We start from the raw sequence: 72,089 nt of genomic DNA on the forward strand, positions 1-72,089 counted from the left end.
GTAAGTTGAAGATGGTGTTGCTAGCTTCTTAGAAAAAGGAAAGAAGGTCTCGTCAAAGACCACATGTCAACTGATGTACACATGACCAGTGGTAGGAACAAGGCATCGATATCCTTTATGATGAGTACTGTATCCTAGAAAAACATAGGTAAGAGATCGTGGATCCATCTTGTGCTGTGCATAGGGTCGAAGGCAGGGATAGCAAGCACACCCGAACACTCTTAGATGATCATATCTTGGCTTGTGCTAATATAGCTTGGTAAGGGGAGATTGCATCTTTAACTTTGGAGTGGGAAGTATATTGACAATATAATTTGCTGTCATAAATGCATCAACCCAGAATTTTAATGGGAGTTTTGCATGATACAGCATAGCCAGACCAAGTTAAACTATATGTCGATGTTTTCTTTCAGGTATTCCATTCTGTTCAGGTGTATATGGACAAGAGACATGCTGTTGAATGCCACAATTCCGTAGGTGAGCTTTAAACTTGTGACTGACAAACTCTCCTCCACCATCACATTGGAAAATCTTGATCTTACAGCTGAGTTGGTTTTCTACTAGTCTCTGAAACATAAGAAAGATATCATAGAAGTCTGATTTTAGCTTCATTGGATATATCCAGCTGAACCGAGAGAAGCTATCAACAAAAATCACGTAATACTTGAAATTCTGACAAGAGTTAATTGGAGAGGGTCCCCAGATATCGCAATGAATTTGCTCTAGAGGTTTAGTAGCTGTAGAATTCGACAATGGGAAAGGTAGAGCAGTACTCTTAGCAAGCTGACAACTTCTACATACAAATTGTGGTTCTGTATGACACTGAATTAACTTTTCATTCTTTAAATGCTTAAGGACATTCTGATTTGTATGAGCTAGACATTGATGCCAAACATTTTCTCCGGTAATCCTTTGTCTTTGAGTGAAGAAGACCTCCGCAGCATAAGGATCAACTCTGTAAAGTCCTTTATCCTTCCTTCCTAGCATCTTGGTTGTGTTGGTGATGTTGTCCTTTATGTACACCCCGGTTTTGTCAAAGACAAATGAACATGGATAATCATCAGTTAGTCTAGAAACTGAAAGAAGGTTTTTCTTAATTGCTGGAACAATCAACACATCTTTTAGAGGTAAGACAGTAGTAGTAGTGTTTAGCAATGCATTTCCAATATATTTGACAGGTAAGCATGAACCGTTGCCAATCACGACTGTATCAGTACCAGCATTCTTAGAAAAGTTTTGAAGAATACCAGCATTCGCAGTAATATGAGCAGTTGCTCTAGTATCCGGATACCATTCATTACCACTTGTCTCCTCAATATGTAGTGCTGATAAAGTTGTTGGTATCTCTTCAGCTTGGTAGGAATTATCAAATCGATACCAACAATGCAATGCATCATGACCTGGTCTTCTGCAAATTTGACACTCCAGTCGAGTGTTTGCTGTTGTTTTCTCCATCTGCACATCTTTATGGAGAGTTAAATTTGGAGATGGATAGGTCTTGGTCTCTGTATACCTTTGAGCTGAGCCATTATATGGTCTGAATCCCTGACTAGAACCCAAAGCAGAGGAGGTATTAAACTGGTTAAGCTGCTGACTCCCCTGTTCATAGTTCGAGTTATTACTTCTGTAATTCATATTTCTTCCAGGGTATCCAAAATTTCTAAATCTGTTATTGAATGACCTTCCTCTTCCAAAATTTCTTCCTCCGCGACTATATCCTCTTGAACTTCCAAGGCTGTTATTTTGTTGTACAAAATTTCTATTAAACTCCTCTTTGTGTATAGCTTCAGTCTTCCTTTGGCCATAATATGCTGGTTTGGACTGAACTGGCTTGAGGAATAGTTTTGTAGCCTTGTTTCAAATCTTTCTAAATGAGAGATTACTTCATCATATTCTAGTTGAGGCTTTAAACAATAGATTGTTGTTTTAAAGCTCTCATACTCATACCCCAGTCCTTCCAAAATACCAAACAGTTTTGTTATTTCATCCACTGGTTTCCCTATTGCATTTAATTGATCACATATTGTTTTGTAATCTCTGAGATATGTTGATAAAGCTCTATCACGCTTCTGACAAGCCTGCAATTTTCCCCTTAATTCAAACTCCTTTGCCACAGATTTTTGTGTAAACCGGTTGAGCAAGGTCTGCCAAAGTTCATAGGCTGTGTTTAATCCAATTATTAAGCTGAGTATTTCTTCGGAAACAGCACCACTAATCCAGGAGGATACAAGTTGATCTGTCTTGATCCAATCATTATAGTCAGGATTAGATATCTCAATTGTTTGACCACCTTCTTCAACCTGCAGTATTTTAGCAGGTGGTGGAACTTCTCCATTAACAAACCCAAACAGGTCTTGGCTTCTTAGAAACCTATGAAACTGGGCTTGCCATAGGAGAAAATTATCCTCAGCTAATTTGATGGTAACAAAGTTCGAGATATTGACATGAATAGGGAATGGATATCTCAAGCTCCTTGCTGCCATTCTATTTTTCCAGATCTTTGAACAATACTTGTTGCAAATACAAACTCTACTATTTTTTGCAGTATGATGCAACAAACCGATTTTTGATGATGAAGATTTGGATGAAGATGAGGAATATCAACTCACAGATCAATGAGGCTTTGATTCCTGTCTTCAATCTGCGGTAGATTCAGCCATTTTTATGCAGCATCGAGGTGATTTCTTCAGGATGTAAGGCTAGATCAATGAAGCTTTGATTCCTGACTTCAATCTGCCGTAGATTCAGCCATTTTTATGCAGCATCGAGGTGATTTCTTCAGGATGTAACGCTCTGATACCATGAAGAAGTTCATGAATAGAGAGAGAAATGGAGAGAAAGCAAGAGAAAGATTTGATGAAAATGCTTCTTCTATTATTCAACTTCTCTAGAATGTACAGTATGAGAGATCTCTCAATGAATCTGTTTACAGTTATTGAATTGTTGAAGAAACTGTAACCACCTAACTGAAAATAGACTAACCGATTACTGGTCAAAAGAGGAAAAACAGAATGGAAGAAAACAGAGTACAGAAACAGAATGAAGGCTTAGAACACTTCACAGCCTATCCACATTCAATATCACAATCAGTATTATCACCCTTCTTCTTTTCTTTCTCTATTTTTAGAGTAGTTCCTCTTCTTCTGTACACTTCTCGGCATCATTCATACATTCAGCTTCTTCCTCATATGTGCTCTTGGCTCCTGTTCTTGATATTTGCTGTTGATTTTTGTTCTTGATGTTTGTTGTAGTCTTAACTAAACGGAATAGCGATTCCTCTCTCTCATCTAACCAACCGGATTCCCTTATAAAGAAACGGAATTCATGCTTGAGTTCTGGACAATTCTTGGATGGTTATCCTCTTCCATCGCCTTCTGATGTCCTTGCCACCGCCGGTCAACACCAATAACCGCTCCTCATCTTGCTCTGTCGAGCTTTGTATATTGGTCGAGACGCTCAAAGTAGTTCATTCTCTTGTGAAGCTCCTTCGTGGCTATCGATTTTCAACGGAGAGACTTCCTGGACTTCCTCTTGTTAGTTGAGCAACCCATCGTGACCGGTACACGCTCCTCACTAAGGTAAATTATCGATGCTTTGTTTCAGTTGTTCTTCACACATAACAGAGGCCGAGACTTTAGGTGTGTTTTGTGCGAAAACAAGCTTTACTTGAGTTATGTTTCTAATTTGTCTATTTTTTTCTATCAAATAAATTGTTTGAATTTGATTTCCCTTCATCCAGTAGTTGTCCGTGTTGCAGCTCCTTGACTTCTAAGTTTCAGTTTAATTCAATAGCCGAGAATCAATCATACGAAATAAGTTTGAATCCGATTTGTTCTGTCGATCCCAAATGAAACTGAGTTTGATTTCAATGTTCAAATTGTCATTTCTGAATTAAAGCATGTTCTGTTCATGATTTCCTGATTGATTTTTGCTGGATTAATGTTGAATTCTGAATGTAAGAGTTTGTAGTGCTTTTTACTGTGGATGAATGCTGACTGTCTTTGCATACCATGAATGAACAAAAACGGGAGTTTGTGCATAAAAGAAATGGAGGGAGCTTAACACATAATAATATCATTAGCTTTGGAAGGCCTGGGCGTGGCAATAGAATGAAGAAGATGACGTTTGATTCTTCCCAATGGAGAACATATGACTGTACACTAGATTCAAGGTGTTTGGGCGTGTGGAATGAAAGAAAAAAAGGAAACAGGTAAAGGTTCAATGCATTTTGAGATGAGGAACCGAATGAGAAAGGAAAGTGGAAAGTAAATAATAATAATAAATAGGGAAAAAGCCACGAAAAACCCTAAACTTTGCCCAAAATGACACATTTACCCCAAACTTTTTTTTGACGTGAAAACCCCGAACTTTGCTAAGCGTGACACATTTATCCCAAACTTTTTTTGAGACACAAAAAACCCTAAACTTTTGTTATGTGACACATTTACCCCGAAATTATAGGGCATTTTTGTCTTTTCATTTTTAAATTTTTTTTCTTTTTTTCTCTCTTCTCTCTTCCCTCCGCCGGCCCGGCGTCGGGCTAGGGCCGCCCTTGCTGGCGTCGGGCGAGGGCCGCCCTCGCTGCGTTGGGCGAGGGGTGCCCTCGCCGGATCGGCAAGGGCCATCTTGGCCCGATGCCGGTGAGGGCCAACCTTGCCTCGTGTCGGGCAAGGGTGTCCCCGCTTCGCCGCATTTGGCGAGGACAGTCCTCGCCCGTCGTCGGCGAGGGTGGCCCTCGCCGTGTTGGGCGAGGGTGTCCCCGCCCTCGCCGGACGCGGCGAGGGCTGCCCTCATCCGACACCGGCAACAGCCCTCGCCGGACGCCGGCTTCCCTCCGCCGGCCCCACCATGGCCGACAGAGGGAAGAAGAAGACAAAAAAAAAAAAAAAAGGAAAAAACAAAATAAAAGACAAAAATGCCCTTGTGGGGTAAATGTGTCACGATTTGAAAAGTTTGGGGTTTTTCACGTCATAAAAAAAAAGTTTGGGGTAAATGTGTCGTTTTGGGCAAAGTTCAGGGTTTTTCGTGGTTTTTTTCCTAATAAATAAATAAATAAAATAGATGATAAGAAATAAAGTTCATTTGGAAAACTAGTCTGATCAACAAGGGTTGAAGTGTTCTTTATGATTTTTTGATAGGAAAAAAATGCAAGAAATTGAAAGGTACGACATGGGCAAAAGACTGTTAGATCTGAAGTGTAAGTAGTGGGTGTGGTTAAGTCATCCTTAAACTGATTAAATGCCTCTTCAATAGAGTTTTCTCCTCGAATGAGAGTGTAGGATCAATCAGCATTCAAATTGGGTCGGGAGTCATTGACAACATCCTTCTTTACCTTTCAAGAACAGGAGACATTTCCATCCTCTGTTTTGACAGAAACTTGTGATTGTCTTAGCAATGGAAAATAAAAACAATATTTATGAGTTTTCACCTACATATCCAAACCCTAGCTAATAAAGCACACACCCAATGCTTGCTCTGCCACAATAGCCCCACCGTCGCCATCCGCCACAATCCACCATCAAGATCTCACGCAAGTCGCGCAGCCTTCATTGACGTCGCCACGACCTCAGGAGAGTACGTTAAATCCTCCAGCGCTGTTTTATGTGAAATAATCTGCAGGCAAGAAGCACCGGCAGGGACCGAAACTACATTGTTTACTTTGCTGCAAGCAGTTTCTTGTGCATCACCGAAGCTCCTGCTCACCACGGGAGACCTGTTCCCAAATCGGCAATGTGGACTTGACGACGATTATTGCTTTACGACTTCAATTGATGAGGGTTCAACTGATAAGCCCGTTCTACACTTCCTAGTCATTCATGCCACTTAAATGAAAATAGCGAATGCCGTTCCTAGTTCGAGAGAAAAGGAAATGGGCATCAGCAAGACAAACAAGAAGGTTAAACAGAATTGTTAGTGCCACGTAACATGGTAAAGGAAATGACATGCAATTATTGCCGTGAACTCAAAATGGTACATTCTTTTGCAAGCTAGGATAAGTTATATACCGTCTTCTACATGCTGCACCGAATAAGTGCTTCAAATTCAAATTGCCAAATGTGACATATTCCAAAATGACCGTCAACTAATTTACATTGACCATATTCAGTCTTTTGGTATACAATGTCAACTTGGGCCATTAAAACTATTGAGGAACTAAGATATTCTCGGTGGCTGTAAGGAGGGACACTCTCAGTGACAATGTCCTTGACACTATGCTAACACATGATCGACCAATTTTTCTTCTGATTGTATTGTTCGCATGTCACCACATATGTCATGTTATTGTTCGCATGCCATTTAGTGATTGTATGTTAGGGTCATGAAATCAAAATGCATGTCATGCTAGGATAAAATGCATATTGATTATTTATTGTCCTTAGAATTAGGACATGTAGTCAAATATCGTCACTTCTTTACGTCATTGCATTTAGAGTAAGCTCACATTGTATAAAGCATAGTTTTCATTAAACAAGAAAAAAACCAAAAAATAGTTGGTTGAAATTGTGCGCTAATTAGAAACCATACATAAGTTGAATATGTGTTTCTTCTAATTAACCTTGTACATGCTTACGTTGCTTTAAAATGAGTACCATTCCAATTCCTTGAAATTTATTAATTGCTTTGATCATTAGGTGTTTCATTAATGATTGCACATTTGAATGATCACCCCATATGTTAGTGGATAAGCTTAAAATTAATCTAGACTGCCCAAAAAAAGATCTTGAATTGAGCAAGATTAGATACCAAAAGGATACTAATCGTTTAATTAGCATAATCAACTCCCTGACCCTAATTTTCTTTGGTTTCATAGGAAATGAGGTACACTCCTATATCTCACTTTATATCTAACCGACCCCAATAAGTTAGTGATAACTCTTCATTAGAAAATTCTTATAGCGTCAATTTGAATACCCACATCACACTTGCAGTTCCTATTCTCGCTACCGAGGGGTAGGTCACAAGATCTAGTCTTCCATTATCTCCACCAATTTGCAGTTTTCTCTTCATCAGTTCCTCACATAATTTGGTGAAGGTGTAGTCAATTTGTATGTGCCCTCCGGCCTCCTTTATTTTTTAAAGAAAAAATTCTACCCCTTTTTCCATGGCCATATCCTATTTTAACATGCAAATATTTTTCAATTACTCCCTTTAAAACTCCATTACTAAAAATGAAAAAAAAACATTAATTCCATCGTTCTTATTTAACGTTGTGTACATTTAATCGCATTTATGTAATATTAAACTGAAAACTTAGGAAAGTATTTTTCACCAATGCCATATAGTTATGCATTTTTATCGTCTTCACTCACTCACAATATGGAAAAAGACAAGGATGGTTTAGGTGGGGAGAGAGTGGACAAAGCAGGGGATTGTATCAATAATTGAAGAATAGAAAATTAAAGTGATGGATATATTGGGAAACTGGAGAAAGTGTGAAAATATAATCATTACCACAATATCCATAAATTCAATCAACTCATTAATTAAAGTGATTATTTTAACTCAGAGCACAGCATTTGACCAAAAAAAAAAAAAACTAAGAACATAGCTCGAAATTTTATGGCCAAATCACGAAAAATGGTCAAAATAATGTAATTGATTTACTTCATCCAAAATTCATTACGATATAGAAAATATTTTTACTCTATCATTCTGATTTAATGTTATATATATGATTTCATTTGCATGTATGTAAAATTAAACAAAAACCTCTAATAACTTTCTTCAATAATTGCATTTTCTATGCATTGTTATCCTCTTCACTTACTCACAATATCATGACCAGAAAAAAAAAATTAGGCACAATATATATATTTTGTAAAAATAGATTTAGATGGTGAGAGCGAGTGAAGAAGTACAGGAGCGCATCTTTAGTTGATGAAAATAAAATGAAAGTAATGAAGATAGTGGGAGAGAGGAGAAACTAAGAAAATAGAAAGATTGCCATAATATCCGTCAATTTAATCATTTCATTAGAGTGATTATTTTTAATGCATGTCATAGCAATGAACATTATAGTCAGATATACAAGAGTTATTTGTTACAGGCTACAGCCTCACATAAGGACCATCTAAAAGAACAAATCAGTATTAATCGAAGAAAATCTACAGAATTATATAATAATATATAGAATCACAAAATATCCCAAAGACATCTCTAACAATAATAAACTATTTGAATAGGATCTTCATTTATAAGGAAAGCCTTCAGCCGCCATGGACACGATCTGGAAACGAAACCTTTTGGCCACCCTGGGGCGTATCATTGGCCTTCTCGAGTGAAAGCCTTTGGCCACTAGAATGCGGTCTTGGAAGGAAAGCTAACGACTGCCAAAACCCGTACCGTTAGTGCTTTTGAAACGAAAGCCTTTGGTCACCTGGACGCAGTCTTGGAGGGAAAGCCACCGACCGACCGGTCCTTATTATTATTGTTCTCAAATGAATGCGTTTGCTTGTCGGAGCACGGTCCCAGAGCGAAAGTCACTGGTCGCCCAAGCCCATATCATGAGTATTCTCAAGCGAAAGCCTTTGGCTGCTTAGTACATGGTGGAGTAGATGCTTCAATCGCCTCGACTCGCAGAAAATTATTGGTGAAAGCCGGCGGCTATGCCGCTCATGGTTCTTGGTAAAAGCCCTTGGCTAGGTCAAATGCGTAAAATATATACATATATACACACATGAAAAATGCGTTATAAGGACTAGGGCTTAATCAAACTAAGAAAGTGAAATCTTCTGAAAGTAAATAAGTAAATAAATTATCTTCACACTATAAATAGCACCGCAAGCACTCTAGGCTCCGATGCAATTAACTCTCAGGCTCCTAGAGGACTCACTTAGTCTAACGTGTTCTTTATTGACTTTTGGATAGGAACTAAAATGCAAGAAATTGAAAGGTACGACGTAGGTGAAAGACTATTAGATCCAAAAGTGTAAACAATTGATGTGGTTAAGTCATTCTTGTTTCAAGTGGACCTGTGTTCCTTAAACTGATCAAATGCCTCTTTGGTGGAGTTTTCTCTTGAATGATGGTGTAGGATCAATAAGCATCCAAATCTCTATAGTTCATCAGCGACCCAATGCACAAATTGGGTCGGGTTCACTAAAAACATCCTTCCTTTCCTTACAAGAATAAGGGACATTTCCATCCTCTGTTTCAATAGAAACTTGGGAATGTCTGCGAGTATAATTGGGAATGGAAAATTCAAACAATATTTATGAGTTTTCACCTACATATGCAAACTCTAATAAAGCACACACAAGCAACACTTGCTCTGCCCCCAGGTGAATCGCCTAGCCTTCTCTGACATCGCCACAACCTCAGGAGCGGTTGTTGTGCTCAGTCTCCTTGCCGATTCAATCCCTATCTCGTACAAAGACAAGCTGCCGCGACTTGCCTGGAAACCTCTGACTGCCGCAGTGACCTCAGATCACAGTCGGCCATGGCGTCGTAACCTCGATCGAGGGTCGCAACTGCCACCGTGGATCTCGCTGTGGTCGGCGGTGACCTACAAATTAGAGAGAGAAAGCTGCAAACCAAATTTGAGAGGGGTAGAGAGAGGGTGGAAGGAGGTACAAAGGGAAAGGGGAAGAGAGAAATTTAGCTATTGCCGCTTACAGTGACGGCAGAGGTGTGAGGCTAGGGTCCAAAACTCGAGCCTGTTTTTGGTATTTTCCCTAATTGGAAATTGTCCAGTTTCATGTTAAAGCCAAGAAGAGTATGTCGGATCCTCCAGCGTGGTTTTCTGCGAGATAATATGCAAGCAGGTAACACTTAGGGAGTGCTTAACAACCTCTGATTTCTATTCTAGAAACAATTTTCCTATTCTAGACTTGTTTTTGTAATATAAATCCGTTTGATAAATTATTCCATTTTTCTATTTCCGAAATAGATTTTTGTTCCAGAAATAGGTTTGGAATAGAAATCAACAGTAAAAATTTTCTACTTTTCTATTTTTGAAACAGAAATGAGAAATAAAAATTCTTCTTATTGTTTGTCAATCGATCCTCCATCCGTCGCCGTTGACCACCGTTTGATGCTGACCACTGTCCGCCGGTCACTGGCCGCCAGTCGCAGCGTTGCCGGCTGCAGCCGCCGCAGGTCGCCGCTGCTGCCGGTCGCCGGTCGCCACCATCACCGTTCGTTGTCGTTGGTCCATCGCCGTCCGCCAGTTCGCCACTGTCCAAAATGAAGAAATTTTGTGTTGTTATCAAACGAATTTCTATTTTTAGAGTAGAAATTTTGTGTCGCTATCAAACAGATATTTTTGCTTAAAAGCTCATCTTGAAATAGAAATAGAAAAATCTATTTCTTTTATAGAAATCAATTTCTGGCCAGAATGATTATCATTCACGCCCTTATGAAACAGAGGCAAATCTATGGTGTAGCGAGAAATACTGGCGAGTAGGGGTGTAAAAAACCCAACCTGACTTGACCTAAACATGACCCGAACACGAAACAAGTTTGGTACATGTTTCGGGCCAGGGTACTGTTTGGATAACAAATATAAAACGAGCAAAATACATGTTTCGGGTCGATTCAGGGTTGAAACATTGTTCAACCCGGAACACGTTAACACCCCTATTCCAAACAAGCCAACAAACACAAACAAATGTGTTTTCGAAAACCCCTCCCCTTTGGCTTCTTCTTCGATGACTGGGCCTTCTCGTGGATTCCGCTGCCACCCTCCGATAAACGCGCCTCCGCCTCACCGTCGCTGTCGCCACCCCTCGTCTCAACGCCAAAACCCTAGCCGCTGCTGATTCCTATTGTTTTAGTGGGAAAACGCTGGAGCTGTGGCTTTTGGTTTTTCCTTGGAGTCGAGAGAAATTCTGCCGCGACTTCTCACGTGCACGTTTACATGACAACTTGACGATCCAGGGTCTTTAAATTCGTCGGCAGGCGTCGGTCAAATCGTGAAGCTTGCGATAGAGATGGGTGGAGTTTAGACGCCCAGGAAAAAGAAGCAAGAAAGGAAAGCTTTGTTCACGAACTTAGAAGAAACAGAGGGTTGGACTCGGAGCTCTTCTCGTTCTTGGTAAGGTTTCGTTCTTCATACGCCATCTCTGCTCCTTTTTTTTGTTTCTTGAATGCTTATCTTCAATTGGTGTTTCTTTCTTTCTTTTGGGTATATCGTGGTTTTGTAGTGTCTCGTCTGGTGCTCTGGTTCTTGGTTCTTTCCCGTTGTTCTTGAAGTTCATGAACAGAATAGGGAGGGTTAGCGTTCCGGAGGGGGTGATTGGGTCGGTTTTATTGGGAATTTCTCTGTATGCTAAACTATTGGCGGGGAAGAGTATTCCTTTCCGGACTCGCTTGCTACAAGCAGAATCTGGGACATCTTTTGGGTCTCGGAACTGTCATGCTTTTGCATAAAGTTTGTTAATTTTTTGCGAGAAAACTTGACCTAAGCATGTGTTGTAGAAACCCACATTTTTTTGTTTTAAAAGTTCTCTGCTCTGGCTAGTCAAGCTTATGCATGTTCCACTTTTAATGGAGTTTGAGGCTATATTTCTCTGGCTTTATTTACTCAATCTATGTTTCCTTTTTTGCAGTGTAGTACTTTAGCTGGTACATCCATGATGGGGTGCAAACGGAATGCACCGTTTCGTCTTGATGCGTTACGATGGTAAGTCATTAATGGAGGGGTACGAAGGGAGACGTATAAAAGCCTCCCAAACACAACCGTTGGATGGGTTGGCAATTCATTCGCACTAAATTTCCTCTCCATTTCCATCAAAGAAGAAAAAGGAATTCCATTTCACTTTTGCAAGAACAATCGACATTTACGCCATGGAAATTGGGTGTTTTCCTTGTGATTACATCCAGACTAACGTGAGGAAGTGTTGTTCGTGATTTATTCGTAATTCAACGTTCGTTCCGGGGCCATTTACTATTTGCGTATCGAAATCAGGTAAGTCGTCTTCTGCCGACATGAATTCCAACATTTGTATCAGAGCCCGGTCGTGATTTCTGCCTTGTTTTTCATCGAGTTTTCTCATTTACCATTTGATATTGAGATCAAGATTTTGTATTTTACACTGTTTGGATCTTTGATAATCGAAATTGCCATATGAAAAACTCAAAATTGAACCGGAGCAAAGAACGGGTTCGAGATCACGTGCATCTGTGAGGTTTTGGCCATTTTTTGAAATAATTTTTCTGGTCAAAATTAATTTTTGAATATACAGGGTGAAAGAGATCGTCGAAATGAGTCCGGCGATAGGTCGAGCGCCGCCGGGAGACGCCGGACGCGCCCACACGCGTGGCCAAAAGCCGCTGCGCGTGGGCGCCACGCGCCTAAAGCACTGGCACAGCCAGCGCGTGCACCACACGCGCCGGTCGACGAACCGGCACATGCGCAACGCACGCCAGCCGGCGAACCGACACGTGCCGATCAGCGAACCGGCGCGTGATGACGTCATCATGACGTTACCCAACGGTCGGTAACAGTTGGAATGACGTCAGCACCGGCGACAGTTAGCCGGCCAGCGACCTGACCCGACCCGTGACCCAACCCGACCCGACGTTGACCGGTCAATCGGTCCGGCGGTCAAATCGGTCGGACTGGTCAACCGGTCCGGCGGTCAAATCGGTCGGACCGGTTGGACCTGTTGGACCGATTGGACTGGCCAGGAGCCATTTAGCTCGCTGGCGCATGCGCCACACGCGCTGTGCACTCAGGCGGCGCGTGGGGGCGCATGCAGGCTCCAATTGGAGTGTGGTCAACGGTGTTTGGTTCGTATGGATGTTCTTTACACTATGGTATAATTATTTTATACTTTTGAATTTTATAAATGTATGAAAATGCGTAGGAAACCTTATGTACGCGTATTTTTGGGATTTGATGCAGCTTATTCATTTGTAACTTGTATTTTCTTGTGATTAGGGAAATACAGTAGCTAGCTTGTGTTCAAATGAAGTTATATATGTTGTGTAGAGTTTGGTTCAATGATATGATGTATATATTTTAATATACTTGCAATTTTCTAGTTGCTAGAAAATTAAAACAATGGTAGGAAATCTATTACATATTGAATTGCAATTTTAATTATAGGTGAAGCATGATTATTGTTTATACGTTGGTTATTATCATGCAATGTTTTTTTTTTTTGTGTTAAGGGAAAAATGTAGAAATTACATAAGGTCATGTAATTATTTTTCCTAGTGGGAGTTCGTAGGTTGGTAGAATTGAAAGGAGTTCTCACCTAGAACTTAAAATTTGCGCAAATTGAACTAACTAATGATAATAAAACAATTGTACATAGAAGTGATTGGGAACATTGTGAACTTTTGCTTTTGTATCTTTTGTTGAATTATCATTAATTTAGTTTGTCTTTACTGCAAATTAAATATGTGTGTTATTCTGTATAGTGTGCTAGTATTGATTATGCGTTTATTATGTCAATGTGTTATATCAATTGATTATGGCTTCGGCATCCAAGACCATTGTGGCTAACCTCAATAAGGGTGAGAAGCTGAATGATGACAATTATGATATTTGGCACCGAAATGTTTAGTACATCCTTGAGGAGCAAGAGGTTTTGGAAACCCTCAACCATACCATGGATGAACCTGAGCATGGAACTTCAGCTCAACACATGAGAGATCTGGAAGTTTATCAAGCTTGGAAAAAGAAAAATAGCATTGCTCACATCACGTTGCTGAGCTGTATGCAAGATAATCTCCTGTGTGAGTTTGAGAGTTATGACATAGCTCAAGCTATGTGGGTTGCCTTGAAAGATAAGTTTAGGGGTACATATACCACTAAGCTGAGGAGACTCACCATCAAGTTTGACACATTCTGAAAGCGCCCAAATGTAACGATGAGGCAGCATCTTCGGGAGATGTCAAACATGATCCGTGAGCTAAAGTCGGTAGGTCACTCCCTTACTAATGAACAGCAAGTCGGCAGGTCACTCCCTTACTAATGAACATCAAGTTCAGGCTATTTTAAGGTCTCTTCCTGATAATTGGGAGCATATGAAGATCAATATGATGCATAATGAGAACATCGTCACTTTTAATGATATTGCGCGTCATTTGGAATTAGAGGATGAACGCATAGAGGCTGCAAGATCCTCTACCCATGCTTATGTTGCTGAATCGAGTTTGCGCAAAGTTTTGGGCTTCAAGCGCAAGAGGAATCTTTAGTTCAACAACAAAGGGAAGATGACTGATCAGGGACCCAAGAGAGCTAAGACCTTCCGACGCAAGAAGCGCGGTGGGAAGAAGGACAAGGCCAAGATGGAGTGTCACAATTGTGGCAAGATGAGTCACTTTGCTCGTGAATGCACTAAGCCGAAAAAGATACCCTATTACTCCATTACTTTGAGTAATGCTTTTGTTTCTAGTACTGTAATGCTTGCTGAATCTCATCCAATGTGGACTGTAAACTCAGGAGCAACAGACCATGTAGTTAGAGATCAAGAAGCATTTGTGGAGTATCGTCAGATACTGTCTAGAAGAAAATGGATATATATATTGGAAATAACTCAAGAGTTGAAGTGAAGGGTATCGGCACATGTAAATTAATCTTACGTGGTGGTCAAAACCTGTTCCTGCATGATGTCCTTTATGCTCCAGATATTCGACGAAACTTGGTTTCTGTAGTTGTTCTTCTTAGCTTAGGTTATGTATTGAATTTCCATGGTGATTGTGTTGATATTTTGTATGGAATAGTTTATTATGGTTTAGGTCATGTATCGAATGGTTTTATGGTGTTAGACATTGACTATGATTAGTACAATGTTAATGTTGATGGTTGTTTTTCTTTAATTGCGTCTTCTAACAATGTTGAGATTGATGCAAGTACTTGGCATACTAGATTAGGTCACATTGGATTGCAAAGAATGCAAAGATTAGCTAGAGAAGGCCTTTTAGGGTCACTCACTAATGTTAGTCTATCTGTATGTGAACATTGTCTAGTGGGAAAAGTAACTAGAAAACCATTCAGTAAAGGGACTAGAGCTGAATTTCCATTGCATCTCATACATTCTGACATTTGTGGTCCTTTGAATGTGAGGGCGAGGCATGGAGCCTCATATTTCATCACTTTCATAGATGACTTCACACGTTTCGGTTATGTCTTTCGATCTCCCATAAGTCGAAGCATTAGACTGCTTTAGACGATATATAGCGATGGTAGAGAATCAGTTAAACAAAACAATAAAGGCATTGAGAACCGATCGTGGATGTGAGTATCTATCGGAGCAATTCAAGACTCTTTGTGATGAAAAGGGAATTGTACGACAATTGACTATTCCTGGTACTCCACAACAAAATGGGGTAGCTGAGAGAATGAAAAGAACCCTATTGAAAATGGTTAGGTCTATGATGGCGCAAGCAAATTTACCTATCTCCTATTGGGGAGATGTGTTATTGACTGCTGCCTATATACTTAACCGTGTGCTCTCAAAATCGATCACTTCCACCCCTTATGAATTATGGACTGGTAGGAAACTAGATTTGAGTAGTCTACGTCCATAGGGATGTGCAACTTATGTTCATGATTCTTCCCATAAACATGGAAAATTAGGTCCTAGAGGGAAGAAATGTATCTTTATAAAATATTCCGAACACTCCAAATGGTACGTGTTCATAGGTGAACAAGCTGATGGAAGTGTGACCGAAATGGAGTCATAAGATGTCACGTTCTTGGAGAACGATTTTCCTAATAGAGGTGAGATTGATAAGGACTTCCAATTATATGAGATGGAAGATCCTGATAACACACCCACTGATGTTGTAGAGGAAAATGAAAATTTACCTCAACATACAAGACCTAGTGGGAGTGTTGCATCGCTTGATGAATTGAATTCAAGAGAAATTCAATTGCGTAAAAGTAATTGTAAAAGTATTCCCCGTCGTCGTTTTGAGATTGAAGGGGAAGCATTTATGATTGCTCAAAATGACGATGCCGAGCCTAAGACTGTTCAAGAGGCTCTCTCATCCTCTGACAAGGAAGAATGGAGAAAAGTTTTGGAAGATGAGATGGAGTCAATGAGGGAAAACCATGTTTGGGACTTGGTTGATCTACCACATAATTGTAAAGCCATTGGAAACAAATGGGTCTTTAAGATTAAGCGTAGGGCGGATGGATCCATTGAAAAGTATAAGGCTCGCCTTGTGGCAAAATGTTATACTTAACAAGAGGGTATAGACTATGAGGAAACTTTTTCACCAGTTGTAAGGTTTGCCTCAATACGCCTTATTCTAGCCATCGTTACACATTTGGACCTTGAATTACATCAAATGGATGTAAAGACGGCATTTCTCAATGGAGAATTAGATGAGGAAATCTATATGAAACAACTAATAGGTTTCATAACTAAAGGTCAAAAGCATAAAGTTTGCAAGCTTCATCTCTCAATATATGGCCTTAAGCAATAATCTAGACAGTGGTATCTTCATTTTCATCGAGCAATAATAACTTTTGGTTTCACGATGATTGAAGAAGATCACTGTGTATATGTCAAGCGGTCCAAAGATAAATTTGTGATTTTATCACTTTATGTGGACAATATTCTGTTGGTTGGAAATGACAAGGTTTTGGTTATCACCATAAAAGAATGGCTGTCCTCCAATTTTAAGATGAAGGACATGGGAGAGGCTGCTTATATATTAGGAGTTAAGATTGAAAGATATCGATCAAGGAAACTCCTTACTTTATCACAAGAGTCTTATATTATGAAGATTCTTGAGCGTTTCAATATGCAGCATTGTAATCCCATTGATACCCATGTCATGCAAGGTGAAGGCCTAAGTACTGAGATCTGTCCTAAGACTCCAGAAGAAATCAAAGTGATGGAAATTGTTCCTTAAGCTAGTGCAGTCGGAAGTTTGATGTATGCTATGATGTGTACTAGACCCGACATATGCTATGCCGTGGGATTGGTGAGCCGATATCAATCAAATCCCGGTCAAGCACACTGGAAAGCAGTGAAGAGGATCTTGAGATACTTGAAGGGAACCATGGACTATCGACTTTGTTACCAAGGGAATGATTTACGCCTATTGGGTTATTTAGATGCCGATTGGGGTGAAGACCTGGATGAGCGTAAATCGACTTCTGGATATGCGTTCTTGCTCAATGGAGGTGCGATTTATTGGAATAGCAAGAAACAGACATGCACGGCCTTGTCTACGATGGAGGCAGAATTTATTGCATGTTCTGCCGCAGTGCAAGAAGCAGTATGGCTAAAACGTTTCTTGGAAAATTTAGCCAATGTCACTGAAGTTCCAAGACCGGTGACAGTTTATTGCGATAGTCAAGCTACCATTGCCTATGTGAAAGATCCCAAGTATCATGGAATGACAAAGCACATTGACATAAAGAATAACTTTATCAGAGATATTATAGGGCAGAAAGAAGTGATCCTGCAATACATTTCAACCAACAGAATGGGTGCTGATCCATTTACGAAGGCTATTCCTAGAGACTATTTTTTTTATTAAATAAAATAGTAATAGAAAATATTTATTGGGGGTAGGTATTATATAAATTAAATGAGCCAAGCATATTCTTGACCCATAGGATGTCACTAGGATTGCGTAGAATGTGATATCTGTTATTGTAGAGGATCATTGGTTTATGTATTTGTGGACAGATATATTGTACTTATTTGTTTATTAGTGATTTGATGTTTTATCAATAAGTACAAATCCACTATGAGACTAGCACAAACACACATATTATTGAAAAGTATGTCAGTAGGCAATGATTGGCTCACTCACACGAGCAATCACCTCAAGTGCTATAGTTAGCACGTTGAGATGAGACGTTATGTACAAATAAACGTTGAGATGAGACGTTATGTACATAAAATATGTCGCATTGATTGGAGTCAAGATGAGGTCTGTGATTGGTTTATAACAAGACCGAACATGATAGTCCCACAATCATGTATGTCTGTAAGATGCCAGATGTGAGTACTTAATTGGGCGCTATAGAAAGCGAGCTAATATAGCACTCGGGCTAAACATGAGTACGTGAGAAGCACGTGACTATGTTTAGGCTAAGATCTGTATGGTGGATATATTTGATGATTGACATACACTCTTATAGAAAGAGTAATCCACTATAGCATGTAATTCATACTACATGTGCATTGTACGACCAATAAGGGAAGATGAGTAAAATTATCCCTATTTACTCATCGTGTGAGCCCTTGAGGTAATTTGTATTTTACCTCAATTTTGTGCCCTATGTTACTTCTGACTATGTTCTCAAAGTGAAAGATCGATGTTGCTACTTTAGCATGTTACGGGCGGTCATGAATGGATATGGCCTATGGGACGTGTCTAGGAAAGCAGTTGTTCTGAAATTGAGAGAGACATGAGTGCGAAGGAAGACTATTGTTGTTTTACATTTATCACCTGTATTTACTGGTCGACCAATTATATCGCCCTATGTGATTGCGGATGTAATTGTAAATACATTGTGTTTTGAGAATAGTCAAGTATAGTCTTTAAGGGATGGGTATACTTGGACTGATGTAACAAAATATGTCTGGGGCACTGTGAGACATCGATTCTTTATATCTTTTTGGGGTTGTAGCCATTATATCATCCCTAACAAGTGCATAATTAGAGCTCCCAAGTGCAGGTGTACTCACTGGTCGCACGGCTTATTTGCCAGTATGAATTGTTTTGTAAAATTGATAAATGTTGAATGCCTTATATTCTTGATAGAGCGCTATCAAACCCATCATGTCCGAGTGGGAGATGTAGTACTTTAGCTGGTGTGTCCATGATGGGGTGCGAACGGAACACACCGTTTCATCTTGATGCGTTACGATGGAAAGTCACTAATGGAGGGGTACGAAGGGAGACATATAAAAGCCTCCCGAACATAACAGTTGGATGGGTTGGCAATTCATTCGCACCAAATTTCCTCTCCATTTCCATCAAAGAAGAAAAAGGAATTCCATTTCACTTTTGCAAGAACAATCGACATTTACGCCATGGAAATCGGGTGTTTTCCTTGTGATTGCATCCAGACTAACGTGAGGAAGTGTTGTTCGTGATTTATTCGCAATTCAACGTTCATTCCGGGGCCATTTACTGTTTGCGCATCGAAATCAGGTAAGTCGTCTTCCGCCAACATGAATTCCAACATGCAGGTTATGCAGCACCAAAACTGAGGTAAGCTTTCGTCCAATCCCATCCCACTGGCTGGAATTAGAGAACAATCCCTCTCCATAACTCCAGTTGGCAGCTTAGTCTTGAGTCTTGACCAGTATGTTTGTTCTTGTCCATGATCGCATTTATGCGTGCTTGTGTAACACATCTAGCTACATTTACTGAAAGCGACTTTGCTCATATTGGGTTTCATTTCTGTAGTCTTTAATTCTTAGGCAACGTTATTATTTCAATTTATTGTAGTTCTCTTTGACAAGGAACGAATGCATGTATGCATTCATAGATCACATTGACTGGTATGGCACAAACTTTTAGAGAGGTTAGACTTGGGTTGACTTTATTGATGACTGAGTTATCAAGATATTTGTGAACCTAAAATGGATGTTGTGCCAATGAACTACATGTAACTTAAAACTCAAAATCTGCTTTTATTTTTATATCAGTGATGAGTTCCTTAAAGTTTACATGTAACATGTTACTAGGAGATAGGTTTTTGTGCAAGGAACTGCTACCATTTATTGACACTAACAGAGAAAGAGAAAAGAAAGGTGAAAAAAAAAAAAAAAAGCGGGAAACCCAGCAAGCCAACCCGACCCGAACCGACCAGTAACACATTAGATGGTCTAATGTGTTTTGGGTCGGTTTAGCTTGGGTCACAATGTGTGACCATTGTGTTTCGGGTCGGGTCGGGTAACAACAAAACCCGACCTGACTCGACCCATTGACACCCCCCCTACTGGCAAGGCCCGAAACTGCATCATTTACTCTGTTGCAAGCAGCTTCTTGTGCATCACCGAAGCTCTTGCTCACCAGGGGAGGCCGTTCTTAATCTGGCAATGAATAGCTTTATGGCGTCCTCTTGGCTGGAGGGAATAACGTGCCATTGGGAATCTAGTTATCTGTATATAGTTCGAGAGAAATGATATGGGCATCAGTATTTAGCAAGACAGACAAGAAGGTAAAAAATAACTGGTAATGCCACGTAACATGATGAAGGAAATGATATTGCAACTATTGCGGAGAAACTCAAAATAGTACATTCTTTTGCAGGGTAAGATAAATGATATGTTGTCTTATACATGCTGCACAGAAGAAAGGCTTCAAATTCAAATTGCAAAATGTGACATAAGTGGCCAACCCTTCCCTAGTCACCTTGGAGTATATTTAACCTCCAGAAAAATGAATATCAACTAATTTGCATAGACTATACTCGGTTTTTTGGTATATAATGCCAAGTTGGGCCATCACAAGGATGCACATAGTTTGGATGGTGGATTCTCCATGATCTGTCATTTCGACACATGTATTGTATGGTATATATTGCCAAATCCCAATTATTCAATAAGGTGTGTTTGTTTTGTAAAAAGTGAATGATTTTTGTGTTCCAATATTAGAAAAGAAAAACAAATTAATCGTTGGAGATTTTTCTACTCCGCAGGTGCACGCCTGCTCCCGAAGATGTCATAACCGTTGGCACCCACTCGCGACGATAGCCAAACGATAACGTGGATTTGTTACCGAAAGGGAACAACTTTCTTTTACTAAAATATCGAGAATGAAACTTTTGGCTGTAAAGCATCGAGGAGACAACATAGAAAGTGATGACATGCTTCCACATGTTTCGGTTTGATCCTCGTGTGGATAATAGAGTTAAAGGGACACATCGTAATCAAATCATCAGGACCTTTTTTCTTTTTCTTTTTTTTCCTGTCTTCTGTCCTTTACAGTGCAATCTGCTATGAGAACGAGAGGCAAGATTACAAAGAGAGAGCCATATAAATTAAAAAAAAGGCCTAAAAACAATCGCGGGAAATTATTTTATGTCCACTTTTGTTAATCAAAGATGAAGAAGGGTATTGGCCCAAACTGGGCCACGATGGCGATGGCGGTGATGCGACATCCATGCCGCCGTTCCCCTGATTTTGATTGCCCGGCAGCAACGGCTGCTGGCTCCAGTAGCTGGCTCACTGATACCTCCCAGAGTAAAGCAGAGGAAAAGCAGAAGGTGTTGGAATGGAGGCTGCCTAAAACGACCTCTGCCAAGAAGATGATCGTGAGGATGATGATGATGATGATGAAGTGCAGGATGAGACCAAGAACGACCTGGGAAGCGTCCAGCAACTGTTCCACAATGCCTGCAGATTGTTGCTGAAGAAGTCTTGCAATTTACCAATAATCTCTGAACACATTGGTGGCCTAAACAGGTGGATAGTCTCCCGGCAGCGGTGGCGGCGGCAGCAGCAGCTGCCACCGCCGCTGCAGCCACTGCCGCTGCAGCCGCCGCAGCCGCCGCAGCTGCCGCTGCTGCCGCCGCAGCCGCTGCAGCCGCTGCAGATGCAGTTGCTGCAGCCGCTGCAGCAGCAGCCGCTGCCGCCGCAGCTCCTGCCGCTGCCGCTGCTGCTGCTGCTGCCGCAGCGGCTGTGGCAGCGGCGGCAGCGGGGGCAGCGGCAGCAGCTGCAGTGGCAGCAGCAGCAGCGGCAGTGGCAGCAGCGGCAGAGGCGGCAGCTGTGGCGGCGCTGCCGCCGCAGCAGCTGCAGCGGCAGCGGTAGCAGCAGCTGCTGCAGCTGCCGCCACAGCAGCTGCAGCCGCCGCCACAGCTGCCGCTGCTGCAGCCGCTGCCGCTGCCGCCGCAGCAGCCACTGCAGCCGCCGCAGCAGCAGCTGCAGCCGGTGCCGCTGCCGCTGCCGCCGCTGCAGCTGCCTTGGAGGAGGAAATGGGGCTGCCGGCACTGTCATTTCAAAGTTATGTGAGCAATGAACAAAGAAAATACAAATAGAGAAATCATATTTTCTGATGCAGAGCAAAATGGGCCATGTTTAATGCATTGACATAGATTTCAGTGAGTTATCATCGTATTGATACAGCTGAGCACAATTTAAAGTTGAATACCACATTCTCTTATTCTAATAAAATCAAATCCGGACACATCATAACATATCTAACAAGCTAAAATGACAATTAAAGTTTTAAAGTTAGCTTCCTCTAAACAATAGTCACCATGAATTCAATGGCCATGAATGCTGTCAAGGTGATTCCATTTTCAAAACTTATTGCTGACGCAACTGGTTCGGAAAGCACACTAGAAACACCTAATCTATTTTGTTTGTTATAGGTTTCATGAGCTCAACTTCACCGAATTAGAAAATAAAGATAGGCAAAGCACTGTCTGCTCATTTTTTGTTGTTTATTTTAAGCATACCCATTTTTAGATTTATGGATTCTGCAAACAACCACCGAACCTGAAATTCAGACAACTGCAGAGCCTGCTCTGCTCTAAATTTTTTTTAAAAAAATCCGGGCATACCAGACTTTGATTTAACAAGATACCGATGTTGCAAGTCTCTTAAGCCAGTCTTTGTATCTTATTATAGGGCCCAGATGTGCCATGTCAAGAAAAAAAGAACCAAAAAAAGTGATTGCCTGTCAAGTTTCTAATCCTGAATCATGATTCAACATCTTCAACAGCGAAGGCTAAGAAAAAAGAACATAAAAGCATATAATATAACGTCATCAAGTGTCTAAACTGAAATGACTTACCATCTTCCACAGCGAAGGCATTGGACGTGCCCTCATAAACACGAATTCCTTCACAATAAACCTCCTTAGTTTTGACTCCAAGCCTGAATTTGCCACTTCCTATCCCGATTGATACGTCATTAAAAGTGATAGCTCCCAATGTCCCCATACCTTCATCGAGAAGCACAGAGAGATCACCATTCAAGAGCGGCATCTTCCCCTCCTGCCCCATTATTTTATTTTCATGGCTCTCAAAGAACTCTCTAGTCCAATTTTTGCCAGCTTCTCCGTCAAAGTCACCTCCAATCACCGTCACCGTCAACTCTAGCTTTGATGGGCGTCCAGATTGCACAACACTACCTGTCCTGGAATCTACCAAGACAACATGAATACGAGCCCCTCTCTCACCCTTAACCTCATTGCCTTTAACTAGGCTTGATGGTAGTTCATTTATAAAATGAAGACGTAAATCCTTTTTCCTCTCACCATCTTTCCTCGATAATGCAAACCTGTCAATAGAAATAAAAATTAAACGATTAACCCAATAGAAGTCTGCATTGCAGAAAGTGGCGCCCAGGACACACAATATGAGGGCAGCTTTCTTGCCAACGGCATAGCCAACATATGAAATCATTCTAGCAGGTCATTCACATTACGATAAAAATTGCAATCAATTGACAATAAAAACCTACGGCCTTTTAGTAATCAATAGCTCAAATATATCAATCTCACTTAGTCTTTTGAAGTATGGAAAAGAAGCATAGATATCAGTACTTACGATCAAAAGAAATGATGCCATCCCTGTCAATATTATCAATACATACAAATATACTTGGTACGAATTCACTGATTTGAGCAGTGTCGCATATATACTTAAATGAATTCTTGTGGAAGATCAGTATGAAAACCAAAAACATGTCTCAGTGACCTTTTTATTCACTACCGTCATATTTAATTCTAACTCTAGTAGATCAACCCACGTTGTTGGTGACAAATCATCTTGCCATGCATTTAAATAGCAATCATACGTAAAATGTCTCAACAAAGATTCTTACCAACAATTTAGCTTTCCATCTGATAAAGGTCTTTGTTCTCATTCAATAGGCCATGAGTAAAATTCTCATTAATAAACTCTGTAAGTTCACCGAGTTTCTCAAGGTCAAGTGGCTTTTTAATTTTTTCTTTCATTGTGTTGAAATTCTCCATCAGTAACGCATTTGTCCTTGAATAATCCTCCTTCATTGCAGGCATGCAAGGGCTCATCTTCTCGGTATGAGCACTTTCTAATGCACTCAAAGTCAGCCTGCAGAAAGAAGTGCTGCAGGGTTGGCCTAGGATTTGAATTGCATACTTCTTCAATACAGGAAGGTCATCACCGCAAAAGTCCCACCAGTCACCTTTATAATCAACACCGTTAGTATACAATTTGCACATTGAAAACGAATAAATTATGAAATTTAATCAATGCGGTGAAATAATAAAACAGATGCTTACAAGGGTGAGATGTTTGTGACATCGTCATTGCTGTACAATTGAACAACTTTGGCTCTTTCCTACGATAGAGCAGCATATCTTGCACAAATTTTGCCTTTTCTTGACCACCTACCAATTTTTCCAATATGAAATCTATGCCCTGTTTCATTGCATTGTTCTCTTTAAACTTCTCGCTACAAAAGTAAGCAGGGTTAAGAAAAGCAGCAGCAGCATGTATTGGATGAATGATATTACTCTTCCGTAGCTTGAAAATGCCCATAATCTCTGATACTTATGTACATCAGTCTCATATATTTGTCTAATAGCCTCCTCCGCCATTTCCACAGCTGCATACAAGAACCCAGAAGTAGCACTGTAGCTATCAACTAGACATAGTACTTGAAATATCGGTTCTAAGGCATGCGCGACTTCTTTCCCTTCACTCCAAAATTCAGAACTGTGAAGGATTTCACCCACTTCTACGCCTGATTCATCCTTCTCAAAGCCCAACGAAAGCCACTCAGGTGATGAAACAAGCAACTGCAGCTCTTTTTCAACCCCCATGATTGATTGGAGCATACAATAGTTTGAGTAAAATTTGGTTGTTGATGATTGTTTCAACTCCCAGTTGTTTGTGAACAACTGCTTCATTGATAACAAGATGCCATCATCATGCCTGTGAACTTTAGCGACAACCACTTTTGCTTGATCAAATACCTTTCTAATCCATTTGATATTATTGTAAATATCCTTAAAGAGTGCATGTATTTCAAAGGCAACGCAATTAGTCTGGTACAAATTGGGATAATTGCTAATGAAGATATCCTCATTACGTAATTTCTGAGCAGTGTTAGTTATGTACTGCACAATGCATTCCCTTTCTTGAAAGATAGAATATAAAGTATCACCCTGCTCATCAGCCTCCCACAGCAAAGCGCATGTTGTTAACTCATCTTTGGGGATTTCCAACGTCTTCAATAGTACCATCCCTTCAGCAGAATAGGCAAGGAAATAAATGAAGCATCTATCCTCATCACATGAAATAGCAGAAATGAGTGTACAGCCAGTTCTAACCCATGATTTCTTCACATTTGCCACTTGCTCTCCAATTTCCTCTTTCAAATCAGGCACTAACTTTGTTTTGACTTCCGAACAACATGGTAACCTATAACTAGAACCATGTTCAGCCACGGCATTCACATAGTTAATGAAGGATGGCCTCCGCATAATATCAATATCGAGATCATTCAACAGGATGAACTTAGCGAGCAATTTATCCAGTAAAACGCCATCCTTACTGATGAGCATTTTTGGCAAAGTCTCCTCGGTCTTAACTGAACAGGCTTCAGCCTTGGCTCTCTTGTGAGGATTAGCAGAAATTGCTTCAGCAGCGGCAACTCGAACATCTTCAGAGACCTCGGTGCATATGTCTATACCACCGCCTCTAATTCCAGATAAATGCGACTTAAGTCTTGAAACACCGCCGGGAAATGTTTTGTGGCAGAAATTGCACATAAATTTGCCATCTTCTTTCTTTGCACAATCCCAAAATTGATCTCTCTTTCTAACCATGTCTACTTCCTCGGCCTATATACACAAAAGAAGAGCAATTAATTTTTTCCCACGGACTTGAATGAAGTTATTGATAGTCACATTATTGACAACATCGAGAACTATAACCCACGACTTCCAATCTATGCAAGTAGGTTTTAAGGTTTAGCGGCCACATACTCCCTTAACATCTTCACTGAGCAATAATAAAGCCCTTGCAATGAAATATCATGCAATTGACATTCATGCTAAAGTCCCTCCTTCATCAAAGTAAGGGAGTTTCACCAGAATTGTCGGTGGGTCGACAAGACCTAAGCAAGCTTTTTTACCACTTCTAGTATACACACATATTGCTACGAGAGCTAAAATCATAACACTAATATCTAAGCTGACTTTCAATTGAACAGAAATAAAACATTATCTTGACTGAAAAATGAAATTCATTGCTTTGAGATCAAAACTCAATAAGAATTGCTAACTATATTTTTGTATTTTGGGATCTTCAGAAGAATGGAAGAGACAAATTAGTCAAAGGCCACTTTACTCAACCATAGTTAGAATCGAGGGGTATTTATACCCAAGAGACCCGGCTATCTACGGAACCAAGGTCAAAAAGATTGAAAAAAAAAATCAGTCATTCACAACCACTGATGAAGGATTCCTCGAAAAGTTAAGGATTAGTAATCCTTTTATCTTGGAAATAATCAAACAAATAATGCCCTCGAGATCAAATAATATCTCTAACGAGAAATTATCTACTATCCAAAAATTTACTTCGACGCTGTACACTAGCAACTAACCCTTCAGAAACAGCATGATTACAAAATGACGAAAAGGACTTGAAATAATTGAAATGCCCAGAACCTATTAATCGTCGCTCATATTCACATACACAGAAGTTGAGAGAGAGAGAGAGGATGTGACCTGATTATAGCACGAAGAAGACGCAGAGAGGAGCGATATTTCTCCCGCGCCGTGAAGCCTGAAGAGGGAAGAGCGACGAAATCACGAACTTACGCTGAATCGGAAGCAGAGGGAAGCGAAATCTCTCACACTGTGCGGCACCTGAAGGGTGAAGAATGACCAAATCACGAACTTATGCAGTGGTGGGGAGAACGAGAGGGAGCTTGCAGTAGGTGCTTCAATTTAACCTGTTTATATAGGTGCCTTTTTCTTTTCTTTTCTTTTCTTTTTTTGGTTTTTTTTTTGGGGGGTGTTGTTCAGTGGGTCGACGTTCTGTGTCCTTGCCTTTTCCCGCGGTCTGCGTCTAATTGGTATGGTAGGGCACGTTTCTTTGACTTTCGTGCCGATGCGAATTATTGCGTAAACAAAAGTACGCGTTCTTATCAAAGACACGTCTTTTAAGTTTATTTAATTGTTACAAGTCCGAGGAAAAGAAATTATGTTTATTTTTTATTTTTTTGATGATTAGGGAAATTTCATTTATCCACAACTTGTGTAGTTGCTTCCTAAAAGATTAATCGCTAATTAGTTTTTCAAACTTTTATACATTTATTTTGTTTGAAATGGTTAGTCAATAGAAAAGTATTTTTGACTAAAAAATCGTACAAAAATTAGGAAAATAAAACCACGAACACTTAATGGAGGGGACCCACCATTCCGATCTTCAAATGTTGAGATCTTAGATCCTGGTCTATTTTGCGAGTGTTCGAACTCCTCCAATGTTCTACTTTTTTTTTTGGCTTTTTGGACGTCAAGGAAGCGCTTATCCAACCGAGGAGGCACCATAGGCGTTCTTGTAAAGAAATGATGTGTTCCAAAGAAAACATAAAAAGATACATAAAGAGAACAATTGCGGTTCGAACAATATTAGGACAATAAGTTAAAGAGCACATTTAAATCCATAACTTGTACAGCTGCTTCCTAAAAGATTAATCACTAATTAGTTTTCCAAACTTTATGTATTTATTTGATTTGAAATGGTTAATCTATAGAAAAATATTTTTGGCTAAAAAGATGGATACAAGAATTAGGAAAATATAATTTTAGTCATTAGATTTGAACATATTCTTAAAAGGTTCAAAAGGAAAAAATAGATAAAAGATCCGCCTAGACTGAGAGATCCTATGTTCTTTTTATTTTCTGTTCCTTTTTGGAGTGTTGTTCTGTGAGTCAAAGCGCTGTTTTTTGGCTTTTTCCCACGGTCTGCATCAAGTTGACAACGCACGTTTCTTTGACTTGCACGCGGGCATACGCGAATTATTGTGAAAACAAAAGTACGCCTTCTTTTCAAAGGTACGTCCCTTTGGTTTTATTTAATTGTTATGAGTCCGAGAAAAGCATATGATGTGTTTCAATACATGAAAATAACAATTGCGATTCGAACAACATTAGGGCAATAAGTTGAAGGGCACGAATCCATAGCTTAAAATAGCTGCTTCTAAAAAATTAATCGCTAATTAATTTTCCAAACTTTCGTGCATTTATTTCTTTTGAAAGGGTTAATCAATAGAAAAATATTTTTGTCTAAGGAAAACACATACAAAGATTAGGAAAATAGAGTCTCAGTTATGAATTAAGGATGCCAAACATGACAAGCATCTATTCACGAAAACTAATCAGTTTCTTCACTTTCTATTTTACGATACAGTTTTGCATGCTTTTCAATATACCGGCTAATAAAACAAGGCTGACAATTTTCCTTAAAAAAAAAAAAAAAAAATTCACGCAAAACATTTCTTTTGTCATGAAATTTATCGCAAATAAATGCACCATAATCACTTTTCATCTTTGCATTTTTCGAACGAGAAAAATACAAAATCTACTTTAAATTTTCAGACTTATTGATGAAAACTGGTTGGCAATTTCGTGGCTTCTTTTAGGGGCATCCATCCGTATCCAATTTTAACCGAGTATAACAAATTTCTCACATGAGTTGCATAAAAATTACTCCATCGAATAAAAAGTTACAACATATACACATATTTTTAATATGTATACGCACACACTACTCATCACGCATGGACATTACTTGTAGATGAAAAGTAACTATAGCCACACAAATTTGTTATACCTATGCTAGAATTTATTGAGAAATTAATATTTACTTCAGAGTTCATTTTTTTCATTCAAGACATAGGGTCAAACTTACTTTATCGTATGAAAAGGTAATACCAATATAGAAATTTTGCTAACTTTTGAAAGTTCGAACATAAATTTGGGTAGTTTTGAGTTATTTATCACGTAGAAGAATACTAATTATCAGTACGCATAAGTTTTTCATTTGAAGAAAGTGCCACGCAGGTGGGACTTCGAACATGTGAATTGAAAATGTGAAGCAAATGAATGATGCTATGCTAAAAAAATTCAAACCCATATGTACCTAGGAAATCAAATATGGCCATAATTGACATGTTAGGCAGATTGTCCAATTGAAAGGAACCGATGACATCTGAATCTTTACCAACAAATCGAATATACATTTTTTTGTAAAAATTAATATCATAAAATAAAATGAAATAAAGAACGTACATAATAGATTATAAATCACCAATAATTAACAAATAAAGATTAAGAGAAAACGAAAGAATATAATAAAAAAAAGGGGGCTTCAATTCGGTCAATACCGAAAGGAGAATTCATGCTCGAGTTCTGGACATTTCGTGGACGATTATCCTCTTCCATCGCCTTCTGACGTCCCCGCCACCGCCGGTCCACACCATTGGGCGCTCCTCATCTTGCTCTGTTGAGCTCTGTATATTGGTCGAGGAGCTCAAAGCAGTTCATTCTCGTGTGAAGCTCCTTCGCGGGTATTGATTTTCAACGGAGAGACTTCCAGGACTTCCTCTTGTTAGTTGAGCAAACCATCATGACCGGTACGCGCTCCTCACTATGGTAAATGATCGATGCACTGTTTCGGTTATTCTTCACACATAACAGAGGCCGAGACTTTAGGTGTGTTTTGTGCGAAAATAGGCTTTAATTGAGGATTTATTTTTTAAGGGAATCTGCTTTAATAATGTTTCGGTTTAACTGCTCTGAATCCTTTGATATTCTCTGGGATCTGGAACATTGGACTGAAAATGTATATCCTGTGTTCGATGAAATTCTTGAACGATGTTAGTGTCTGTTCAGGTTCAAATCTTACCGAGATTGAGTTCGGTGTTCTAATTTGTTTGTTTGTTTCTATCAAATAAGTTTTGTTTGAATTTGGTTTCCCTTCGTCCAGTAGTCGTCCGTGTTGCAGCTCATTGACTTCTAAGTTTCAGTTTAGTTCAATAGCCGAGAATCACTCATACGAAATAAGTTTTACTCTGATGTATTCTGCCAATCCCAAATGAAACTGAGCTTGATTTCAATGTTTGAATTGTCATTTCTGAATTAAAGCATGCTCTGTTCATGATTTCCTGATTGCTTTTTGCTAACTTAATGGTGAATTCTGAATGTAAGAGTTTATAGTGCTTTTACTGTGAATGAATGCCAAATGTGTTTGCATACCATGAATGAACAAAAACGGGAGTTTGTGCGTAAAATAAATGGAGCTTAACACATAATAATATCATTAGCTTTGGAACGCATGGGCATGGCATTAGAATGAAGAGGATGATGTTTGATTCTTCTCAATGGAGAACATAGGACTGTACAGTAGATTCAAGGTGTTTGGGCCTGTGGAATGAAAAAAAAAGAAAGGAGAGAGGAAGAGGTTCAGTGCATTTTGAGACGAGGAACCGAATGAGAAAGGAAAATGAAAAGTAAATAATAAATAAAATAGATGATAAGAAATAAAGTTCCTTTGGAAAACTAGTCTGATCAGCAAGGGTTGAAGTGTTCTTTATGATTTTTGGATAGGAAAAAAAATGCAAAAGAAATTGAAAGGTACGACATAGGCAAAAGACTGTTAGATCCGAAGTGTAAGCATCCTTAAACTGATCAAATGCCTCTTCAGTGGAGTTTTCTCCTCGAATGAGAGTGTAGGATCAATCAGCATTCAAATTGGGTCAGGTTCTTTGACAACATCCTTCTTTACCTTTCAAGAACAGGGGACATTTCCGTCCTCTGATTAGACATAAACTTGTGAATGTCTGCAAGTATAATTAGCAATGGAAAATAAAAACAATATTTATGAGTTTTCACCTACATATCCAAACCCTAGCTAATAAAGCACACACCCAACACTTGCTCTACCACAACAGCCCCACTGTTGCCATCCGCCGCAATCCACCAGCAAGATCTCAGGCAAGTTGCACAGCCTTCACTGACGTCGCCACAACCTCAGGAGAGTATGTCAAATCCTCCAGTGTTGTTTTCTCTGAAATAATCTGCAAGCAGGTGTGGCAAGAAGTACCGGCAGGGACTGAAACTACATCATTTACTCTGCTGCAAGCAATTTATTGTGCAGCACCGAAGCTCCTGCTCACCACGGGAGACACATTCCCAAATCAGCAATGTGGCCTTGACCACGATTAATGCTTTACGACTTCCATTGATGAGGGTTCAACTTATAAGCCCGTTCTACACTTCCTAGTCATCCACGTCAGTTGATTGAGGATAATGAAGCCTGTTCCTAGTTCGAGAGAAAAGGAAATGGGCATCAGCAAGACAAACAAGAAGGTTAAACATAACTGTTAGTGCCACGTAACATGGTGAAGGAAATGACATGCAATTATTGCCGGGAACTCAAAGTGGTACGTTCTTTTGCAAGCTAGGATAGGTTATATACTGTCTTCTACATGCTGCACAGAATAAGTGCTATTCAGATTGCCAAATGTGACATAAAGGGCCAACCCTTCCAAAATGACCATCAACTAATTTACGTAGACGATATTCAGTCTTTTGGTATATAATGTCAAGTTGGGCCATTAAAACTATTGAGTAACCACGTAATCAAGGTATTCCCGGTGGCTGCAAGGAGGGACACTATTGGTGACAATGTCCTTGACACTATGCTAACACATGATCGACCGATTTTTTCTGATTCTGGGAAGCCATACAGAATGTCAGTATCTAACAAGAAAACGACGCAACTATGGACAGGATCACAGTCCGACGATGAGAAAAAAAAATCCTTAAATTGCTCACTACCTCTTCATCAGATCTTTCTGCAAACGGCCCAATACCAATATTTAGTTCTAGTCATCCCAACCTGTGATTAAAAAGAAAAAAATGTTCTCAAGAAAATTCTTACTGATCAATTCAAATGATTGGACACCATAACTCATATATCTAGTTGTTTTTTTTTTTTTTTGGTAAAAGGTAAGAATAACTCATATATCTAGTTGTTTGTATGCATCAAAAAAGTAAATGGATAAGATTACAGTGTTTCAAAATTAACCATACATTCATTAAATAACTTAAACGTTTAGATCAATTGGCTTTGATCTCACAAAATTTCACATGATATTGAAGCCTTAGGTCCCGTGTATGAATCACTTCAAGCCCCTTCTTTGCTTGTCCAAAGATTAATTCCAACTTATGCATGAGGGGGAGGGCTACAATATCTAAATAAAAGTCATTGCTTTAATCTAACAATTCAAGTTTTGAATCAATTAACAACGGTCTCACAAAATTCTACAGTGACAAAGTTTCCAAAGATATTTCCCATCCAAAGTTATGTAACCAATAAGCAAAGAAAATACAAATAGAGAAATCATATTTTATGATGCAAAGTAACCAAAAAAAAAAGGGCCATATTTAATGCATTGACATAGATTTCGGTGCGTCATCACCATACTGATACAACTAAGCACAATTTAAAGTTGAACACCACATTCTCTTACTTTAATAAAATCAAATCCGTACACATCATAACATATCTAACAAGCCAAATGACAATTAAAGTTTACTAAAATCTCAGGCGAGCTCAAAAGACAGCTTCTTCTAAGTAAAAGTCACCATCAATCCCATGGCCATAAACGCTGTAAAAGTGCTTCGATTTTCAAAACTTATTGCTAACACAACTGATTTGGAAAGCGCACTACAAACACCAAATCTATTTTGTTTGTTATGAGTAGGTTTCACGAGTTCAACTTTACTGAATTATGAAATTCAGACAAGCAATTTTTTGTTGTTCTTTCCAAGGTACCCATTTCTAGGATTATGGATTCCGCAAACAGCAACCAAACCTGAAATTCAGACAACTACAGAGTCTGCTCTGCTCTAAAATTGCTTTAAAAAACCAAAGCATACTAGATTCTGATTAAACACGATACTGCTGTTGCAAGTCTCTTAGCCTAGTCTATGTATCTTATTATGTGGTTCCAGACGTGTCAAGAAAAGAAAGAACAGAAAAGTGTCTAAACCTGAATCATGACTTAACATCCCCAACAGTGAAGGCCAACGAAAAAAGAACATAAAAGCTGTCATCAAGAATTTAAATTTGAATGACTCACCATCTTCCACAGTGAAGGCATTAGATGTGCCCTCAAGGACACGGATTCCCTCACACCAACCCAACGCAGTTTTGACTCCAAGCCTGAATTTTCCACTACTCGTCCAGCTTGATACATCATTGAAAGTGATAGCACCCAATGTCCCCAAGCCCTTTTTCGAGGGTCACAGAGAGATCACTCTTGGCATATTCCCTTCTCGCCCCTTTAGTTCATTGCTCCGAAAGAACTCTCTAGTCCAATTTTTACCAGCTTTGTCATCAAAGTCACCTCCAATCATTGTCACCATCAACTTTAGCATTGACAAGAGTCCAGATTGCACAACCCTACCTGTACTGGAATCTACCAAGATGACATGAATAGGAGTTCCTCTCCAACCTTTAATCCTGTCACCTTTAAATCGTATCAATGGTAGTTTAGTTATAAATTGAAAGACGTAAGTGCTTTTCACTCTCACCGTCTTTACTCACCAATGCAGACCTGTTAATAGAAAGACGAATTTAAGGATTCATCGAGAGACATTAACACTGCAGAAGATAGTGCCTAGTACGCCCACTATAAGGACAGCCTTCTCGCCAAACAGCAGTCTTGCAAAAAACAAAATCACGCTGGGGGCCAAATCATTCTAGCAGGTCATTCGGATTACCATAATAATTGGATTCAATTGACTATCAAAACCCATGACCTTTTAGCAATCACTAGCTTGAACACATTAATCTCAGTTAGTCTTCGAAGTACGGAGATGAAGTACAGATACCCATACTCATGATAAAAAGAAATGATGCCAACGTCCCTATCTCTGTCATAAATACATAGATCTACTTGGTATGAATTCACGAATTCAAACAGTGTTGCAAATAAACTAAAGGTGAATTCCTGCGGAAGATCAATAAAAAAATGCAGAAACATTCTCAGTGATATTATCATTCACCACTGTCATATTTGATTCTAACTCAAGTAAATCATCCTGCTTTGTTGGTGAATCAGCTTGGCATGCATTTAAATCGCAATATCTCTAAAGTGTCTCAACCAAAAAGATTCTTACCAACACTTTCGCTTTCCATCTAATAAAGGAACTTTGGTCTCATTCAGTAGATCACGAGTGAAATTCTCATTCATAAACTCTGTGAAATCAGTAAGTTCACCGAGTTTCTCAAGATCAAGTGGCTTCCTAATTTTTTCTTTCATGGTGTTGAAATTCTGCATCAGTAACGCATTTGTCCTCAAATATAGATAATCGTCCATCACTGCAGGCATGAATGGCTCCCACTTCTCAGTTTGAGCAGTTTCAAATGCACTCAAACTCTGCCAGCGGAACCAAGTGCTGCAGGGTCGTTGAATCAAACTCTGCCAGCAGAACGAAGTGCTGCAGGGTTGGCTTAGGATTTGACTTGCATACTTCTTCAATACAGGAAGGACATCACCGCAATAGTCCCACCAGTCACCTTTACAAGCAACACTATTAGTATACAATTTTCACATTGAAAATAAATTAAATCTGAAATTAAATCAACACGGTTAATTGATTAAAGAATAGATGCTTACAAGGGTGAGATGTTCCTAACATTGTCTTTGCTATACTAGTGAACAACTTTGGCACTTTGTTACGATAGAGCAGCATTTCTTGCACAAATTTTTTCTTTTCTTCAACACCTACCAATTTTTCCAAAATGAAATTCATGCCATCTTTCATTTCATCATTCTCTATGAACTTCTCGCCACACATGTAAGCAGGGTTGAGAAAAGCAGCAGCAGCATGTATTGGACGAATGAAATTATCCCGCCATCTCTCAAATCGTGCCCGTAAATAACTATACTTAGGAAGATTAGTCTTATAGCCTCATCTGCCACTTCCACGGCTGCATACAAGAACCCAAAAGTAGCGCCGGAGCCATCAAGTAGACAGAGTACCCGAAATATCGGTTCTAAAGCATGCAGGACTTCTTTCCCTTCAGGCCAAAATTCGGAACTGCGAATGATTTCACCCACTTCTATGCCTGAATAATCCTTCTCTAAACCCAACGAAAGCCACTCAGATGATGAAACAAGCAATCGCAGCTCAGTTTCAAGCCTCATGATTAATTGAAGCATATAATAGTGTGAGAAAAAATTTGTTGTTGTTGATGATTGTTCCAACCGCCAGTAGTTTGTGGACTGCTTCATCGATGATAAGATGCCATCATGCTTGTGAATCTTAGTGACAACTGCTCTCGCTTGATCAAATGCCTTTCGAATCCAAGAGATTTCACAATATATATCCTCGAAGAGTAATTGTATTTTATGGCCAACGCATGTAGTCTTGTACACATGGGAAAGGTCGTCATTTGGCATAATATCAAAAAAGATTTCTTCTCTTGGATCAGTATCGGTTATGTACTGCACGAAGTTGTTGGCCCCATTTTCTTGAGTGACAAAATTTGAAATCTCTTCCACCAAATCTGAGGTAAACTCATCATTGGGAATCTCCAACGCATTCAATAGGACCACCCCTTCAATAGAAGAAGCAAAGATATACATGAAGGATCTCTTCTCACGCCGCCAAACATTAATGATGAGTGTGCAGCCAGTTCTAACCCATGATTTCTTCACATTTGCCACATACTCTCCAATTTCCTCTTGCAAATCAGGCACTAACTTTGTTTTGACTACCGAACGATGTGGCAACTTATAATGAGAACCATGTTTAGCCACAGCATTCACAAATTCAATGAAGGATGGCCTCCGCACAATGTCGACATCATCACCATTAAAGAGGATGAACTTAACAAGCAATTTATCCAGCATGACGTCGTCCTTACTGATGCATTTTAAGTGAGGTCTCTTCGGTCTTACCTGAACAGGCTTCAGCCTTCGCTCTTTAATTAAGACCAGGACTTGCCTCAGTAGCAGCAATTTGAACATCTTCAGGGACCTTGGTGCATATATCTATACCACCGCCTTTAATTCCAGATAAATGTGATTTAACTCTCGGAATACCACCAGCAAACTTTCTATCGCAAAACTTGCACTTAAATTTGCCATCCAGAGGCTCTACATATTCCCAAAATCGATCTCTCTTTCTGACCATGTCTAATTCCTTGGCCTATACACACAAAAGAAGAGCGAATTAAATTTTCCTTTCAATAGTCAAGTTATTGATAACATAACCCATGTCTTGCAGTATATGCAAGTAAGGTTTAGCCCCACATTTTGCCTTAAAACCTTTGCTAAGCAATAATTAAACCCCTGCACTGAAATGTCACGCAATTGGCATTCACTCTAATGTCCCTCCATCAAAAACAAGGGAGTTTCACCAGAATTTTTTATGGGTCTACACAACTTAAGGAAGCTTTTTTCCCACTATGAATATATACACAGTGTTATGAGAGCTCCAATTCATAAGACTGATAATTAAGTTGACCTTCAATTGAACAGAGATAGAAGTTGAAATATCTTGAACAAAAAATGAAATTCAATATTTTGAGGTCACAATTAAATGAGATTGCTACCTATATATAAATGGTCCGGGTTCTTCAAGAGAAAGGAACACGGAATTTAGTCAAAGGCTACATCTTTACACAATAATTGTTTATTTAGGGGCATTTATCCCCAACCAATAGGTATAGGAAATAAATAGAATTAGCTATATTAATCTAACATGAAAATCTGCTATTCAGCAAATACCGAAACAAATGATATACTCAAGATCTAATATTGTCTCTAATGTTCTCTAATTAGGAATTCTCTTATACGCATAAATTCCCTTCAACGTTGGACACTAGCTTGCTTCTTGAGAGCAATCCAGAGTATCTAGAATTGCAGCTAACCACTCAAAACCAACATGACTACAAAAATGAGGAAAGCGCTTGAAATAATTGAAACGCCCAGAATTCCTCAACCAACTTTCGTCGCTCATATTCACATCCATAGAAGTTGAGAGAGAGACTAGAGAAAGAACTGATAGTAGCATGAAGAAGAAGCCGAGTTAAGCGAAATTTCTCGTGGCACGACACCTGAAGAGGGAAGAGCAATCAATCAGATCACCAACTTACAGAGAGTCGGGGAGAGCGAGCGAGAGAGAAAGAGAGAGCTCTTCTTGTAGAGGTGCTTGAATTTCGCTGGTTTATACACAGGTGCTGTGTTTCTTTTTTGCTTCTTTCTGTTTTGGCCAAGGCCAACATTGTTTAATGTGTCTTTTTTCCCGCGGCCTCCGTCAAATTGGCAGGGCCCGTTTCGTTCACTCGCACGCGTACATAGGCGAATGGTTGCGAAAGCAAAAGTACGCTGCGAACGCGTTCTTTTCAAAGTTACGGCTCTTTCGTTTGTTTCGTCGGTTTCGGAGCTACTCCTCTCCTTTTCACATTATCCAACCACTCTTGTCGGATCCAGTACATCTTTTTTGTGTACTCAAACCTGAACTCAGATAACTTATTCCAATTGTAACCGGTTATAACAAGTTTCTCACGTGAGTCTGAATTAACTATTTCCATTGAATAAAAAGTTGCCGACATTTACATGCATTCAAAATTACTTGGAATGAAAGTTACTACCCACATAAAATAAATTTATTTATGATGCTAAAATTTGTTGAGAAAATGCTCAATTTTTTCTTTAGGAGATGGGGTTAAAATTGATTCATTGGTAATAAAGTTAATACTAAAATAGAGAATTTGCTAACTATTGAAAGGTCGAAGTTTAATTTTTCTAGTTTGGAGTTACTAATCACATAAAGAATATTACTCACGAGTAGCTATAATGCAATCAAATATTAAAACTCGTCAAATTGGTACTATAGAGTCTCTGTTTTTTTAACTCCATTCAATTAGACTAACGGGAAATGCTTGTTGTTTTAAAAAAAAAAAAAAATTCTCTCTCCTAGTGCCATTAACCTTATGAAAACATGAAAGATAAGACTAAAACAACCCTTTTTTTTTAGCTTAATTCCTAATTTTAACCAAAATTTTAATTTAATAAAATTATAAGATAAAAATGCATTTAAAAAATACAAAAGAGAAGGGGAAAAAAAAAACAAGGGCAAGGACCGCCACCCCAACATCAGTTACCGGCCCCTATGACTCATGGTGCTTCGCTCACTCCTCTCACGCCGCTCCTATCTCCGTCTCTCTGCTCAAAGTCCACCGCAGTGAGAGAGAGAGAGAGAGAGAGAGAGAGAGAGGGAAAGGTGACAAGGGCAGAGAAAGGCCAGGCTTAAGAATGGGGCTGTCTCTTTTCATGGGCCTTATGTTTGAAGGGCAGGGGTTTTAGCGTGTTGACTGGGCTGGTTAGGGCGGCTGCTTCTGGGGCCTAATTGGTGAATAATATGGGTTGGAGATGGCGGGCTTGACGAGCTTTAATGGGTTGAACGAAATTTTATCTTGTAAGCCGAGAACCGGAGAAGCTCCTTCTTAACACGATTATTTTGTTTGCAAATTTGTTTATTATTTATTAGTCCATTTATTTATCTATATTTTGCTCTCTTTTTTTCTATTTTATATTTTTATAATAATTAGCATTTTAATTGATTGACACGTGCATACGCGAATAATTGCGAAAATTAAAGAACATGCTCTTTTCAAAGTTACAGCTCTTCTGTTGATCCCATTGCTTCGTGTCCGAGAAAAATAAATTACATGTTTCAGTACATGAAAAAATAATGATGGTGATCAATTGCAAAAATTAAACCAAAAGTCAGATCATTCGTTTGTCATCTTTGCATTTTTCAAATGAGGAAATAATGCAGAAAATAAATTTATATTTTCACACTAATGGATAAAAACTTGTTGGCTAGTTCGCGGCTTCTCGTATGGATCTCCGACCGTATCCTATTTTGACCGCCTATAACAAGTTTCTCCCTTGAGTCTTAATAAAACTCACTCCACAGAATAAAAAGGTACCAACATATACATAACCTCAAAATTACTTTAACACACACGCACACGCACATATATAGAAGACTTAGATATTACACATGCACATTACTTGTAGATAGAAAAGTTACAAGTCACATAAATTTTGTTATTTCTGATGTTAAAATGATACGAGAAGTTAATATTATGACTATTTTCCTGTCAGCTTTGCCCGACGTGCCCATCCATGAACAATTTGGCTAGGTAGTTTGTCAGGCCGCTCTAACAACGTCATGTGCAGCTCCGCCGTTAGAAAACTCTCGCATACCAACTCTCAAAACCTCTTCATCAAGACCCATTCCGTTATAGAGAAGACATGCTGGCCAAATCGCTCTCCTTGATCTCTTCCTCCAGCGACTTGGACAGGGTAGCAGCATGCTTGCCCCCTTCAAGCACGCGAGCAATACTTCATCGCTGCCATCCTTCCTGCCAGAGGACCCGCGGAAGCTCGAAGACTTTTCGATCGCGGGGCTTCTTCTCCAATCCCCTGCTCATAATCCCTTTCACGAACTTGCGCTTCATCTTCCTAATCTTATTCGGCATTGCGACTTGTTGCGGATGAAGTCAAGCTTGATGGAATTCTGAAATGAGATAATGTGGGCATGTGGATCAAAGGGTCTAGGCTCTTCCCAATGCGGAATTTGAGCAACCTTTCGAGGACCACGATTTCTGCACTTTCACTCTAGATGAGCTTAAATTTGACTGGCTCCTCCCATAAGCAGAACCGATGGCTCGGAGCCGTTGCCATCACTGCCGCTCTTCCTCGCCCTCTTAGTGGTTGAGGACTGGCCGACATGACGACTTACTGGATAGTGCCCGTCACATCTGTGAGTAGGGACTCGGAATTGGGAGAATATTATTATTCTTCCAGGGCTAACTTTTCCATTAAGCATTCCATTAACTTGATTTTTGCACCTACAAAATCTTTTCAATTCACGAGATAGGGAAAATTTTAAAAAATTATATTCATGTGATTTTTACACAAATTTAGTCAAACTTTTAGTGGGCATAACTTTTTTGTCGAATGTCCTATTGTGTTAATTTTGACACCTCCAAAAAGCCTGTGAGCTGATGTTTTCAATTCATCAAATTAGGAAAAATTTTGAAAAATTATATTCATGTGATTTTTACTCAATTTTTTCATCTACGGAAAGCCCAGTTACTCACTCGGAAACACCATGACTATAAAAATGAGGGAAAGGACTTGAAATAATTGAAACGCCCAGAATTCTTCAACCAACTATCGTTGCTCGTACTCACATACATAGAAATTGAGAGAGAACTTGATGGCAGCACGAGGAAGAAGCAGACAAAAGTGAAATTTCACGACGCCTAAAGGTGGAAGAGTGACCGAATCACAAACGTACACGGTGTTGGGGCGAGCGAGACATAGGGAGACCGCTTGCACTATGTTGAAATTGAATCTTGCCAGTTTGTATACGATCGGTTTTTCTTTTGTGTCTTTTTGGGATTTTGATCTTCCTTCAATTTTTTCTTTTCTACTTTCTTGTTTCCATGGTCTACGTCAAATTTGCAGGGCACGTTCTGTTCATCAGCACGCGTCCATATGTGAACGGTTGTGAAAATTAATGTCCGCGTTCTTTTGAAAGTTGCGTCTCTTGTGTACGTTTCGTTGACTTCGTGTCCGACGAAAATATATGGCGTGGTTCCAGTGGCACGCACGTATTTTAGCTTTCCGACAGTCTTGAGCTATTTTTCTCTGGTTCACACTCATTTATCTGCCATATGCAGCCAAACCAATGCTCAGACAACTTCATTCAAATGTAACCAGCTATAATAAGTTCCTCGCGCGAGTCAAAATTTTTTTGATATGTACATGCATACAAAATTATTTTATATATAAAAATTTGAATTACCTGTCACACATCAACGTTACTTGTAATGAAAAGCTACTAGCCACATAATTTTTTTTATTTCTGATGCTAAAATTTGTTCGAGAAAGGTTAGTTTTTATTTTATTTAGGGCATGGGGTTCCTTATTTTATTGGTATGAAAAGTTAATATCAACCTAGAGAATTTGCGAACTATGAAAGGCCAAAGATTAATTTTCCTAGTTTGGACTTACTCATCACGTAAAAGAATACAAGTAATCAATAGGCACATGCTTTGCTTTTTCCTAGTTTGGACTTACTCATCACATAAGAGAATACAAGTTATCAGTAGGCACATGCTTTTTTATAAGAAAAAATACAAAGCAGATGGGAATTCGAACATGTGAATTGAACACGCAAAGCAAAACAGTGATGCTATGCAAAAAACAATTTGCAGAAATTGGTACTTGGGATTGCAAATTTGATCCTCTGGAGTGGCATCGTGCACAAACATTGATAACCATTTGCCTTATTACATCTGACATGTGATGCACGATAGAATTGGTCATCTCTTTCTCCTGCAACTTGAGTGACCTTCTCATGATTCTCATCATGCTTCGAGTTGGTTTTACTTTCTTAACTGTTCTTCAATGAGATGCCTGGAAGATCAATTCCCCTGCATTGACCTTTTCTTGACGCTCCACCAATGGCTGAAGACTCAAAATGTGCAGCAATTTCACGTCAAATTTGCTGTTTTGGATTTGAGGATGCCAGCATTATTGTCTATCTCTTGTTGATTTTTGGTTCTTCCCGTAAAAGATTCCTCATATCAACGAACAAGAGTCTCATCAAGCATGCCCGAAAAGAATTCACTAGAATGGGTGAAATACCCGACAAACTCACAAACTAGTCCAATCTTGTCCAATCCACAAAGGGTTGAAGGGTCTCCTTTATGCGATGTGCGAATAATATAAATAATTGTTGTCAGCAATATATAAAATACACTGGAAAAGAAAATTATGTTTTAAGTAAAGACAAACAACATGTTTTATTTACCACCGGCCGCGGTGGCTCCGCTGATCCTCAGCCCAGAGGTGAAGGGTTCAAAACCCAGGGGAGGCGCTACGTGTATTAAGTGTGACTCAGGAGTGGTGGGTCCTCCTGTTTAAGTGTCACGGCGCGGCTGTCGGCTGCAAGCCGGTTCCTCCAACACCAAGAAAAAAAAACATGTTTTATTTTATTGATTGAGTGGTCTTTCACAAAGAATACAACTCTGGTATTTATACAAAAAATTATACATAAACTGTCACTAAGAATTTAACATGTTTTACGTGGCTCTACCATTTAAAGGCACTTATCTCCAAACGGTTACAAAATCCGAGGTTATCTACTTCACTACTTTATAGTTACATCCCGCATTCCTCCCCGCTGACTGAGTCAGTGAACTTTATTCGCCACCTCTTCACTCCAACACTTCACCGTTTTTCTTTGACATCGATCAAAATCAAGCCCCTTTGTGGACCGACCATACTTTATGGATTAACTGCTCCCAACACTTAGTGTAATCTCTTGCTCCTGTTGTCGATTTCTGTAGCTTCTATCGATGAAGTTGCTGGTCAAATACACTCGGCCATTTTTTGGTGTTAATAATTACGTAATCTACATAAGTTCACATTGACGCCAAATTTGGCAAATTGCTTTCTATATCAGCAAAAGAAAATTGTTTTACGTTTGCAATTTTAATGCCCATATAGGTTCTAATTGTGTGCAATCGTGCTCCTTTCGCATTAAAAAAGATGCCTCCCTACATGAGTCTACCTCGATTTTAGACTTCCATGGTTCTTTACCCTTTTTCTTTTCTCAATCTTTTTCTTGCTGTGATTGTTTCTCTTGTATTTTATTGTTTGAATGGAATTGTCCATATACGTAGCAATGCATACAAACAATTTGACGAATCAATCAACTGGATGACAAAAGAGTTTGATTGCATAAGTCGATGAAGTTATAATTGATTGCGAAGAAGTACATGAAGAAATTACAAAAGCAGCATGAATGTGGACTTAGACAATGTCCAAGCATTGCTAAAAGAATGTGTCATAAGGTGTTCATCAAATATAACACAAACATTTCCTTAACTACAGCTATTTTCATATAATCAGGTAAATAAATTATTAAACGACTAAATAATCAGTATGACAACGATGTATTGGTGAGATGACGATGATCGGACTGAGCGAGCGAGAGCAGAGCAGGTGAAATCTGAGCTTTTTGAGGGCTGCAGAGTTCTACCCAGAATGGCCGAGCATTTGCAAAGCATCAGCTCGCTTGATGTTGTATGGTTTTCGGATTCCTTCTCCTTCCATTCATATACCAACCAAATGGCAGAGAGTTGCTCCGCGTCTAGACTACATCAGCCTCTTGCCCAATTGCCTCAACCACCACATCTTCTCTTTCTTGCCCACTATGTGGTCAGGACTTGCATATTGTCAAACAGGTGGCGGATCCTCTAGAACACCGTCCTGAATATTTCCTTCACCATGCCGCGGGATGGTTGCAACTTGACCCTTTATCGGCATCCCTAGATCAAACGCTGCATGTGTTCTTCGTTTGTGGACAGAGTCTTACTTTCCTACGCCTCGCCTTAGGTAAAAAATATACCTGGAAATTGTCCATGTTGTTGATCACCCATCAACCCGCAGTGTCGAAGAGCTTTCTGTTGTAGTTAAAAGTATTAAGGGTAATGTGATGTCTCTGTTCCTTTACTATTGCTCTTCATTCGAGGATCTATGTATGAAAAATTTGCGATTTCATGGACATCAGAGGCATCGGTTGGCATCATCTTAAGTCCTCGTCCCTCGACTCCTCGGGACTATGTAACGTGGTGGTGAGTAGAATTTTGACAGGTAACCCTGTTCTTGAGTACGTTAAGTTGGAGGAATGTTGGGGTCTAACAAACACCAAAGTCCATTCGAGAAGTTTAAGGGAGTTGGCTTGGTTTTTGTAACATCCTCGATTTCGATTCTTATTTTGGTCCCAACTAGGGGCTTTTGTATCCCAAATAATTAATGAAAGGGAATGACTCATGGCCTCAAGGAATGATGACAAGTGATCTCACAAGTCAAGTAGGGCGCTACCTCTCCTCCGTAGACTTGACATCTTGAGTATCATAAGTTTCGATTTCCTAGTTTTCGAAACTGCTAGACCTTTTTACTTTCCAATTTTATAGAGCTCTTACTTCGAATTTGGAGAAACTTCTTTCATGAAAGTTATTTAAAACATCTTAATTTATAACATACTTAAATTTCATATTTTTCTAAGGTGAAATAGTTGGGACGAAGGCCCAATCAATTACCGTATAGAACCTACCCAGTATAATGAAAATGGTAATCAAGTTGCTTTCTACAACATATTAAAATTTCAAAGAGTTTTGTAAAAATTCAGATTCCAAAATAAGTCTCTTTCTCTCTGACCATTGAATTTGCTGGACAGATAAATTTTTGAGTTGTGTTCAATGATTTGTTGCTCTTTCCATAGAACAAATTTAGCTTGAATTCCTCATGAAAAATGTTATGTAAGATCTTCTCTATAATAAGTTAAAATTTTATAATTTTTCGAGCCTGTTTGATAAGCTAATGGTATTGATTTCGAAAGTTGTTCAAAACTGATTTCGCCTTAGAATGAGAGAACCACACGCCCAACTTGGAGGGGAAGGGGGCAAAATGCCTAACTTGAGGAGCAAGCTAATCTAGAAACAACTTGGCTTGAAAATAAGAATGAATTAAATGTTTTTGGACCTTAGTGTGTTAAATAGAAGAAACTTAGATAGCAAGTTGGCTTAAGTGAACCATACCATGGAAATGTGCCAAAGATCCAAGACTTATGATGGCCATATCTTAAGCATTAAATGAAGAGATGAATCATTAGCTTAGGTGGCCATTTGAGAATTTGATCATCATTGCATAAGATTTTCCTTGGAGATTAAGTTAGGCCAAGTAATGATGAAATGGTGACTCACGTGTTCCTTGGAGGCTAGTCATTAAATGAAGATACGACTCACTTACTTAGGTGACAAGGAGGAGATTTGGTAATCATGATGATAGGATCTTCCTTGAAGAATAAGTTAGGGCCATTAATGAAATTTGGCCTATAAATAGGAATATCACCCCCATTCATTCTCAACCTTTGGCTCATTTCTTCCCCTCCTCCTTTCTTACACGTCCTCTCCCTCTCTCGGCCTTGCTTGCCCACCACCTCTCAAGACGACCCTCTCTTGGTAATACACCTATAATTTATCGAGATTTATCGAAGGTAAGTAGAATCTATAACTCCTGGTTAGGCCAATAGCCTACAACGTCGAGTTTAGTGGTATGCTCACTCATGTAAACCGTGTGTATGTTGTAATGTTCTTTTATATGGTTTGCTCATGTTTGCCTGCTTGAATGAGTTCATGCCTTGGGATAATGTTGAGGTTTGCTTGACTTGGAATTGATGTCAAGTTGTGATGGCCTAAGCATGCTGCTCGAGCTACGAACCAAGAATCGTGCCCGACATATTATATAGTATGATGTTAAGAGTCATGACACACCTACTTAAATGAGCATGCCTTCAGGCCTTACATACATCAGCTAAGATAAAAGATGAAAAACCAGCTTGTGTGGTGCACTTTTGTAATGCACTTAAAGAAGAAAAAGCGCTCGTCCTCATATAATGTTGGCAGCGATGCCTCATTCATTGGATGGGATCCCCTGATTGAGCCAGAATGCCTAAATTGAGCCCAGATGCCTCGAGTAAGCTAACATTGGGGTGCTCCGATTGAGCCAGAATGTTTGGGTTGAGCTCAAATGCCTTGGTGAGCTAGCACCAGGATGCTTTGGTTGAGTCAGGCCTAGCTTGAAGCTGGATGCCTCAGTTGAGCCGGGAGTGCTTGGTTGAGTCAGGACGACGGTAAATGAATTTGCATAAGTGTTGGTATATGCATAAGCATGATATGTTAATGTGTTCATTGATATGCTGAAAGTAAGCATGAGTTGAAGTATGCAGTAATGTACATTTGTACGTAGTTGAGGATAGCAATAAGTTTGCTATTGATTTGCCATCGACATTGCATTGTGAGTGTTGCACCTACTACATTTTGATGATGAGATGTCATCCTAGTAGAGAATTAGAGGTTTTACTCACCGAGTCCATGACTCACCCCATTATTTTTTAGAATTGTAGGCATGAAGGAGTTGCAGTCTCACTAGAGGAGCTAAGGTTTACCTTGGCCTTTTGAAGATAGTGGTTGTAAAATAACGGCCCGAGATTAAAAAAAAAATGGCTTATAAATATAACTAATGAAATTGTGTGTTTGCAAGTGGTTGTGTTCCTAGTTGCTTGTTGTTGTCTAGATGTTATATGTGTGCTTCCACATGCGCTTTATAAAAAGATAAAAAGGAACGAGATAGTGACATGCTTGGGACGTCGCGAAAATAACCCATGCTGCTCGAGACCCTAGAGACGGAGTCGGGGTCATTACAGTTTTGTAAATTATTTGGAAATGGATTTCCCTTTTAAGGATCTCAGCGTCTCATTTGCTGCTGTTGCGCAAAAAGGGTTATCTGTGTGAAGAGGATGAAGATAATTGAAGCGATGTCCCTGGTCGAAGCCAAGTTAGATTTCAAAATGGTTTTAAATCAAGGTAATTTGTGTGGGGCTATGTTGCGAAATGTTTGTGGAAATGCTTGGCAAAATTTGGAATGCTACTAAAATATTTGTTGCTGGTCAGTGCCTTCAGGTGACTAAAATAATTTTCTTTTGGGCATTCCGATTTATGGTCTCACTTATCAAACTGGAAATCTGCTCATACTCATGTAAATTTAGGTCTTATATTTGTACATTGCAGGGTGTATTTACGTATACCGAGACTTAGAGAAGTCATTGGCATGTTGCATATTGATTCATAATGATTAATGCATGGCTAAGTTTTTAGTGGGAGAGTTTCTTTCTATCCTTTTTTTTTCTTTTGCTGGGACAAGTATTGGAAAAAAATTTCGTGGTTGGTTGGAATCAGTTTTTTCATTCATGAAAGCTTTATCACACTAAAATTGTCTGCTGGCAGAGAAGCAATATCCACTCTATAATATGCTATCCTGCGGAAGATTTTACTTCCCAAGATCTTTACCTTTTTATGGTCTTAAGGAAACATGAGACGGTTGCTTTCTTCTTTATGAATGTGGCTAGTTTCTTCCATTTGTAGATATACATACGGGCGCCAGTTTTATTGCAGAATTGCAGGTCTCTAATACTAGACATTTGTGTTACGAATTTGGAGGGAAGAAGAATAGCAGGAGTGTCACAACTTCTGTATAGTGTTTACTTGAATATCATAATTTTTTTATTTTTTTTGCTCACTTGAGTGTCATATCGAAGTACAATCGATTACTTGAGTAATCATTCAACGTGAATTTATTTCAAAATTTTTCAAAATTTCTAAAATTTTCTTATTTTTCTTTTGTTTTTTTTTTTTTCCTTTTGAGGGCCAACAAAGGTCACTAGCCTCGTTGATCAGAAAACCCTCATCCTCGGCCACAAAGGCCCTAGGTGAGGCTATCGTAACCTTGCCGGATCTGGGCAACGCTGCCTTTGCGTAGGTCTAATGAGGGCCTTCGTGGCTAAGGGGCGAGGGTTTTGCGGCCAACAAGGGTTTCGATGACCCTCAGCAGCCCTAAAAGCAAAAAAAAAAAAAAAAAAATTCAAAAGAATAAAAAATGATTAAAAATATTAAAAGATATTAAAAAAGTTATTCAAATTAGCACCGTCGAAGCCACATAGGACGACTGGCTATCATGTCCAATTTTCTAGCGAGACAAATTGTTGATAACACTCAAGTGATCAATTTTTCAAATTTGTGGCATTCAAGTGAGCGACAAAAAGGTTATGGCACTCAAATGAGTGTTGTACAAAAGTTATAACACTCTTACTATTCTTACCCAAGTTAGAGTGTCACCTCTACTATTCTTACCCCAACTTGGATTGTCCTGCTTTAGCATATAATGCAGGCAAAAGTTCATATTTGGAGAAGCTGGTCATATTTTTTAAGACATTACACTGTGGCTTCATCTTGGTTTTCCTTACTCTACTCCTCGATATATTGATTTGGGTATTGCATGTGAAATAATTGACCAGAGCTTTATCAAAAGGAACTGGACGTGTTCCGTCTTTATCAATTATAAAAGTTACGTTTCCCTCACTCCCTCCATGCTTTCCCAATCTAAACTTGTGAAACTCGGTACTATGTTTCTCTTTTACATGAGAAACAAGAATATTCTGGAACTACAGGGCGAGTTATTAAATTGTCAGCAACGCAGGAAAAATTCCTCCAATAGTAGCCATTTAAAAGAATAAGAGAAACTCTATTATAGCGAATTTTGTACATTCAATATACTCTATGGATAGAGGATTGATCTATTCCCTTGCCATGTTAGAAATATTGCTCATAAGGAGTCCTATTGTTCGACCCCCCAAAAAAAAAAAAAATTTCCTATTGAAACCAAGAAGTATAGGCTTGCCATCGACATAAAAATAAATGGAGTTTTTTCGAAAAAAAAAAACTTATCAGTGGAGGAAGACCTTCTAGGGATAGGAGACATAGGGCTAAAGAGAGGACCTTTGCAACCTTGTTCGCAGCAGATTGGGCAAGGGTTTTGTGGCTTGATCCTCACCAGCCCTTAAAAACCAAGGGAAAAAGGAAAATAAAAATGAAACAAACTAAATTTTTTTTTTTTTTTACAAAAACAAAAAAATCCATGTAGAACGATTTACCCAAAATGATACGCAATCGATCGATTTTACTCTAATGTGGCACTAAACTGAATGGAAAAAAAATTGACATCTAAGTGAGTGCCGTACACTGTTTTTCTCTCGAATAATTGCAAATACAAAGTGCCCGCTAATTTCTTATGATACACATGTTAAAGCAATTACAGCAAAGTTAGCCATGAATAAATTTTATAGCGACGATGGGCCAACTCCAGTCGATTCCTCAAAATCTTCGCGTTCAGGAAGAGAAAAATAAAATCGATCATAAGAAAGTACTAAAATCAGGTTGGAACCATGCGGCTGCATAATCGTGACAGCTAGTTGCATCGAAGCATGTCTCAACCTCACCGTTGTCCATGCTGTAACTCTTCTTCTTCTCATCTATGTTATCCATGAAATAGACGTGGTTTGGCTTGACCCCGAGAAGGCAAGACTCGGCGTTGAACTCCACCGAGAACGAAGAGTTGCCATTCAAGAAGAGAGATGCGTTCCCCAAGCTCTTGACCTCTTCCTCAGTTCCCTTCTGCAAATCAACTTTGAAAACTCGGATCTTTTTCACGGGTCCATACCCTTCGCCCCACATCGTCCATGCCGCCAACAGTGAACCTGAACACTCCACGAGGTACGGATGACCTTCGAAAATGTTCTGCCCTAGAATTAGTCGCAATTCCATGCGAAGATTTCTCTTGTTAAAAGTCATTATTTGCTTGTTCGCATCCAAGGCCACAAATAGCCCATCGTAATAAATCAGTTGAAGGACGGTGGACCGGCGCAGATACATCGCTGGACTCACTGCCGTCCATGCATCATCTCCTGATCTGTGGAAGGCAAACCCTAGTGGTCCAAGACTCTGATGAATATGGATCATGACTACGTAGCTCCTGGTTGAAGAAGGGCCTGAGGACAACGCGATCCTGTTGATTCTGGGATGGCGGCGCTGGAGCCTCTTCGGCCCATCGAGTTGCACCCTGAGACGTGACTTGCGGCGAAGCTTCTTCAAGGCAGGGAGTTCGATGCTGACGCGCGAGAGCGGATTGAAGATATGGTACTCCCTGTCCCCCTGTGACGCGAGTATCCATCCTGGTGCAGACAAGGTCAGGACATGAGATCCTGGCACCTGCATCGGGTGAATTCTCCCTGTGGTGGGGCTGCGGAACTCAGCTCTTTGGTTGTCGGCATAAATCATGAGCCACGGCGTTTTCGACTTGGTGTCGTACGTCTCTTTGGCGGCAGTGGACCGCCATGATGTGCACACCCCTCGAAAAGCTAAAAAGTCTTCTATGGCTAGCCGTCGAGCAATGAGTTCTAGGATCTCTCGTGGGAGTTCTTCCCAATTCACCATTACTTGGTCATAGATTTAATGACCAAGTCCCATGGTGTGCAACTTCTTTGATGAATTCATTCCTCAAAACATGAGGCGGGTCCATGCTTATCTAAGGCGGGTCCATGCTTATGTAAGGAAAGACCACTATAGGAAATTCGGTTTCCTTTTTAGTGTAAGATTACCCCAATCCGACTTCCTCTTTCAACAAATTGCTTCACAAAACTTATGGCTCGATAATTTCTTTTTCTTGAATGGATATTCCTTTGTCCTGGTTGGCAAGATAAAGCTTCCTCTTATTTGATGTTATAAGATTCAAATCTTTCTATAGAATATAGCATATCTATGAGATAGTTCATCTTCAAGTTTTTACAAATAAAACCCCATAAAGATCTCGTACATAATATGTTTAAGTAAATGATAATTGTTTCATAGTAAACGATGCATGAAATTGTAATTTAAAAGTAAACTGACTTCTAACACTCAAAACATAATACTTAAAATATTTAATACTTTGAAAAAAAAAACTATATGTACCATTTCAATAAGAAACTTGTTTTCCTTGAAAGCAAATATATGATAACTGTACATAATAAATGATGTGGCAAAAAAAAATGACGTGTGAAATTATAATTTAAAGATAAACTGACTTTCAACACTTAAATCATAATTATTACATAATAGGGAATTCATGAGTGCACTCCGATAAAAAAAAAAAAAAAATGGCACTTGTGACACGGGGGCGGGGGAAACAATCACTTTCTTAAATTATAAGAGCTTAATATATAGACCAATCTTTTCTTTCAATTGTACACTCTTTGTACAACTATATCTATATCCCCACTATAGTAAACTATAACCTACTGTACCACTTAAATTGGAGCCATATGAATTTAATATAACTCATTTATAGTTTTGTCTCCTTATTCTCATTTTCAATATGCTTGGTGTAAATACTAAAGGGGATACGAATCATTAAGTACTGATCCAATTTCTAAAAATAATATTCTTGCTCTTGAGGACCATAAGATTCAAATCAAAGCCGAGTTGGATTTCAAAATGATTTTTGATTAGGGTGGCCTGTACGAAGTATGTTGCGAAATGTTCGTGGAAATGCTTCGCAGGAATCGGAATTCTACTAAAATAATTGTTGTCGGTCAGTGCCTTCAGGTGAGTAAAATCATTTTGTTTTGGGCTTCGTATTTATGGTCTCACTGATGATACTGGAATTCCCATCAATTTGCCTTGTTAGCATTTGAGGCATGAAACCAAGTCATTTAGTATCTTTTCTCCAAATAAGAACCTAAATCACCAAATTGAAAGAAAGGCCCCATTTCAAACCCTAACTCTCATTGAATGAATCCTCCCACCTCAATCCGTCATGTTTCGGCAAGTCACGAAGAAGCTGCTCCACCGGCTCGCCGTGAGGGCCCGTCCCACCCCTTCTTGAGAAAAGAGAAGATCAAATCTCAGCTTCAACTTTGCTTTGAACAGAACAAAACGAGGAGTTGGAAACTATCTGGTATATGGATGTTGATAGAGTTGCAATCTGTGATGAGATCAAGGACAGAAAGCTCGTCTATAACTGCCGGTGGGAATCAAAGCCAACGAATAGATTTTGGTAGCGATTTCATCACTTCGTGACCGGCCGCAAAGAAGAGTAAAACAGAGTTCGACTCGCACTCTTCTGAAATCAATTGTTGGTGGTGGCGAACGAAGGAAGATTCTCAGTGACACAGAAGCCAAGAACCAAAGCCAACAATGGTGTGTTGAGCCGGATCCGAGTTCTTTAAGTACTTGGATCGCAGAGCAGAGAGTAGAGCAGGACAATTCATGGCACATTGATAATATTCCGACGATTGAGAGTGGATGACAATTTGGGAGCTCCATAACATCGAGAGCTTTTGCTTCATTTTTCATGCGAAAAATGTTTGTGGAGACACTACCCCTCCCTCCTTGTAAGTTTTCTGTGACGTGTCTATATACCCTAAAAAAGGAAATCCTACTCCGTCAAACCCCAAAATTGATTATGTTGTATAGCTTTTCTAGAATCTTCTCGAGACGACATTGCTTCACCCAGTCACATGGAAGAGGTGCAGGACGCACGTTTGAGGCTTCGGGAGTGGGTGAACAGAGATTCAAGACAGACAGGCGAGCTCTTTAAAAGCGAAAATTGAAGACACGAAAAAAAGGCCTTTCGACCAAGTGAGATAGCTAGTACTAGTACCTAGAGGGGGGTGAATAGGTATACAAACAATTTCTCGAAGCTTGCACGATATTTTAAACAATTAGAGAATTTGCAACAGTTAAAAATTCAATCGCAAGACTCGAGTAAGGGAAAGAGAGAATTGAACACTCGGTTTATAGTGGTTCGGCTCGATTCAAGCCTACGTCCACTCTTTCGCACCGACAGCCGATTGGCTGGATTCCACTATAATCAAAGAGTTGTTACGTTGTTGATCTTCCTTGATTTCTAGGTGTAGATGATCTACCACACTCACTCAAGGCGTCACCAAGTATAAACACTCGCATGCAATTTCGCTCGTCTCAACTAACAATCAAGGATCTTCGTACTCTGGAATTTTTCTATCGATCACACACTTAAAACAACTAGAACGTCTTCCTTTTATACTCCTTCATGCCATCATAGCCGTTGGCACTTACCAAAGGAATTCCTCCAATCTACCCGTTGGACGGAATCAATCAAGAAGATCATCCGAGCTATATAAGGAATTGATGATAGCCCATCAATCCCGTTTGCCCATACAATCGGGATCTCGGTTTCAAGAATAGAATAATCCAAGATTATTTCGTCGACCATCGGATCTTCAATCGATCTTAGATAAGAATTAAAGAATCCGAAATGATTATCCAACCAAAGAATCTATTCCAGAGGATAGGATCAAATCCTCAATCATAAACCTCGATTTTGGATTTCCTTCAACACTGGATTAGAAAGACTGTCAGAGAGAACAATCTTGAGTCTTGAGTCTTGAGATAACAAAGTCTTGAGACTATAAATTCTTGAGACTTTAACTATCGATATTCGTACTTAGATCGATAGAAATGTTTTGTCGCCTTCAAAATATTCTGGAAAGATTTCTCCAACAATCTCCCCCTTTTTGATGGTGACAAAACTTTCTTGAAGATTTGAACAACTTTGACCTGCAAAAACATTTCTCAAGCAATATGGCTAACTCATAAAGATTAATAAACAACCAGACTCTGCATCCACAGCAAATCGGTTAGTCTTTCATGAGTAATACCATGTAGCAATACTTGATATAAATGCAAACAGTCAAGCATCAAAATCCACAGCCAATTCAGTCTAACACTCAAGTTCAAGTACACTCAAGTTCAAGTTCTCAAGTCATAAATATAAAAGACATTTCAAAATAAAGTTTGTTCAAATTTGTTCTCCCCCTTTTTGTCATCATTAAAAAGAGGGTGAGAAAGTAGTCATGTCTGTTTGGGAATGCGCACGATCTGGAAATCCCCAATGGACCTGACTACTCCTTCGAGCTTCTTCAGATCTTCTCTCAGATGAGCTACCTCTTCTCTCTTGGCATTGGCTTGAAGTTGCAGAGCGAGGTCTTGGTATTTATCTTCCGGAGAGATCGAAGATGCTTGTCCAAAGATGCTTCAAAGATTGGATTTCACAGTCCGCATATATATATCAAGTTACGCATTTCCGTAAGAATATTCATGATACTACGAAGATCTGCAGTAATCATCCGTCGTGTAATCGGCATTGACTTTCTCGATGGTGAGAATGCGACGATGGCGCTTCTGTTCGGTCCGGCAGATTTGGTATCGACGTATCACCTTCTTCGTGCAATTGAGAGATCCGAACTTTTCTCGGGTCTTCTGGAGATTGTCTTGAATCTTCGCAGCATGAGGTGGAGACCTCTCTTGCTCGCTAACTCCCCGTCTCTAGGACATCGAAAGGGGAAGAGTGATGATCAATCTCTTGATTTCCCTTCTCTCCCATTTTTCAGCGATTGTTCTTTTACTTCTTCTCCTTCTTCCTCAACTTCTTTCTCCTTCTCTCTGAGTTCTTCTTCTTCTCTGCTTTGCTGAAGTTCTGTTGGATAAGATACAGAACGTCTTGTTCTTGTTAGAGCTGGAATAGAGGGATCTTCATCATCTTCATCCTCATCCTCATCCTCCGGATAAGAGTTCTTTCCTCTTTTCGATGAAGCACCAATGGCCTTCTTTCCTTTCCTTTTGAATCGACCGGACTGAGATTTCACTTTGAATTTCTCCATTTCCTTGGAGAGTTCTTGCAGACGCATCTTCATTAACATTTTCAACCCTACCACCATCTTATCACATGTTCGAACACAAAAAGAATGTGGCGTTCAATATTCGATGTCTGAAGATCTTGGTCACTGCATGTGATAAGGCAATTGTCCTTTGTCTTTTGACACCGTTTCGTACATATGGAAGAGAATAGTGTGCGGGAGAGAGAACTTCCGTCCCGAGTTGATCGCATACATCAATTTTGCTTTAAAGAGACACGAAGTCTTTGAAGTAGACTTAGGTCTGAGACAATTGATCACAATCTTGTGAAGCACAATGTTGATAGCATTCATCCGGAATAGATAATTTTCTTATCTACATCCCTATCTTTGACAAGATCCGAGTAGTTCGAGCAGGTGTGAGACTTTGATTGGGAGATAGCGTCCCCGTTCAACTCCAACTATGTCCGCCAACATATTCACATCTACCACATAGACTTTGTCTCGAACATCGAATGAAATTCTATTCGCATCCAAAAAGCTAAGATTTGAATAGAAATAAGCGGTCGATGATCATACCCGTCTGTCAGAGTCGAGCGAAAGTCTCAAGTTGAAGCAAATTTAACTTCTCTCTTAGGTTCAAGTTGATGGAATCCAGAAGTCAAAATCGACACTTCTAGGGTTGATTAACCCTCTTTTCAAATGCATCGAGATACACTTTTTCCCGATCCTTGATTTAAACAAATCCATCCGATTTCCTTTCACCTTTGCCGCCACACCCATTTTAGGTTTAAATTCAAGGAACATTTTGTCATCATCGTTCCGTCAATCGATTTTGTCTCGGCATACGAGGATCTCTTGGAATGTTCGCAAGAGCTTCCTCGCTTTTCCTTTCGGGGCAATTCCCAATTCCTCCATTTTCTTCAGAAAACGATACTCATTTCCATAATTTTTGTCCTTAAGGAAGTCATCTATATAGTTCAATGGAGTACCGATGCTTTTCAATGCACGATAAAGATTATACAAAAAGGAGGGCTTTTTGAACTCTTATCGGGTCGGCATCCTCGATTATCTCTTCTTCCAGCATTGTGACTTGCACCTTGTGGGGTAGGAGATGCTGAATGACGTGGAGGAGAGCGAATCGGACTTTGTCGCTGACTTCTTAAGTCTTCTTCCTCAGTAAGATCGAAGTGAGTCGGTCCCTTCTTCATTCTTTGTGGTCCCCTGTTTGCGATTCTAGATGATTTCTTCGAAGACGACATCTTTCTTTGTCTATTTGAGGATTCCTTCACTTGCTTTCCCAAGAAAAATGACCACTTTCTCGACGATGAACAAAGAGTAGAAACAGTATCGAGAGGAGAGTGCTTTTTAGGGTTTTGAAAATTGGGGAAAAAACTGTATATATATAACTCAGTTTTTGAAAAAGGAAGTTCAATCGGTGCAAGGAAAGTGAACGATTACTTCTTTTCAAAATCGATAACTGCCAAAATTATTAAACAAAAATCGTACCTTTTCGAGTTTAATTATAACTAAGTGACAATTAGTACCTTTTAGAACTTACGTCTTTAGCCACGAATGTCTCGAGTCTCGGGACTTAGAGTCGAGTCTTTAGAGTTGGTGAGTCTCTAGACTTTAACTTCTTCAAGCTTCAAAATGTTGAGTCTCGAACGGATAAAGTCAAACCGATTCTTCTCCAAAGGCTTTGTGAATATGTCCGCTAGTTGACTTTTGAATCAACAAATTGAATCGAGATTTCTCCATTTTGAATATGATCTCTAATAAAGTGATGTCGAATCTCAATATGCTTTGCTCTTGAATGAAGGATTGGATTTTTGGTGAGATTGATAGCGCTGGTGTTGTCACATCGATTTTCGTGCATGAGTCTTCAATGCCAAAGTCTTGTAGCTGTTGTTTTATCCATAGAATTTGCGAACAGCAGCTTCCAAGAGCTACATACTCGCTTCCGTCGTTGAAAGAGCTACGTGCTTTGCTTCCTCGAAAACCAAGACACCGTTCTGTTTCCAAGTAGTTGACAAGTTCCGTAAGTGCTCTTTCTATCGACTCGCAACCGGCCAGATCGCATCCGAGTATCCTAGAAGATTAAAGTCTCCCCTCTTTGATACCAAAGACCGATGCTTGAAGATGAAGCAACGTATTTGATGATTCGTTTCACGGCAATGAGATGTGATTCTCTAGGATCCGATTGAAACCTAGCACAGATACAAACACTAAACAAAATATCAGGTCTAGAAGCAAGTAAGATAAAGAAGTGAACCGATCATGCTCCCGTACAGCTTTTGATCTACTTTCTTCCCTTCTTCATCCTTGTCTATCTTCCGAGAACATGACATTGGTATGTCGATCTTTTGCATTTTTCCAATCCAAACCTTTTGACAAGATCATTCGCATATTTTTCTTGATGGATGAAAGTTCCTTCCTTCATTTGTTTCACTTGGAGTCCAAGAAAGAATGTTAACTCTCCCATCATACTCATTTCAAATTCATCCTGCATAGACTTAGAAAATTTCTTGCAAAGACTTTCATTAGAGGATCCAAATATAATGTCATCAACATATATTTGAACAAGTAAAAAGTTTTTGTTTTCCTTTTTGATAAACAAAGTAGTATCTACTTTACCTTTGACAAAACCATTTTGTAATAAAAACTTACTTAGTCCGTCGTACCAAGCTCGAGGTGCTTGTTTTAGACCATACAGAGCCTTTTTCGCCCAAGACTCGAGTCCGGCTTCTTTGGGTCTTCAAATCCAGGCGGTTGTTCCACATAAACTTCCTCATGGATAAATCCATTTAGGAAAGCACTTTTGACGTCCATTTGGAATAACCTGAAATTTTGTAACAAGCAAACGCAAGTAATAGACGAATAGCTTCTAACCTTGCAACGGGTGCGTAAGTCTCGTCATAGTCTATTCCTTCTTCTTGCGTATACCCTTTGGCCACGAGTCTTGCTTTGTTTCGTACGACTTTTCCTTTTTCGTTCATTTTGTTCCCGAATACCCATTTGGTTCCAATAATGCGGTTTTACCTTTTGGTTTAGATGTCAATTCCTGACATCATTGATGTTGAACTGTCTTAGCTCTTCTTGCATAGCTTCGATCCAGCTTTCATCGATAAAGCTTCTTCTATGCTTTTGGTTCAATTTCGAGATGAGAGCCACAGCACTAGATTCTTCATGCCTTTTGATCTGGGTGCGGATTCCTTCATTAAGTTCGCCAATAATAAGATCTTTGGGATGACCGGATTTGTGCTTCCAGTTACTGTGTTGATGATCTTTTTCTTTATTTGATTCTCCATGAGCGTCTTGATGATGGACTTCCAGAATCTGAGATGCTTCTTGAGATGTAGACATTTGAAAATCTAGAGCGGATTCAGTCTCTTCGTACTGAGTCTGGCTGGATTCATCTTGCACTGAGTCTTGGAATTTGACATTCATTGATTCTTCCACAGATTTGGCTTTTTTTGTTGTAGACTCGTAGGCTTTGCTTGATGTAGAATATCCAAGGAAGATGCCTTCATCTCGATCTTTCTTCAAACTTACCAACTCGATCATTTGCATTTTTCAAAATAAAGCATTTGCAACCGAACACATGAAAGTATGAAACAATAGGCTTCTTACCTTTGAACAATTCATAGGGGGTTTTATCAAGAATAGGTCTTAGAAAGACTCTATTTATAATATAGCAAGCGCTGAAACAGCTTCAGCCCAAAATCATGAAGAAATTTTACTTTCAATTAAAAGTGTTCTAGCCATTTCTTGAAGAGATCTATTCTTTCTTTCCACAACTCCATTTTGCTCTGGAGTATACGGAGAAGAAAACATGTGATTAACACCAGATTTATCACGTAATCTCGTAAAATCTTGATTTTCAAATTCACTTCCATGATCTGTTCTTATACTAGAAATAGCACATCCTTTTTCATTTTGAACCTTTTTAGCAAACTTTTCAAAGTACGAAAAGGTTTCGATTTATTTGCAAGAAAATATACCTGTGTAAAACGAGAGTAATCATCTACAATTACTAGACAATATTTCTTACCTCCAATGCTCGGGTTCTTGTTGGTCCGAAGAGATCCATATGAAGCAATCTGTATTACATGATTAGTAGATACATGATTTATTTGCTTAAATGAATTTCTTACCCGTTTCCGTAATGCATGGAGTGCATAAGTCGACTTTTGGTATGGCGGTTTAGGTAGACTCGAACAAGCTGCTTTGAAGAGATTTTGGCTAATTGCTTCTTGTTGATATGGCCAAGTTTTCTGTGCCATAGAATTGCTTCATCTTGAATTGAGATTAAGCATTGTTCTTCATTTGGCTTTACATCAAGGAGGTAGATGTTTCCATGCCTTCGACCCATGAAAGACCGAGTCGAATCTTTGCTTATTCCGTAACATATGCCTTCTTGAAAGAAGATCTTGTAACCAGTATCACACAATTGGCTAATGCTGAGTAGATTGTAGTTGAGTCCTTCCACTAGAGAGACATTGCTTATTGTGAGATTTCCAATTTTCGCAATTCCGAATCCCACTATACTTCCTTTGCTATTTCCTCCGAATGAAACTTTTCCACCATTTACTTTAATAAGCTTTATGAAACATTTTGAGTCTCCTGTCATGTGTCTTGAGCATCCGCTGTCAAGATACCACTTTACTTTCTTTTTGACAGAGACCGCATTCAAAAAAAGAGTCTCAAGCTTTCTTTGGTACCCAAATTTTCTTGGGTCCTTTGGTGTTAGTAGGATGAGCATTATTAGGCCATACTTTCTTAATGTGCTTCCAAACCATAGGACACTCTTTTTCAAAATGATCCCGACTGTTACACTTAGAACACCTTAAAGCATTTCGACCTACAGCTTTACAAAAACTCTTTTGAAATGATTTTTATAAGCTTCTCTCGATGGTCTTTTCTTAATTCTTTCTTTTACTTTCGGAAAATCAATCAAAGGGATTGTTTCAAAGAAGTCATACCTAGACCCGACTTATTGAAGTAAGGTCTTTGGATTGAAAGGACTTTTCAAGTTTTTCGGACCCTATTGAAAATTTCTTTGAAATATTTGATAAATCAGTTTTTAAGAAAGCATTTTCTTTTGAAAGATTGTCTTCACTTTCTTTAAGAGTAGAAACATTCAAGTTTAAATTTTTTACCTTTTCTTCTAAAATGTTTTCCTTTTGTTTTAAAACTGAGTTTTCCTTTTTAAGTTCGGAAATCTTTTAAGAGATGTCTTAAGACTAAAACATAACTCATTAATATATTTAGAGACTTTGACAGGGATTTTGTAATCACTTACCTCAAATTCACCGTCCGATTCGATCCCAGTCCGAGTCCGATTGCGCCATTAGACACGAGTTGGCATATTCCTCATCACTCTCTTCACACTCGATCGCTCCAGTTTCGGCTTTTAGAGCTTTTCGAAATTTCTCAGCTTTTCCTCTTTTCTTTTCGAAGAGGACAGTTGGGTCTCGATGTGTCCCTTCTTTTTACATTCGAAGCAAACTACCTCTTTGTTTGGTTCCTCATCATCAACGGACTTGGTCTCGCTGTCTCTGAAAACTTTGTTTCTTTGGGATGAACCTTCCGCCTTTTCTATTTAGTTTTTGAATCTTCTTATCATGAGGGCGAGCTCCTCATCATCCATATCTTCTTAATCTGCATCATCGAATCATCGTTTGACTTTAGTGCAATAGATTTCTTACCTCTTGGATCTTCGTCTTCATTAATTCGTTCCACTTCGTAAGATGAAGAGTTCCAATCAGTTCGTCTACTGAGATAATGGCATGATTCTTTGCGTCTCTCTTATTGAAGTCTTTATATGATTCCAATCCTTGGAGAGTCCACGTAGAAGCTTGTTCACCTTCATGGGATCAGAAATTTTTTGTCCTTGATTCTCAAGACCATTGACAATATCTCAGTAAAACGACTAAACATGTCGTTATAGATTCTCCCGGTTTCATTTTGAAGGATTCATATTGACCAAGAAGAATGTTAATTCTGGTCTCCTTCACTCGACCGTCCCTTCATAAGTAATATGTAACCCGTCCTGACTTCTTTTGTTTGTGACACAAGAAGATATTCTGTTATATTCAGTTGGTGACAAAGCACAATATAAAGAATAAATTGCTTTAGCATCGAGTGCTTGTCTCTTGTTTATCTCTTCTTGAGACATTCCGCTCGGGTTCAACAATATCTTTCCTCTTTCGGATACCGATGCAAAAAGAGGAGTAATTCCTCTTTCCACCACATCCCATTCCGGAGGATCCTTTGATCGTAGAAAAGCTTTCATCTTGTTTTTCCGATGTTGTAATCCTTTCCATCAAAGTAGGGTGGTCTTGTATTGCTTTGCCCTTCCACCAGCCCTGGTGCTAGCATACTAGCCATGGATCTTTTACTCTGAAGTAAAACACTTCAAACAAAGTAAGAACACAAGCTCTGATACCAATTGAGATAGCTAGTACTAGTACCTAGAGGGGGGTGAATAGGTATACAAACAATTTCTCGAAGCTTGCACGATATTTTAAACAATTAGAGAATTTGCAACAGTTAAAAATTCAATCGCAAGACTGAGTAAGGGAAAGAGAGAATTGAACACTCGGTTTATAGTGGTTCGGCTCGATTCAAGCCTACGTCCACTCTTCGCCGCACCGACAGCCGATTGGCTGGATTCCACTATAATCAAAGAGTTGTTACAGTGTTGATCTTCCTTGATTTCTAGGTGTAGATGATCTACCACACTCACTCAAGGCGTCACCAAGTATAAACACTCTCGTATGCAATTTCGCTCGTCTCAACTAACAATCAAGGATCTTCGTACTGGAATTTTTCTATCGATCACACACTTAAAACAACTAGAACGTCTTCCTTTTATACTCCTTCATGCCATCATAGCCGTTGGCACTTACCAAAGGAATTCCTCCAATCTACCCGTTGGACGGAATCAATCAAGAAGATCATCCGAGCTATATAAGGAATCGATGATAGCCCATCAATCCCGTTTGCCCATACAATCGGGATCTCGGTTTCCAAGAATAGAATAATCCAAGATTATTTCGTCGACCATCGGATCTTCAATCGATCTTAGATAAGAATTAAAGAATCCGAAATGATTATCCAACCAAAGAATCTATTCCAGAGGATAGGATCAAATCCTCAATCATAAACCTCGATTTTGGATTTCCTTCAACACTGGATTAGAAAGACTGTCAGAGAGAACAATCTTGAGTCTTGAGTCTTGAGATAACAAAGTCTTGAGACTATAAATTCTTGAGACTTTAACTATCGATATTCAGACTTAGACTGATAGAAATGTTTTGTCAGCTTCAAAATATTCTGGAAAGATTTCTCCAACACCAAGCTTGCCGGGGACAATAGGGGTGGTTCGCGAGCGACACCGACACTCGTCCATGGATGAGCAATTCGCGAGCGTCGACATCACTCGACCAAATCTGGTGGAGACTCCATTGGTGGCAACCATGGAGGAGGGCTGGAGGTCGAACTCGGAGAGAGGGATGACCAGATGGGTTTTTCGAGCAAGAGGGACCGGAGGCGTGCGGGTGAGGAAGAGGGCCGACACCATTATTGCAGAGCGAGCTTACGTAGAGGATAACAGAGGAAAGAAATAAAGGAAAAAAAATTGCCCATATTTTCTCTTCTTCTTCGTTGGACAGCAGCCAAAAAATACATGGACTGCTTTTTTTTTTTCTTTTTTAAATGCTAAGTATATTAAATTTTTAACAAGGCTCGTTTGTGGAACCCGTACATTCCCAATGAACAAAGTTGGTAGGGTTCATTGACGGCGTCCTCCTATACCCTTCAAGAACAGGGGATATTTCCATCCTCTGTTTTTGCACAAACCTGTGAATGTCTGCAAATATAATTGGGAATGGAAAATACATACAATATTTATGAGCTTTCACCTGCATATCCAAACCCTGGCTAATAAAGTACACACCCAATGCTTGCTCTGCCACAACAGCCCCACCGTCGCCATCCACCGCAGTCAACCATCAAGATCTCAGGCGAGTCACCCAGCCTTCACTGACATCGCAGCAACCTCAGGAGAGTATGTCAAATCCCCTAGCGTTGTTTTTTCTTGACATAATCTGCAAGCAGGTGTGGCAAGAAGTACCGGCAGGGGCAGGGACCGAAACTGCATCATTTACTCTGCTGCAAGCAGTTTCTTGTGCATCACCAAAGCTCCGGCCTCACCACGGGAGACACATTCCCAAATCAGCAATGTGGCTTTGACAACGATTATTGCTTTACGACTTCCATTGATGAGGGTTCAATTGCTGAGCCCGTTCTCCAATTCCTAGTATTGAAAAAGCTAAAATAGAGGATATGGACATTATCTCCAAGGCTCGTTTGTGGAACCTGTACATAGTTCAAGAGAAAAGGGAAAGGGCATCGGCAAGACAAATAAGAAGGTTAAACAGAACTGCTAGTACCATGTAACATGGTAAAGGAAATGACATGCAACTATTGCCGGGAACTCAAAATAGTACATTCTTTTGAGGCTAAGATAGTTTACATGCTGCGCAGAATAAGTGCTTCAAATTCAGATTGTCAAATGGGACATAAGCGGTCAACCCTTTTGAAATGACCATCAACTAATTTACATTGATGGAACTTAGTCTTTCAGTATATAATGTCAAGTTGGGCCATTAAAACTATCCAGGAGCTATGTAATCAAGATATTCCCAGTGTGGTGGCAGGTGGGGACAATCTCAGTGACAATATCCATGACCCCATGCTAAAACATGATTGACCGATTTGTCTTCTGATTCTAGGGAGCCGTGCAGAATGTCATTATCTAACAAGAAAACAACACAACTATGGACATGTTTGCAGTCCATGTTTGCAGTCCAAGTACTCGCCGCACTCGCCTCATTCATCGGATTCTGCCCCCGACAAATATTTGTATCAACCCTCCTGCTTGTGATTACAAAGAAAAGAAGTGCTAGGAAAATTGCTTCCTGATCAATTCAAATGACCGGACTCTATTACTCATATATCTAGTTGTTTGTCTGCATCAACAAAGTATTTGGATAAGGTTACGATGTTTCAAAATTAACCACACATTTGTCACCTAAGCTTTTAGATTAATTGGCATTGATCTCACAAAATTTCACATGATATCAAAGTCTTAGTCTAGTTTAAGGATCACTTCAAGCCCCTTGTTTGCCTCACCTACGATTAAATTTCACACTTTAACCGTAGCTTACATTCCAACTTATAAATGAGAGGGAGGGCTACAATATCTAAACCAAAATCATGACTTTATCTAATTTCTCAAAGTTTTGAATCAATTGACAGTGGTCTGACAAAATTCTACAGTGACAAAGTTTTGAAAATATTTCTCATTCAAAGTTATGTGAGTAATGAATAAAGAAAATAAAAGTGGAGCAATCATATGTGATGTTGCAAAGTAACAAGGGCCATATTTAATCCATTTACATAGATTTCGATGAGTCATCATATTGATACAACTGAGCACAATTTAAAGTTGAACACCACATTCTCTTACTCCAATAAAATAAAACCCGTACACATCATAACATATCTAACAAGCTAAACTGACAATTAAAGTTTACTATAAATCTCATACGAACTCAAAAGACAGCTTCCTCTAAGCAAAAGTCTCCATCAAAACAATGGCCATGAATGTTGTCAAAGTGATTTCATTTTCGACGATTCTTGCTAAAACAACTGATTCGGAAAGCACACTACAAACACAAAATCTATTTTGTTTGATAGGAGTAGGTTTCACGAGTTCAACTTCACTGAATTAGGAAATTCATATAGGCAAGGCACTGTCTGCTCATTTTTTGTTGTTCCTTTCAAGCATACCCATTTCTAGGATTATGGATTCTGCAAACAGCAACCAAACCTGAAATTCAGACAACTATAGTGTCTGCTCTACTCTAAAATTATTTTAAAAAATCAAAGCATACTAGATTCTGATTAAACACAATACTGATGTTGCAAGTCTCTTAGCCTAGTCTATATATCTTATTATGGGGTACCAAATATGTCAAGAAAAGAAAAAACAGAAATTCTTAAATGTCATCAAGTGTCTAACCTGAATCACGACTTAACATCCCCAATAGTGAAGGCCAACGAAAAAAGAACATAAAAGCTGTCATCAAGAGTTTAAATTTGAATGACTCACCATCTTCCACAGTGAAGGCATTAGATGTGCCCTCAAGGACACGGATTCCCTCACAACAACCCAACACAGTTTTGACTCCAAGCCTGAATTTTCCACTACTCGTCCAGCTCGATACATCATTGAAAGTGATAGCACCCAATGTCCCCAACCCTTTTTCGAGGGTCACAGAGAGATCACCATTCAAGAGTGGCATATTCCCTTCTTGCCCCTTTAGTTCATTGCTCCCAAAGAACTCTTTAGTCCAATTTCTACCAACTTTGTCATCAAAGTCACCTCCAATCACTGTCACCATCAACTCTTGCATTGACAAGGGTCTAGATTGCACAACCCTACCTGTACTGGAATCTACCAAGATGACATAAATAGGAGTTCCTGTCCAAATCCTGTCACCTTTAACTAGGCTCGATTGTAGGTTAGTTATAAATCGAAGACGTAAGTGCTTTTCGCTCTCACTTTCTTTACTCACCGATGTAGACCTGTTAATAGAAAGAAGAATTTAAGGATTCATCGAGAGACATTAACACTGCAGAAGATAGTGCCTAGTACGACCATTATAAGGAAAGCCTTCTTGCCAAACAGCAGTCTTGCAAAAAGCAAAATCATGTGGGGGGGGCCAAATCCAAGATATGAAATCATTCTAGAAGGTCATTCAGATTACCATAATAATTGGATTCAATTGACTATCAAAACCTACGACCTTTTTGATGTGGATATCGAGCCATATCGAGGAGGAGGTGCTAGGTACCCATTGTTTATTCCTACTTTTTCGATTGCTTGAGCGTGGGCCAAACAATTTAGGCAAGCTGTTGACGTCATGGTTCGTGATCTTTGGCATGGAGATGACCTTGAATCAAATCTTGAAGAATCTTGGAAATCTTGGCGTAATCTTTGGCATGGAGATCACTTTGGATCGAATCTTGAAAAATCCTAGAAATCTTAGCCCAATTTGATTATCTGGTCATCAAACAATTGATCAAGTCAAATATATAAATATATATCTTCTTTTTTAGGAATATTCTAGAATATGACGCATTAGATTTCTAGGGTTGGTTTTAGGGTTTGTGTGGCGGCTAGAAAGCTTTGCCAAATTTCTTTGGAGACAGACATATTTTTATTTTTTAGGAAAAGAATTGAGAGGTTCTCTTTTACTGCTCTTTTGAGAATTTGACCTCATCAAGATTCTCTTGTGGCGGTCGATTCGACTTATCGAGCGAAATAGCAAATTCTTTCGCTCGTGGCGTCTATAACGTTGGTTGGTTGACACACGTTTGTCAATAGGTCACGATCATACCGAGGTTACCAATCACAAGTTTGATTGGAGGTCGAGGTTCGCAATTCGCACCATTCAGGCTTTTGTAGAACGATCTTTCCGCAATGATTCACAATATTTGGTATTAGAGCTTACTTCTACACGGTCTATTTATCTTTAATTTTCTGTTGATATTCAGCAATTTGAGATTTATTAAGCTAGGGTTTCGATTCTAGCTAATTTACGGATCCGATTGCTTTTGTGCTTCCATACATAGTTGTTTGCTACTAGTTTTAATTTTTTTTCTAACATCTCAAATTGTATTTGAGTTCGTCAAAAAGAAAAAAAGAAAGAAAAAAAGAGAAAGTTCGTCAAAAAAAAAGAAGAGAAAGAAAACGCACACAAAAAAAAAAGTGTGCAAGAAAAAAAAAAAACAGATTAGGCAAAAAAAAAAAAATTAGCCAAACAAAAAAAAATTAAGAAGGCGACTCATTTGTTAGTAGACCGAATTGAAACAAAATTAGTAGTGATTTTGCGTTTCAATTGGAATTTCGAAAGTTGTACTTGTTGGTTTGAAATTGTTACTTGCTAAATAAAATCAGTAGTGATCTAATTTTGATTGATTAGTTTGATTGATTGTCGTGAGGGGGTTGAGAGACGTGTTTTGAGTCCAATAAAGAGCTTGTGAAAAGAGAATACGAGAGGGAAAAGGCAAGAGTGTGTAACTTAATTGAGGGTGGAAAAAGCCTAGACTTGAGTTAAACACGAGGGGAGTGACAAACACCTTGAGAGAAACACGTGAGGGAGCGATTGGTGAAGATTTTTGTGACTAACGTTTACTTGCAGGTCTAAAATATGTCGCTCGAAGAAAGCGTGAATCAAAGGGAGGTTGACTCCATACGAAAGGATGAAGCGCTTGTGGAAAGCATCCAGCAATTGAGGGCCGTAGTGGAGGAGCTTAGTAGCCGAATAATGGGAAATGACATGAGGGTTGATGGTGACCGAGAGCTACCCCAGGGAAGGCTACAACATCAGCGAGACACCTCTAGAACACGACCTAGAAGGCAACGGCATTATGACGATGATGGGGCCGACATGGAGGATGATCGAGATGCTCGATTTGGAAGGTGGAATGGAGCCCAAGGGTTTAGACACCGAGAAGATAATGAACTTGGCAATATCAAGATGAAGATTCCTTCGTTCCAAGGGAAGAATGATCCCGATGCGTATCTAGAATGGGAGAAATGCATGGAGATGGTATTTGATTGCCAATGATACTCTAAGCTCAAAAGGGTAAAAATTACAGCTATTGAATTTACTAATTATGCTATAATTTGGTGGGATCAACTTTTGACTAGTAGGAGACGCAATGGTGAAGGATCGATAGAGACGTGGGATGAGATGAAAGCAATGATGAGGAGGCGTTTTGTACAAAGTCATTACCATCGAGATTTGTTTCAAAAGTTACAAAATCTCACACAAGGCAATAAGAGTGTGGAAGAGTATCACAAGGAGATGGAGTTTGCCATGATCTGTGCTAATGTGGTGGAGGATCGTGAGGCCACAATGTCAAGATTTTTGAGTGGTTTGAGCCGAGACATAGCAAGGGTGGTGGAGCTACAACATTATGTTAAATTGGAAGAATTGGTGGACAAAGCCATCAAAGTTGAGCGGCAATTAAAGTTGGACCGAAATCACAAGAGTGGAGGAGGTTCAAATCAGAATTGGAGATCCAACTGGAAGACAGATGAGAAGCCAAATTAGAGAGGAAACAACACTAAATCGAAACCTCAAAGGAGATGGAGAGGGACGGTAAAGTTAGAACGAATCCGGCTTCAAGTAAAACTGAAAATCCTAATACTAGAACTCGTGAGATTAAATGTTTTAAGTATTTGGGCATGGGTCATATGGCAAATCAATTCCCTCATAGAAGGGTGATGATCATGACTGGATATTGTGTTATTGAGTTCAAAAGTGAAGGGGAAGAAGAGGATGATGAGATGCTACCGTCGGAGGATTGTAGTAATGAAGAAATAGCGATAAAATGAGACTTATTGGTGGTTAGGCGTTCTCTTAGTGTGCAAGTAAAAGAGGAGGAGCATCATCAATAAAGAGATAACTTGTTTCATACAAGATGTGTGGTGAATGGTAAGATTTGTAGTTTAATAATTGATTGAGGTAGTTGTGCAAATGTGGCAAGTTGTATTATGGTGGATAAGTTGGGTTTGAAGACGACAAAGCACCCTAGGCCTTATAGACTTCAATGGTTAAATGACAGTAGTGAGGTGAAAGTGTCGAAGCAAGTTCGAATCCCATTTGAGATAGGGAGATATAAGGACGAGGTAGAGTGTGATGTTGTACCTATGCAAGCAGGTCATATCTTGCTTGGAAGACCATGTCAATATGATCGAAATGTACATCATAATGGGTACACTAATCGTTATTCATTGGTGATGAATCAAAAGACTTATACCTTGGTACCAATGACACCTAGTGAGGTGTATCAAGATCAGTTAAAGTTACAACGAGAAGCTGAGAGAGAGAGAGAGAGAGAGAGAGAGAGAGAGAGAAAATGTGAGAAATCCGAGGGCTTGCGTGGTGTATCCGAGACGCAAGGAAAATGAGAGACCGAGAGAAAGATTGTGGTAAAAATTGAGGGAAAAAAAGAGAGGAAAGAAAATAGGCAAAAGAATTTTTATGCAAAATTGAGTGAGGTGAGGAGAGCTTTAGTTCTAGACCGACTTATACTTGTACTTTTGTACAAGGAGGTTTTGTTTTCTACTAATGATCTTGACCCAAGTTTGCCTAATCTTATTGTGTCTTTATTGCAGAAATTTGAAGATGTCTTTCCTGATGAACTTCCTGGAAGGATACCACCGATTCGAGGCATAGAACATTAAATTGACTTGATTCTTGGTGCACCATTATCTAACCGACCCGCATATCGAAGCAATCCCAAGGAGACAAAGGAACTTTAGTAGCAAGTTAGCGAACTATTGGAGCGAGGGTATGTGAGAGAGAGTCTTAGCCCGTGTGCTGTTCCTGTTTTGTTGGTGCCAAAGAAAGATGGAACTTGGCGAATGTGTGTCGATTGCCGAGCAATCAATAACATTACGGTAAAGTATCGACATCATATTCCTAGGTTAGATGACATGTTGGATGAGTTGCATGGTTCTTGCATTTTCACTAAGATCGATTTGAAAAGTGGCTATCATCAAATTAGGATGAAAGAAGGTGATGAATGGAAAATTGCATTTAAAACCAAGTATGGATTGTATGAGTGGTTAGTTATGCCATTTGGATTAACTAATGCACCAAGCACGTTTATGCGACTTATGAATCGTGTTTTGCATGCTTTTATTGGTCAATTTGTGGTTGTCTATTTCGATGACATCTTGATATATAGCAGAAGCCGTGATGACCATATTGAACATGTGCGAGCTGTCTTGCAGATTTTAAGGGCCGAACAATTACATGCTAATCTAAAGAAGTGCTCTTTTGTTACCAACAAATTAGTATTTGTAGGATTTGTTGTTAGTGCTGATGGTATACAGGTTGATGAAGAAAATGTCAAAGCAATTTGTGAATGGCCAATGCCTAAGACCATAGGAGATGTGCGTAGCTTTCATGGATTGGCGAGTTTTTATAGGTGATTTGAGAGAAATTTCAGCACCATTGCTACACCTTTAACTGAGGTTATCAAGAAGCACCTCCCTATACGAAAACTTTCCAAGGCCCGCCTCGTGGGTTTCACATGGGGAGAAGAGCAAGAAAAAGCATTTAATTTGCTAAAAGATAAGTTAACTAATGCTCCTTTGTTATCTTTGCCAAATTTCAATGCTACTTTTAAGATAGAGTGCGATGCTTCTGGTACAGGAATTTGAGCCGTGTTGATGCAAGGAGGGCGTCCCATAGCTTATTTTAGCGAAAAATTGAGTAGAGCAACATTGAATTATCCTACCTATGATAAGAAGATGTATGCTTTAGTGCGAGCTTTGGAGACTTTGCAACATTATTTATGGCCGATGGAGTTTGTGATCCACACCAACCATGAGACCTTGAATTACCTGAAAGGGTAGCAAAAGTTGAATAAAAGACATGCCAAATGGATGGAATTCATCGAGACTTTTCCATATGTGATCAAGTACAAGAAAGGTAAGGAGAATGTGATAGCCGATGCACTTTCTCGTAGGTATGCGATTCTAATTACTTTAAAAGCAAAGTGTTTAGGTTTTGAGCATATCAAGGACTTATATATTGATGATGATGACTTTGTGAGAGTATTTGAAGCATGTGAACATACTGCATTTGATAAATTCTATAAGCATGAAGGTTATCTTTTTCGTGAAAACAAACTATGTTTGCCTAAGTGTTCTTTTCGTGAATTGTTAGTGAGAGAAGCGCATAGTGGTGGTTTAATGGGGCATTTTGGCATTAATAAGACTTATGAAGTGTTGCATGAACATTTTTATTGGCCACATATGAAAAGAGATGTCACACGTATCTATGAGAGATGCATTGCTTGTAAGCAATCGAAGTCTACAATTAAACCGCATGGCTTGTATACACCATTACATATTCCAACGTATTATTGGACTGATATTTCTATGGATTTTGTGTTAGGATTGCCTAGGTCTAAGTATGGTAGAGATTCTATTTATGTGGTTGTTGATCGGTTTTCAAAGATGACTCATTTTATACCTTATCATAAAACTGATGATGCATCTTATGTTGCTGATTTGTTCTTTAGGGAGGTTATACGTTTGCATGGCATGCCTAAATTGATTGTTTTAAATCAAGATTCTAAATTTCTTAGCTACTTTTGGAAAACATTGTGGAAAAAACTAGGAACACGGTTGTTATTTTCTACTACTTGTCATCCACAAATCAATTATCAAACCGAGGTAGTTAATAGAACTTTAGGGGTATTGTTGTGTGCTATTATTAAAAAAAAACATAAAATCTTGGGAAGATTTGTGCCACATGTTGAATTTACATATAATAGGAGCATACGTTCTGCTACTAAATTTACACCATTTGAGGTTTCTATGGTTTTAATCCATTAACTCCGTTAGATTTAACCCATTTACCTGTTGATGAGCGTGTGGATTTAGATGGACCAAAGAAAGCCGAATTTGTCAAGGCGTTGCATGAGAAGATGCGCGCAAATATTGAGCGCAAGACTGAGCAATATGCAAGACAAGCCAACAAAGGGCGCAAAGAAGTGGTGTTTGAACCTGGCGATTGGGTTTGGGTTCATATGTGCAATGAGCGATTTCCTAAGCAGCGACATTCTAAGTTATTACCGTGAGGGGATGGACTATTCATGGTGTTGGAAAGAGTTAACAATAGTGCCTATAAGCTTGATCTTCCAGGTAAGTATGACGTTAGTGCTACATTTAATGTTTTTGACTTGACTCTTTTCGATACAAGTGATGATTTGAGGGCAAATCCTTTGCACGGGGGAGGGAATGATGTGGACATCGAGCCATATCAAGGAGGAGGTGCTATGGACCCATTGTCTATTCCTACTGGTTCGATTACTCGAGTGCGGGCCAAGCAATTTAGGCAAGCTGTTGGCGTCATGGTTCATGATCTTTGGCGTGAAGATGACCTTGAATCAAATCTTGAAGAATCTTGGAAATCTTGGCATAATCTTTGGTGTGGAGATGACTTTGGATCGAATCTTGAAAATTCCTAGAAATCTTAGCGCAATTTGATTATCTGGTCATCAAATAATTGACCAAGTCAAAATATATATATATATATATATATATATATCTTCTTTTCAGGAATATTCTAGAATATGACACATTAGATTTCTAGGGTTGGTTTTAGGGTTTGTGTGGCGGCTAGAAAGCCTATATAAAGGATTTGCCAAATTTCTTTTAAGACAGACATATTTTTATTTTTGAGGAAAAGAATTGAGAGGTTCTCGTCTACTGCTCTTTTGAGGATTTGACCTTATCAAAATTCTATTGTGGCGGTCGATTCGACTTATCAAGCAAGATAGTGAATTCTTTCGCTCATGGCATCTATAACGTTGGTTGGTTGACACGTGTTTGTCAACAGATCACGTTCATACCGAGATTTCCAATTACAGGTTTGATTGGAGGTCGAGGTTCGCAATTTGCACCATCCGAGCCTTTGTAGAACGATTTTTCCGCAACGATTCACATTACTTTTAGCAATCACTAGCTTGAACACATTGATCTCACTCAGTCTTTAAAGTACAGAAATGAAGCATAGATACTCATACTCATGATAAAAAGAAATGATGCCATCATCCCTATCTCTGTCATGGATACATAGATATACTTGGTATGAATTCACGAATTCAAATAGTGTTGCAAATAAACTAAAGGTGAATTCTTGCGGAAGATCAATAAAAAAAATGCAGAAACATTCTCATTGATATTATCATTCATCACTGTCATATTTGATTCTAACTCTAGTAAATCATCATACTTTGTTCATGAATCAGCTTGGCATGCATTTATATCGCAATATCTCTAAAGTGTCTCAACAAAAAAGATTCTTACCAACAATTTAGCTTTC

General features: G+C 39.2%; 3 protein-coding genes and 1 long non-coding RNA gene across 4 annotated transcripts; all 4 read right to left on the bottom strand.

The window, feature by feature from the left end:
- Positions 1–21,824: 21,824 nt before the first annotated feature.
- On the bottom strand, positions 21,825–23,797 carry LOC104444969. Its single transcript, XR_005551025.1, has 3 exons — positions 23,709–23,797; positions 22,675–23,162; positions 21,825–21,865 (listed from the first exon to the last, which is right to left on the bottom strand). It is a non-coding gene; the product is annotated as an uncharacterized LOC104444969 (long non-coding RNA).
- Positions 23,792–26,788, bottom strand: LOC120286174. Its single transcript, XM_039312337.1, has 3 exons — positions 26,602–26,788; positions 24,148–25,713; positions 23,792–24,050 (listed from the first exon to the last, which is right to left on the bottom strand). The coding sequence occupies exon 2, from the start codon at positions 25,696–25,698 to the stop codon at positions 24,292–24,294; it is 1,407 nt and encodes a 468-aa protein (XP_039168271.1). The 5' UTR covers positions 25,699–25,713; positions 26,602–26,788; the 3' UTR covers positions 23,792–24,050; positions 24,148–24,291.
- Positions 26,789–34,855: 8,067 nt separating this feature from the next.
- LOC120293864 lies at positions 34,856–36,090 on the bottom strand. Its single transcript, XM_039313640.1, has 3 exons — positions 35,902–36,090; positions 34,935–35,855; positions 34,856–34,882 (listed from the first exon to the last, which is right to left on the bottom strand). The coding sequence occupies exons 1-3, from the start codon at positions 36,088–36,090 to the stop codon at positions 34,856–34,858; spliced, it is 1,137 nt and encodes a 378-aa protein (XP_039169574.1).
- A 12,709-nt stretch (positions 36,091–48,799) lies between these two features.
- On the bottom strand, positions 48,800–49,879 carry LOC104446721 (F-box/kelch-repeat protein At1g57790). Its single transcript, XM_010060541.2, has one exon. It carries the CDS (start codon positions 49,877–49,879, stop codon positions 48,800–48,802), a length of 1,080 nt encoding a protein of 359 aa, XP_010058843.2.
- Between the last annotated feature and the right edge of the window lie 22,210 nt (positions 49,880–72,089).

The sequence above is a fragment of the Eucalyptus grandis genome, chromosome 5 (assembly GCF_016545825.1).
Source record: "Eucalyptus grandis isolate ANBG69807.140 chromosome 5, ASM1654582v1, whole genome shotgun sequence".
NCBI classification, from domain to species: Eukaryota; Viridiplantae; Streptophyta; class Magnoliopsida; order Myrtales; family Myrtaceae; genus Eucalyptus; species Eucalyptus grandis.

What these genes read in the sequence shown, in the direction of transcription:
- LOC120286174 (XM_039312337.1), bottom strand. Translation starts at nt 25,698, where the DNA reads ATGGTTAGAAAGAGAGATCAATTTTGGGATTGTGCAAAGAAAGAAGAT.
- LOC120293864 (XM_039313640.1), bottom strand. Translation starts at nt 36,090, where the DNA reads ATGGTCAGAAAGAGAGATCGATTTTGGGAATATGTAGAGCCTCTGGAT. An exon ending in TTCAAATTGCTGCTACTGAG is followed by an intron (nt 35,856 to 35,901) that starts GCAAGTCCTGGT and finishes AAGCCTGTTCAG; the next exon opens with GTAAGACCGAAGAGACCTCA. An exon ending in CTTTAGAACCGATATTTCGG is followed by an intron (nt 34,883 to 34,934) that starts GTACTCTGTCTA and finishes TCTTGTATGCAG; the next exon opens with CCGTGGAAGTGGCAGATGAG.
- LOC104446721 (XM_010060541.2), bottom strand. Translation starts at nt 49,879, where the DNA reads ATGGTGAATTGGGAAGAACTCCCACGAGAGATCCTAGAACTCATTGCT.